At 43.9% G+C, this 72,089-nt stretch overlaps 1 protein-coding gene across 1 annotated transcript; it reads left to right on the top strand.

Annotated features, from left to right (window-relative positions):
• Positions 1–1,829: 1,829 nt before the first annotated feature.
• On the top strand, positions 1,830–35,099 carry LOC132892107 (claudin-10-like). Its single transcript, XM_060930507.1, has 5 exons — positions 1,830–2,049; positions 13,286–13,447; positions 13,543–13,624; positions 13,701–13,805; positions 34,898–35,099. The coding sequence occupies exons 1-5, from the start codon at positions 1,830–1,832 to the stop codon at positions 35,097–35,099; spliced, it is 771 nt and encodes a 256-aa protein (XP_060786490.1).
• Positions 35,100–72,089: the final 36,990 nt, after the last annotated feature.

Consider the following 72,089-nt stretch of genomic DNA (forward strand, 5'->3'; position numbering starts at 1 on the left):
TTATTACTGTTTGCACCGCGGATAAGAGGGAAACGCAATTTCAATTCTCTGTATGTCCTGCACATATGGCATTATTGATAATAAAGTTGACTTACTTACTTACCAAAAGATCCTCAAAAGCTAGACATCATGCTGCGATCCAAAGAAATTCAGGAACAAATGGGAAACAAAATAATTGAGGTCTATCAGTCTGGAAAAGGTTATAAAGCTATTTCTAAAGCTTTGGAACTCCAGTGAACCACAGTGAGAGCCATTATCCACAAATGGCGACAACATGGAACAGTGGTGAACCTTCCCAGGAGTGGCCACCCGACCAAAATTACCCCAAGAGCGCAGCGACGACTCATCCAAGAGGTCACAAAAGACCCCACAACAACATCCAAAAGAACTGCAGGCCTCACTTGCCTCAGTTAAGGTCAGTGTTCATAACTCCACCATAAGAAAGAGACTGGGCAAAAATGGCCTGCATGGCAGAGTTCCAAGACGAAAACCACTGCTGAGCAAAAAGAACATAAAGGCTCGTCTCAGTTTTGCCAGAAAACATCTTGATGATCCCCAAGACTTTTGGGAAAATACTCTGTGGACTGACGAGACAAAAGTTGAACTTTTTTGGAAGGTGTATGTCCCATTACATCTGGCATAAAAGTAACACAGCATTTCAGAAAAGGAACATCATACCAACAGTAAAATATGGTGGTGGTAGTGTGATGGTCTGGGGCTGTTTTGCTGCTTCAGGACCTGGAAGACTTGCTGTGGTAAATGGAACCATGAATTCTGCTGTCTAACAAAAAATCTGGAAGGAGAATATCCGGCCATCTGTTCTGTAGCAGGAAAATGATCCAAAACACACCAGAAAGTCCACCTCTGAATGGCTTAAGAAAAACAAAATGAAGATTTTGGAGTGGCCTAGTCAAAGTCTTGACCTGAATCCAATTGAGATGCTGTGGCATGACCTTAAAAAGGCGGTTCATGCTCGAAAACCCTCCAATGTCGCTGAATTACAACAATTCTGCAAAGATGAGTGGGCCAAAATTCCTCCACAGTGCTGTAAAAGACTCATTGCCAGTTATTGCAAACACTTGATCGCAGTTATTGCTGCTAAGGGTAGCCCAACCAGTTATTAGGTTGAGGGGGCAATCACTTTTTCACACAGGGTCATGTAGGTTTGGATTTTTTTCCCCTTAATAATAAAAACCTTCATTTAAGAACTGCATTTTGTATTTACTTTTGTTATCTTTGTCTAATATTTAAATTTGTTTGATGATCTGAAACATTTAAGTGTGACAAACATGCAAAAAAATAAGAAATCAGGAAGGGGGCAAACACTTTTTCACACCACTGTACATTAAGTCTATATTGTTTGACTTTTATTTCTTTAGTCCATAAAGAGCCATACAAGTGTCAAACAGTAAACAGCTCTGGGGTTTGTTCTGGTTCAGTCAGTTTTCTTTCACTAATTTCCAAATGTATGCACTTTATTTCCTATGATTCCCAAAATGGGGATTACTCATGAAATTAGTTTTTACAGGGTGAATTGGTTATTGTGAAACATTTGACAGTGTTTATGACAGACTATTAAAGGGTTTTTTGTGAGCCATAAGCAGCTGTTATTGGACCAATCTACATTCCATGGTCACACCATGTCCTAAGGGGACAGAAGGAGCCATTTGTTTGAAGACTGTGACGAGTGAAGCCAAAACCCTCCCTAAAGTGTAGCCAGTGTATGACTCATGTACTCTTTCATATTGAACGTGGGTTATTCTGGACTTGAGGACCCAGTGAACTTCTCTAAACACAGACTTTGGCTGAACAATAATCATAAAGAAACAATGGGCACAATGGTAACAGAAATAGTAGCATTTGTTATATCCTTAGCAGGCTGGGTGCTGGTGACTTCCACTATACCAACAGACTACTGGAAAGTGTCTACAAATGATGGCACAGTAATTACTACAGCCACCTACTGGTGCAACCTCTGGAGGATTTGTGTGACTGATTCTGCTGGAGTTTCTGACTGCAAAGACTATCCATCCCTGCTCGCCTTAGACGGTCAGCCTGCTCTTTTTCTCCTAAAATACTGTCTTGTATGAGTGAGAGAGAGAGTGTTAATGAAAGAGGAATGTAGAGAATATTTTTCTCCTAAAATGACTAAGAAAATTCACTGAAATGTAACCAAAGAAAATGGATGCAGTTAAGAACAGGATTCATTTATCAGTCATCATGTCATCTATTGCTGCATTTTTCAAGGTCAGCTGTGATAACTGTCCATTAATGAGCACTCACCCCAAATGTCCTGGAAAAAATGAATAATTTTCCACTCCTGAGAAATTACCCTACTTATTAACATGTTGAGATTGAAATAACTGTTCCTAAAGCAGGTCTTTGAATTTTACCAATTCATGAGAAGCCAAAAGAATATATTGTGGTTCAAAGAGTTAATTATTTCGATATGTGAATTAAAGGTGGAAAAGCAAAGGGTGTAAAATCTAGTGGTCCAAAAACAAATGTGGCTTTGTTTGAGATCAAAAAAGTCTCGTCAGCTTTCAAGCTAGAATTGTTCAAAAAGTTGTCAATTTGTAAGCAAAATCTTAGATGCATGTTTAAATAGGCATGCATTGCTCAACATTACATTACATCTCACTACTGTTGTATATGTCACATGTGTTTTGAATAAAAAAAACCCAATAACAATCTGTTGTATCTTTAATATACAGCATGTTAGATATCAGGTAAAAATATGAGTGTACTTGGTCTTAGACTTTAGATGCCACTCAGGTTTCACACTCATACTTGGTATATGGTGTAAATTAAGTTTTAATGAGACTATGCAAAATGTAAAAAGGCCTGCTAATAAACTCCACTTCCAAATACATTGCAAGTCATGTGTCAGTAAAGTGTCAATGAAATCCTGGTGCAGTTGGTGCAAATCCTGGTGCAAGCCTGGCATGCCCTAGACTTACTTGTTTACCTAAAATGACATTCATGGATTTAATAAGAGGCTAAAGATAAGAAGAGGAATTCTCAAATGGTCAGTAGCTGGACTTCCATTAACCTGCTTAATGCGCAATTTGAAACTGCAAAATAAAAAAGGAGTAATGGAAACACATGAATTTCTGGCTGCTGAGAAATTGTATGCTTGCTGATACATACCTCATTCAGTGTTGTACCTGATGCATAACAGAGTGAATACATGACTTTTAAGTTTCTCTATTATCATTCTTAAGGTCCAGAAAGACTGTTTTTGTTTCTTCTCCATTACTGTTGATTAATATTTTGTGACCAAGAAAGGAAAAACTGAAATCAAGCAAAACTTGAACCTTTATGGATTTGAGGAAAGCCATGTGGACACAGGCAGAACATAGGGCACAGGACCACTATTCAGACAGTAAATACAAATGTTGATTAATGATATTGATTAATTGCAGTCCAAAGGGGACGTTTTGTCAGTTGATGTAACATTTAGAGAGCAGAAATAACTGTTTTATTTTTTTTAAAACCTTCACTACTAGGTGGAGGAGGCATGGTGTCTGTGTTGTCTATTCACATGTGCATCCATGCTTCTGTTAGCATGATATCTTAAAGATGAGTGGTTGAATATAATATTTATGGAAATATCAGGGCTGCAGGGTGGTGTAGTGGTTAGCACTGTTGCCTCGCAGCAAGAAGGTCCTGGGTTTGAGCCCAGTGGCCGACGAGGGCCTTTCTGTGTGGAGTTTGCATGTTCTTCCCATGTCTGCGTGGGTTTTCTCTAGGTGCTCCGCTTTCCACCAAAGACATGCAGGTTAGGTTAATTGGTGACTCTAATGCCGCTTTTCCACTACCAACGCGGCTGAGTTGGGCTGAGCCGTGCGGTGCTGAGTTGGGCTGAGTCGAGCTGAGTGGGGCTGTTGGAGTTGCATTTCGACTACGCTGAACCGTGCTGGCTGGAAGTGGGTGGACACATTGGGTGGAGTTAGCGAAAGTGGGTGGATGTCACGTGATGTCGTTAGGCGGCGCAAACAGTGACATCAGTGACCTTTTAAGCGGTAGTCTCACGACCCAGATAGTAAACAATAAACATGGAGGACATGGAGTTGTTAGTGTTGCTGGTCTTGGTGCTGTGGCTTGTTGTCACCGACAACAGATACTGGCAAGAGCGTATAGATGAGGCAAGGTGAGTAAGACTTCAGAAATTCTCGTAATTCGTAATTCTTCTTCTTCCGGGTTTACGGTGTTTACAGATCCCAGCGTGCTCGCGGGGCGTGTGTGGGCATGTGAGGACACTCCTCCTCACCAATCAGTGCACAGGGGAGTGTCTCCTCACGCCCCTAGCCCCACTCGACTCAGTTGGGCTCACTTCAGCCCCACTCCAAAACCGTGCAAGTTTTGGGTGCTGGGTAAGGCTGAAGCAAGCCCAGTCGCGCCGCTCTGAGGTAGTCGAAACGCGAGCCGTGTTGGGCTGAAGTGAGCTGAAAAAGGGTAGTGGAAAAGGGCCATAAATTGGCCGTAGGTGTGACTGTGAATGGTTGTTTGTCTCTGTGTCAGCTCTGTGATAACCTGGCGATTTGTCCAGGCTGTACCCCGCCTCTCGCGCATAGTCAGCTGGGATAGGCTCCAGCTTGCCTGCAACCCTGTAGAACAGGATAAGCGGCTACAGATAATTGATGGATGGATGGAAATATCACTGTAGCCCACAGATGAACTTGGTAGATTTTGAAACTGATCCATACAGGGTCAAGGTCACAAGAAGGTCAAATGTTTGAAATAGTTTTTTCTTCAATAGCTTCCTTCCTGTTTGTCATATAAAGAGGTTACTTAGAGGTTCATATTCAGCAACTTTAGACTGATTTTTCATTATATATTTTGCCATCAGTCCAAATTGAGTGGCTGAATGTTTGTAGGATTCATATGTAATCATTGTAACCAGATAAACTGTTACAGTTTGGAATTGATCAAACAGGGTCAAACCTACTCAAAACAAGCTGCTATACTACACTGGATGACTATGTTCTTGACTCCCAGCTACTTGTTACTGAGTTAAAATTTCAGCCTATAGCTTAAGTCAAGTGTGATACCCTCTCAACTTAATGTCATCCTGCACCACCAAAATCTATGGCCATGAACTGCTAGTGTCTGGCAACCACTTAATTGTAGAATACAATAAGGTAAGGCAAGGTAGATACTGTAGCCACCCACTGCACCTCCTGTGGAGGAACTGTAACAAGTGCATCCTTGGCTGCCATTATGAATACAAGAAAAGTGCAAAGTGACATTAACTTGAACATTCAGATGCAAAAACAAATTGTTATGGGTTTCATATGTCAGAGCCTTATCACTATCCGTAACAATGTAATTTATTCATTTGGTACACAACACAAAATGGGAAATTTGTAGAAAATTTAACAAATAAGCATATTATTGTTCAGTTTAATTTTATTTAAAAAAGTAGTATGAATGCTAACACTCTATATAAACCTAACCTTCACCACATTGTCTCTTTTCATGCAATTTGTTATGAATTGTGATTTTAGAGACAGTATGTGAGACATTACAGGCACAGTTCATAAGAAACAGCGTACAGTACAAAACTATAAAACACTTATGTAACAAAATTACACAAAGAAAGCCACAGCATTGATTATACTCCTAAACCAAAGGGAGCTAACGTGTCAATGAGCGTGTCAATAACGTGTCAATAGTCCTGACAAAACTGGAGACCAAAAACGTGGCACAAAAAACATGAAGAAAAGACAAAACGTGAGTGCAAAAAAACTGTGGCAAAGACTAGGCAAAACAGAGCAAAAATACAGGAAGCAATAATGGCACAGAGACAATGTGAAAAACAGACAAGGACTGGAAAACCAGAGGTTTAAGCTGTGATACATGAAAGGTAGGGTGAACACATCGCATGGTGAGTGGTAATGCCAGTCTAACGGAGCATGAGTTGATTACCTTCTTGATGAGGAAGGGTCCAAGGAACCTGGGTGCCAGCTTGCAAGAGAGGGCCCCAAGTGGCAGGTGGCGCATGGAGAGCATAACTTGTTGACCCACTCGGTAGGTGGGTGCCTTGGAGCAACGTTTGTCGGCCTGCTTCTTGGATGCGAGTGCGGATCGAATGAGTCTTCTCCGGGCCAATGCCCACGTCCTCCGGCAGTGGTGTACAGTGGTGCTTGAAAGTTTGTGAACCCTTTAGAATGTTCTATATTTCTGCATAAATATGACCTAAAACATCATCAGATTTTCACACAAGTCCTAAAAGTAGATAAAGAGAACCCAGTTAAACAAGTGAGACAAAAATATTATACTTGCTCATTTATTTATTGAGGAAAATGATCCAATATTACATATCTGTGAGTGGCAAAAGTATGTGAACCTCTTGGATTAGCAGTTAATTTGAAGGTGAAATTAGAGTCAGGTGTTTTCAATCAATGGGATGACAATCAGGTGTGAGTGGGCACCCTGTTTTATTTAAAGAACAGGGATCTATCAAAGTCTGATCTTCACAACACATGTTTATGGAAATGTATCATGGCACGAACAAAGGAGATTTCTGAGGACCTCAGAAAAAGCGTTGTTGATGCTCATCAGGCTGGAAAAGGTTACAAAACCATCTCTAAAGAATTTGGACTCCACCAATCCACAGTCAGACAAATTGTGTACAAATGGAGGAAATTCAAGACCATTGTTACTCTCCCCAGGAGTGGTCGACCAACAAAGATCACTCCAAGAGCAAGGCGTGTAATAGTCAGCAAGGTCACAAAGGACCCCAGGGTAACTTCTAAGCAACTGAAGACCTCTCTCACATTGGCTAATGTTAATGTTCGTGAGTCCACCATCAGGAGAACACTGAACAACAATGGTGTGCATGGAAGGGTTGCAAGGAGAAAGCCACTGCTCTCCAAAAAGAACATTGCTGCTCATCTGCAGTTTGCTAAAGATCACGTGGACAAGCCAGAAGGCTATTGGAAAAATGTTTTGTGGACAGATGAAACCAAAATAGAATTTTTGGTTTAAATGAGAAGCGTTATGTTTGGAGAAAGAAAAACACTGCATTCCAGCATAAGAACCTTATCCCATCTGTGAAACATGGTGGTGGTAGTATCATGGTTTGGGCCTGTTTTGCTGCATCTGGGCCAGGACGGCTTGCCATCATTGATGGAACAATGAATTCTGAATTATACCAGCAAATTCTAAAGGAAAATGTCAGAACATCTGTCCATGAACTGAATCTCAAGAGAAGGTGGGTCATGCAGCAAGACAACAACCCTAAGCACTCAAGTTGTTCTACCAAAGAATGGTTAAAGAAGAATAAAGTTAATGTTTTGGAATGGCCAAGTCAAAGTCCTGACCTTAATCCAATGGAAATGTTGTGGAAGGACCTGAAGCGAGCAGTTCATATAAGGAAACCCACCAACATCCCAGAGTTGAAGCAGTTCTGTATGGAGGAATGGGCTAAAATTCCTCCAAGCCAGTGTGCAGGACTGATCAACAGTTACCACAAACGTTTAGTTGCAGTTATTGCTGCACAAGGGGGTCACACCAGATACTGAAAGCAAAGGTTCACATACTTTTGCCACTCACAGATATGTAATATTGGATCATTTTCCTCAATAAATACATAACCAAGTATAATATTTTTGTCTCATTTGTTTAACTGGGTTCTCTTTATCTACTTTTAGGACTTGTGTGAAAACCTGATGATGTTTTAGGTCATATTTATGCAGAAATGTAGAAAATTCTAAAGGGTTCACAAACTTTCAAGCACCACTGTATAAAGGCCTGGGCTGATGGTACAGTGACCACCTCCTCCTGGCTGGGGAACAGTGGTGGTTGGTACCCTAGTGAGCACTGGAAGGGTGAGAGACCTGTGGCAGAGGAAGGGAGAGTGTTATGTGCATATTCAATCCAAGGTAGGTACTTGCTCCAAGAATTGGCATCCCTGGACGCCATGCACCTGAGTGCAACCTCCAAAGCCTGGTTAGCCCGTTCTGCCTGGCTGTTGTTCTGTGGGTGGAAGCCTGAGGAGAGACTACAGGTGGCCCCGATGAGTTTGCAGAAGGCTCTCCAGAACTGTGCAGTGAATTGAGGACCCCGGTCAGAAACTATGTTGGTAGGCAAACCATGTAAGCGGAAAATGTGGTGGATGAGTAGTTCTGCAGTCTCTTTGGCTGAGGGGAGCTTGGGCAGAGGGATGAAATGGACAGTCTTAGAAAAACAGTCAATGACAGTGAGGATGCATGTGTTGCCACCTGAGTTGGGGAGTCCTGTGATGAAGTCCAGGGCAATGTGTAACCAAGGTCGATGCAGAGTAGAAAGGGGTCTTAGTAAGCTGGCAGGGGGTCGATTGGCTGTCTTGTTCCGGGAGCATGTGTCACAGGCTGCCACAAACTCCTGGACATCCTCCTTGATGGATGGGCACCAAAAGCGCTGCTGGATGAGAGCCAGGGTTCAGGCGGCTCCCGGATGACAGGCCAGCTTGGAACTGTGACCCCACTGCAGCACCTGAGTTCGCACATGACAGGAAACAAACAGATGGTTACGAGGAATATTGTTGGAGTTACCTTCATCAGGGTCCTGCTCCAGGGCCTTCTGCATGAGCGTCTCAACCTCTAGAATTGTGGCTCCCACCAGGCAGTGTGGAGGAAGGATAGTTTCAGGTGGCTTAGACTCCTCTTGGTGGGAAGAGAAGACATTCTGGACAGGGCATCGGGTTTGCTGTTCTTGGAGCCTGGGCGGTAGGAGAGAGTGAAGTTGAATCAGAAGAAGAGAGACCAACAGGCTTGACGGGAGTTGAGACGTTTGGCAGACTTGAGGTACTCCAGGTTATGGTTGGTCCAGACTAGGAACAGGAGGTCAAACCCCTCGAGCCAGTGCCTCCACTCCTCCAAGGCTAGTTTCACGGCCAGTAGTTCTCGGTCGCCAATGTTGTAGTTTCGTTCGGCTGGGGATAGCCGGCAGGAGAAGGAGCATGGGTGGACCTTGTTGTCATTGTCCCTCTGGGATAGGATGGCTTAGACCCCTGACTCGGAGGTGGAGACCTCGACGATAAACTGCTTGGTAGAATCGGGTATGGTGAGAATTGGTGCCGTGCTTGAGACTGGAAAAGGCTTTCTCTGCTTCCTCCCCCCACTTGAACTTGGTCTTGGTTGAGGTCTTGGTTGAGGTCAGAGCTGAGAGAAGTCTGGCCACAGTGCTGAAGTTACGGATGAAACGCCTGTAAAAGTTGGCAAACCCCGGGAAGCACTGGTGCTCTCATCTCAAAGATGGGGCGGGCCAGTCAGCGACTGCCTCCGGCTTGAGGGGGTCCATCTGGATCTTGGCTGGTGAAATGATGAACCCCAGGAATGAGACAGAGCCTTGGTGGAACTCGCTCTTCTCTGTCTTAATGAATAGCTAATTCTCCAGCAGGCGTTGAAGAACCTGCTGGACGTGACCCTGATGTTCCTCCAGGGAGCGAGAGAAAACTCAAGATATCGTCCAGGTAAACAAAGACAAAAAGATATTAAGAGAGTCCCTCAAGACATCATTAACCAATGCGTGGAATACTGCAGGCGTGTTAGTCAGGCTGAAAGGGACTACGAGGTACTCATGGTGGCCTGTGGTGGTGTTGAAGGCCATCTTCCACTTGTCCCCTTCCCTGATCCTAACTAGGTGATAGGCATTGTGTAAGTCCAGTTTGGTGAACACCTTAGCTCCCTGGAGTAGTTCGAAGGCTGTAGTCATGAGCAGTAGTGGGTAGCGGTTCTTGACCGTGATGGCATTGAGACCTCAGTAGTCAATGCAGGAGTGGAGTGACTTTTCTCCACGAAGAAGAATCATGCCCCTGCTGGGGAGGAGGAAGGGCGGATGATCCCAGCTGCCAGAGACTCAGTGATGCATTTCGCCATGTCTTGTCTCTCGGCAGGGGAAAGAGTAGAGACGTCCCTTGGGTGGCACCGTCCCTGGCAGGAGGTCGATACCACAGTCATAGGGCCTATGAGAGGGAAGGGACACTGCTCGGGTCTTATTGAAGGTCCAGATATTCCAGAGGCACATGAGAAAGGTCAGGAAACTCGCTGGCTGAGGTGGTTTGGTGGGAGGCAGAGCAGAGTTCAGGCAGGAGGCTAGGAAGGAAGAACTCCAGCCTAAGATGGTGTGGTCAGTCCAGTTTAAGTGGGGGTTGTGCATCACATGAAGTTGTATAGTTCATCATATACCTGCATCAACCAGGGTAATCCAAGAATAACAGTAACGTGAGGGTTGTTCATGACATGAAGTTGTATAGTTTCGGAGTGATTGCCTGAAATCCTTAGGGTGAGTGGGGTGGTGAGGTGAGTGATGGTGGTCAAGCCAGCCTCATTGAGTGTCAGGATGATGAGAGGGACCTTGAGGGCGAGTAACAGGATTCCGAGATCCTTGGCGGTGGCGGAGCAGATCAGGTTCCAGTCCACCTCCCAAGTTGACGAGTCCCTGAAGATGGTGATGCCGGTTGTTGAGAGTGATAACGGGGAGCAACGGTCGGTTGGCAGGGGACTGGTTCCGAGCATTGCCCACCAGGGCCCCTCGATTCACTGGTGGGCTCGTCCTTTTAGCAGGCAGGCTCAGCAGATGTGTCCCTGCTGACCGCAGTAGAAGCAAGCTCCCATGCTCCATCGGTGCAGTCGTTCCTCCACTGACACCCATACCCAATCTACCTGCATGGGTTCAACGGACGAGGCGGGTGGTGGAGAGGGGTTGAAGTTGAGGCGGCTCCTCTCTCTCCTCCGTTGTTGAACCCGCACATCAATGCGATTGGCAAGGTCCATCAGGCTGGAGAAGTCCGATGGCAGTTCCCACGAGACGAGTTCATTCTTGATGGCGTCGGATAAGCCATGTAGGAACGTGTCGACCAGGGCACTCTCGTTCCAACCGCATGATGCTGCCAATGTCTGGAACTCAATGGCATGATCTGAGGTAGATCAGGACCCCTGCTGCAGCTCCATTAGCTCTCTTGCCGCCTCCCGGCCTGACAGAGAGCAGTCGAATGTTCGCCTCATTTCCTCAGAGAATTCCTTGAAGCTGGAACAGGGCATGTCGGTGTCCCAGACCGCCATCCCCCATTCCCTGGCCTTGCCGGTGTGGAGCGTGATGGTATAGGCTACCCGGGAGTGTTCTGTGGGGAAAGCCAGAGGTTGAAGCTCCAAGATCAGCGAACACTGACAAAAAAAGATCTGCAAGTACCTGGTTCTCCACTGTAGGGTTGAAGCGAAGAGAGTCTTAGTTCATGGAGAGCGGCGGTGGTGGGAGGTGAAGAAAGAGACGGCTGGGCAGGGGTAGGCATGGCTTGGGAGTGCTGGGGTTCTGTGGCTAGGAGGTTGAGTGAGTCGGACAGGGTGGCCAGGTTCTGGGTGATCTGCCCGAGTTCCTGTTGGTGGGTCCCGAGGAGGGCTCCTTGCTGCTGCATAGCTGTTCTCAGATGGTCAAGTTCCACTGGATCCATGTTGGCCAGAACATACTGTTATGAATGGCAAGATGTGGTGAGTTAGGATGCAAAAGCAGAAACACAAACCAGAAAATCCAATGAATTAAAAAAAAAAAGATTTAATTGAAGTCCAAAGAAGTAAATGAACAAAATTAGCAAAATAGTCCAGACAAAGACAAAATGCTGGTCTGAAAAAACATGAAAAATAGTCCTGACAAAACTGGAGACAAAAAACATGGCACAAAAAACATGAAGAAAAGACAAAACATGAGTGCAAAAAAAAAAAACTGTGGCAAAGACTAGGCAAAACTCTAGGAAGCAATAATGGCACAGAGACAACCTGAAAAATAGACAAGACATTCTGGCAAAGTCCCCTTCTGAGAATGGCCTATTTATGGAGCACTTGCATGTGACGTCACAGCCAATCCAGATTGTGACAGACGCCATCTTGTCGGTCAAACGCCATATTTCCACCTTCTACTTCTACTTCTGCTTCTACCTTTTCTTCTGGAAAACCCTACTATATACAATTCTACTACAACGGCTGTGGCTACAAGCTCTCCCTACCTGTGCATGTTTTATATGTGTATTTTTGCGTGTTGTTCGTCTGTACCAGACTTCAATATCCACTACAACCGTATGGACTTACTGGACATTGGTTTCCAGCAGAAAATGACGGTTTGTAGCGATTTCCATCGCATGCACAACATTCCGGACGAGATAGCGAGACCAGCGGGGTCTCCGTGGATTGTTATCGGAAGCAAAGCGAAGGAGGCGGCGCCGGGAGTGGAAGCAAAAGCGAGGCTGCAGAGCCGGCCTGTTGACTAAGCTCAGAAAACAGCCACTCAAACCTCCACTGCTAAGCCTCTACCTCTCCAACGCCAGATCCATGGTAAACAACACGGACGATTTGGAATTACAGCTGGAATTACCTTATTCTATTCTATAATTGGCTGGTCAGTGCTATACTCAATACTTAAGTGACTTACCCGTCCAATGAGGATTATTTTCTTGTTTACAAGATGCCACATCTGAGGGGGGCTGAGTCGCTGACAAATCCTGAATTTCTGTAAAGATAACTGTCCAGAGATTTATAAGCACGCAGTGCTTCACCACTGAACAGCGAGGGAAAGTTGATGAGGTAATTATACATGTCTGGGTATTCCGCTGGCAGTTCAATATCCACTGACACGGTCGTGAAAACTCCGTCCGGTAAGCCATAAGGGTCACTAATCTGTAGATCATTTATTTTAGACATATATCTAGTTATCTGTTCATTAGAAAAATGAGCCGTGTAGTCCGTCGGTTGAAATTGATCCATTCTGTACACGAGTGCAGCAGTATTCAGCTGTGTTTTTTACCGACAAGATGGCGGCTGTGTACTTTCCGGTCACGTGACTGCAAGATCTCTATACACAGCAGAGCAGACCAGGACGTGAATGCCAGCAAGATGGAAGTCCCGTCCCGGATCCGGATTGCGCCGAGCTGGGAGATAATAAATCTCTGGAGTGGAAGTCCGGGGTGGATCATGACAAAGTGGGCATGAGGCTAGGACGCCACTACATCACAGGGCACCACACACACACACACACACACACATATATGCACCCTTAATGCATGTTATTGGACAGTGGAAGCAAACTGTCCAAACCAGGAGAACCAGGAGGAAACCCATGCAAACATAAGGAGAACATGTAAAACTAGATAGTAACCCAAGCTCAAGTTCAAACTCTGGACCCTGAATGCTAACCACTGTAACTGCCATTATCTTCCTTTGCTTTGATTAATTTTTAATTTGATTTTGCATATGTTATCTATATTAATGAAGGATTTTCAGAATAGTTTTATGAAAATATTTTGTGATAGGTCACCTCCATGCGTGCAGAGGCCTGATGATCGCAGCTGTGTGTCTTGGTTTCTTTGCAACTGCCTGTGCTCTGGTGGGAATGAAGTGTACCACAATCGGAGGAAGTGATGAACTCAAAGAACGGATTACATGCGCTTCTGGATTGCAGTATTTTATTAGTGGTGTGTTATCTTTTCTTTGAATCTCCTATCTCTGTGTTGTGCTGGCTTGATGAGTTGAATCTCTTCTCAGGTAAACCAAACTTCTGTAATTGCAGGTATCTGCTCTTTGACTGCCTTCTCAATGTATGCCAACAGGACCCTGAATGAATTTTTTGACCCTAGATTTTTGGATCAAAAGTATGTTCCTGATCATTTGACATGAGATTTGAGGTGACACAGAAGGCTTGAGAATAACTAGCTTGTTTCTTCTCAGGTATGAATTGGGGGCAGCCCTGTTCATTGGTTGGGTAGGATCTATCATGTGCATTCTGGGAGGGATTGCATTCTCCCTGTTACTGTTTGATGACTTCAGAAAAAGGTAATATGGAGGAAACAAACAAGTGTCACCTCTCTGTTACCCCTTTTCCACCAAATCAGTTCCAGGGCTGGTTCGGGGCCAGTGCTGGTGCTGGTTCACAACTCGTTCAACTTGCGAGGCAGCTGAGAACCAGTTTGCTTTTCCATAGCTCGCGGTGCTAAGGGAAGCCACGTCATTACGTCACTGTATACGTCAGTTACATTGTTGTATACGTCAGTTACGTCGCTACGTTTGCATAAACCTTGGCGCGAATATTGAAGCAAAAACAACACGGAAGAAGCAGCAGCAACAACAACAACAACAATAATGGATGACTTCTTATCTGTGAAGATACTCAGTCATCCAGGTACATAGTAATCTGTGGTTGGTAGAAGAGAGCAACTGGACTTGCTTGAAAAATCTTGAAGACGTTTCGCCTCTCATCTGAAAGACATCCTCAGTTCTGTCTGACTAATAGGGAGTATCAAGTATTTATCCTCTCATGGCTCATCATAGAATCCGAATCAGAATGCTGATGGCTGCATTGTAGGTGGCTGATAAAAGATGTCTTAGACACCCACCTTTGTTCAGTGATGGTCGTTCCAGGTTGACAAAAATGAACTTCGCGTTTGTACAGCTGCTGCTTCTCATCGCTTAAAAATGGCGATCTTTCGCGGTCTTGTTATTGTTGTTGGTCTTAACAACTCCGCCCCCCCGCTGACGTAAGCGGTTCTTTCCTCTGGCCCAGCAGAGAGTTGGTGCTAGCCTGGAACCGGTTTTTCTGGCCCCAGAAGCCAGTTCTTTGTCAGTGGAAACAGAAAACCCGGTTCCAAACTAAGCACTGGCCCCGAACCAGCCCTGGAACTGCTTTGGTGGAAAAGGGGCATGTGTGCATTGTCCATGAAAACTGGAAATTTAGCAGGTTAACTGTTCTTCTCAACATACCCTTGTTAAACAAATTTTTGTTGCGCACAAGGTAACATATAATATTATTTTGTTTCACAGTATTACCTTTGACAACATTATCTCACTCATCTGTTATCATTTTACAGAAAGTATCATGGCAGAAACAGGATACTCTAGTTTGGAATTTTAAAATATAAAGTTGAATTATCTTAATATTATACCACATTTGGAAAGGAGTGTTTACAAACAAACTCATCAAACAGATTATTATAATGCCTTGAGCCTTTATATTGCAAGTGATGATTTATCAGATTTTACATAGGACCTGTAAATAACAAATCACCATTACAGTTGAGGAAAAGATTACATGTGTGAAACTACTTTATGGTATGTTTAAGATGCAGTCCCCTCTGAAGGTATCGGAATGGCAAGGCCAATTCTTTAGTTTTTGCTGTACAGTGAAGACATTTGGGTTTGAGATGAAAAGATGAATAAGATAAATCATATCAGAATATCAATTAGATAGATCAGAATTTCAGTTTTTATTTTTTGATATTTACATTTAAATGTGTTAAACAACATAGAACATGGCACCTTTGGTGGCAGCCCACCCAAGTTTTAGGTGAACAAAGCTCTTCCAGGCTTGTACCACAGCTCCTTTCATTTGTTGTTTGTTTTGGGGGGTTTCTCCCTTCAGTCTCCTATTCAGGAGGTGAAATGCTGCAGGTTTACCTTTGACCGTGCATTGACAGTTACATAATTTTGTCACAAAATGAACAGCCGATCATACCAAGGTGCTCACTGACCACCAATATTTATTAGTTTGGTCCTGTGTTTCCTTTCCTTCGCAACATAACACCTTTTCTTCTCACTTTCCATTATTGTAGTCAATCTTTTGTGTTTCGTTTGCACACTCACATTGTCCATTTTTCTCTCCTGTTTCAAATTTGTATCCCACAATACCTTGTGCGAATGTGGAAAGCCCATCACGTGATGCATGAAGTAGTATCTTGAGTTGGTTCATACTGAAGCAGGCAAAAATAGCAGAGAATTTAGGGTCATATGGCCCAAAATTCATTAATTGTTCTCATCTCATCTCATTATCTCTAGCCGCTTTATCCTTCTACAGGGTCGCAGGCAACCTGGAGCCTATCCCAGCTGACTACGGGCGAAAGGCAGGGTACACCCTGGACAAGTCGCCAGGTCATCACAGGGCTGACACATAGACACAGACAACCATTCACACTCACACCTACGGCCAATTTAGAGTCACCAGTTAACCTAACCTGCATGTCTTTGGACTGTGGGGGAAACCGGAGCACCCGGAGGAAACCCACACGGACACGGGGAGAACATGCAAACTCCGCACAGAAAGGCCCTCGCCGGCCCTGGGGCTCGAACCCAGGACCTTCTTGCTGTGAGGCGACAGCGCTAACCACTACACCACCGTGCCGCCCCATTAATTGTTCTATTAAAAATATATATATATATATATATATATATATAAAAAATTTGAAGTCTGTGATTTGAATTCAGTAGCTTTTGGTTCACTAAATAAAAATATTTGGGTATCAGGGAAAATTATTTTTATGACCTACACTTGAAAAATCTGAAAGGCAGTATAGCTTTAATATTTCTTTGAACATTCAATCTATTAGGGTGCATCTGGGCAACAAGAAACCTGTCAGTCACATGTTCCAATACTATTGATCACTTGAAAAAAAAAGGCAGGGTTCAAACAAGAGGTCGTATGATCTAAATTCTATCTATCTATCTATCTATCTATCTATGCTCTACAGTAAATCAAAAGATGAATGAGACATTAGAAAATGTATTTTCTTATATATATATATATATATATATATATATATATATATATATATATATATAAACATACATACATATATATATATATATATATATATATATATATACACATACATATATATATATATATATATATATATATATATATATATATATATATATAAACATCTTTTGACACTGTGTATAGTAAAAAAAAAAAAACTTTCAGAGGGGACTGTATAATGACTACAAAAAGGCTCCACAAATAATAGCAGCTTTACTGAATTGATAGTATAATAATACTCATTAGTTTTGCTTATTCTTAGAGATTAGTTTTAATTTCAAAATAATCCTTAAGGTTTACTAAACTGTTGCTTTCTTCCACAGATCAAAAGAGAGGAGACAATATGGCTATAGTGGAACCACTTATGGTTCTAGTCTTGAGAAGGCACAAAACCATTCAAGCAGTGGCAGAAGGCCCCCAACACAAAACAGTATCACCTCAAAAAATTTTTATAAAAATGCCTATGTATGACACACACACACACACACACACACACACACACACACACACACACACACACACAAAAAAAAAAAAAAAAAAAATCAGCCACATTTCCATTGTCACAACCATTCTGTTGGAGTTTTGATATACTGTGGCAAGAAAAGAGGTGGTTATGGGACATTATCCTCAAAACTCAGTTTAGGTTTTTGCTATCTGATAGAAAACATTCTCCAATGCCACATTGTCCTAGTCAGCATCACAATTAAATCCAATAATGAATTTAAAAGATTATATTGTAAACATTAATAAATTACAATCACATACTTGGTAATGAATGAATGAATGAATGATACAATTATGAAATGTTCACATATTAAGTGCTCAACTATTCTCTTTTCCCTCCACTTCAACATTTACTAAATCTCTATTCACTGTATATACCACTGAGTCTCAACTATAAAGTAAAAGTTATGCAAAACAAAAGCAAAAAAACAAACAAAAAATCATGTATTATAGGCGCATCCGAAAAAATTAGAATATCATGAAAAGCTTCATTTTTTTGTAACTGATTTCAGAAAGGGAAACTTTCATATATTCTATATTAATTACATGTAAAGTTAATATTTCAAGCCTTTTTTTTATATTGATGATTATGGCTTATAACTCATGAAAATCAGAAATCTAGGATCTCAAATTATGATAATATTTCCAAAGGTCAAAAAGGATTTACAATGCAGAAATGTCCAACTTCTGAAAAGTATATTAATTTATACACTCAGTACTTGGTTGGGGCTCCTTTACCACAAATTGCTGCATCAATGTGGCATGGTATGGAGGCAATCAGCCTGTGGCACTGCTGAGGTGTTACTGAAGCCCAGGTTGCTTTGATACCGGCTTTTAGCTCAGCTGTATTTTTGGGTTGGGTGTTTTTCATCTTCCTCTTGACAATACCCCATAGATTCTCTATGGGGTTCAGGTCAGGCGAGTTGGCTGGCCAATCAAGCACAGTAATATCATGGTCAACAAACCATTTGGTAATAGTTTTGGCACTGTGGGCAGGTGTTGCTGGAATAGGAAATCTGCATCTCCATAAAGGTTGTCAGCAGATTGAAGCATGAAGTGCTCTAAAATATCCTGGTAGATGGCTGTGTTGATTTTGGACTTGATAAAACAGTGGACCAACATCAGCAGATGACATGGCACCCCAATTCATTACAGACTGCAGAAATTTCATGCTAGATTTCAGAACACCTTGAATTCTGTGCCTCTCAACTCTTCCTTCAGACTCTAGGACCTTGATTTCCAAATGAAATGTAAAATTTACTTTCATCTGAAAAGAGGACTTTGGACCACAGAGCAACAATCCAGTTGTTTCTCTCCTTAGCCCAGTGCTTCTCACATTGTCTCTAGTTCAGGAGTGGCTTTATATTAGGAATGCAACAGTTGTAGCCCCTTTCCTGAAGATGTCTATGCATGGTTGCTCTTGATGCACTGACACAAGCCTCAGTCCACTCCTTATGAAACTTTCCCAAGTTCTTGAATCGATTTTTCTTGATAATGCTCTCAAGGCTGTGGTCATCCCTGTTGCTTATGCACCTTTTCAGCAATGACTTTCTGTGGCTTACCCTCTTTGTTGAGGGTGTCGATGATCGTCTTCTGGACAACTGTCAAGTCACCAGTCTTCCCCATGATTGTGGTTGCATGCACTGAACTAGATGGAGAGATACACAGTATTCATACTGTTTGATTAGTAATTTACTCAAACTTGAAAAGAAATATTCTAATATTTTGAGATTTTTTAAAAATGTTTTGCACTGTAGGACATAATTATCAAAATTAAAATAGAAAAATGTTTGAAACATTTTAGTTCATGTGTAATGAGTGTACAATAGATTAAATTTTCACTTTCTTAAATAAGTGATGGAAAATATTGAACTCTTTCACAATATTCTAATTTTTTTTAGATGCACCTGTATATGTTTTATAAAAAGGAGTTAATTTAAAGGTAAATTTTTATTTGGAATATTGAAGACAGGTTCAAGATATTGAAAACAAAATGATTGGAAATAATGAACTGTTTAATAATTTACTGCTGGTAATAATTATCCATTTTTGCAAAGCATAGATTCAATTTGCAGAATATATTATATTTATTCATGGAGTTGCAGCACCAATTAAAGTCCAGACTTGATCCTTGTCCATGAACCTACACAGTTATTTGTCAAAACTAACTAAAACACTTTAGATTAAAGATTGAGAGAGTATCTCGATTGAGCTCCTAATTCAATCAAGGAATTTTATAGAAAACATGTATTCTCTGCATTGCTGTAATTTCAGATTCAGCAGTTTATCGTGTCTAATATCCTTCCAGAAGTGACTGTTGTGGTGGTTTTGGGAAGCCTTTAAATAGAAAGAGATGCTGGTCTGAGGTCTGACGAAGAGCGCAGTTGTGATTTTGTGTATCTTTTGGTATACATTAGCATACCCCACAGTTTTGTTGTTTCTGTTTACATTATTAAAGTCATTGTATGTTACATTTAAAATTATAGGAGCATTTTACATTAAGGTCTCCGTTTTAAGAAGTTATGTTGTTAATAGGTAACCAATTACCAGCAATTAATATATTTCATCAACCATTCATCAAACCTAATTATTACTTAGTAGTAGATTAAGTATTTCATCATGGGTTATTGAGTAATAAATTTCATCATATCAGTACACCATCATCACTATCAAAGTATGACAAAAATTTTAAATGTATACTGAAATTGCCTTTCTGAATTCATGGTTACTTTTTTGTGACAATACTTTACTACATATTTTGGCAAAATTTAATATTTCTTTTAAAAATGTAGTGAAGATATTTTATTCTCTAATAACATTCAACATTGAAATACTTTTCCCCCCCCACAAGCTCTACATATTCTACAGTATGTGTCATCTCAACAAACATATGATTAGCCATAACTGATATACGGTTCTGTGTACTTCTTAGGCTTAGGAAGATTATTACCCTCATAATATCCATTATGAATAATATTTCATCCATTATAGATAATGCACCATAATACAATAATACATCATGAGAATAAACTGAAAACAAAGAGGAAAATAATAAAAGAAAATGACTGAGAAGACAACCAGAGGCAAGGAACTTCTATGAAAAATTTCAAATTTGTGATCTTCTGTTCTTAAATGTACCAGTATATCAACACCACAACTGGAGATGGCTCTGTTATGACCTGGGTTGCAATTATGCAGGTAAAGCCTTACTCTCACCATAACTGAAACTATGTGAAATTATTTGCACATCTAGAAGTTGTACTTCATTGTGCTTGGAAGAATTTAGCAGAGTACTAATACAGTTTTGCCTTTTATTATTAGTTAATTATTTTATGAATGTACACGTTTTCTCCAATGATACTATATTTGGTGTGATTTGTAATAAAAACATAGCATCCCACAAAGCAGTCAACATATTATTTTGGCATGAGTAGAACATTATAAAACACCACCACACTGTGAGAGTGCTGACATCTGCATAACAAATCAAAAATTCTCTCAAGCATGTCTGGCCTGTGAATGATTTGTGACCTGTTACCCACATATCTAAAATCCATGACCAGTAGACCTTAAAGTTTGAGTTTATATAATCAGGTCATTTACTTTCCATCTGTTTTTTATTAACTTAAACTCTGCAAAGTAGTTTCGATACGCATTCTACAGTGTCAATTTGGGGTCATTGACATCTACTGTGGAAAAACAAACAAACAAACAAACAAGCAAACAAGCAAACAAACAAAAAACTTCCTTACAAAACTTACAACTATATAAACTATTGTGTATTTATTCCCCCAAAGAAGCATACATTTGTGTGTGTATATATATATATATATATATATATATATATATATATATATATATATATATATATATATTTAAAAATCCATGTAAAAAATTGTTGAGCTTTTTAAATTTTTAAACAATATATTATACAGTAATATAATATTTCAGGAACTGACAGTTATTTCGAGTTCAATATACAAACACATGAACAACTGAAATGCATTCACTGATACTGCATTATACATTATGCATGTATAATAAAATATATTAGGTTATGAATTATGTGAGTCACACAAATCTCCATATAATATTACTTGTAATATGCAATTTGATGGCACATTTTTACAAATAATTATCTACGATGAAACAAAAAAAAGAAGGTTATCAGTTTTCAAGCCAGCACTATATGTTTAAATTTGGTTCTCAAGGTCAAGTGGAGGAAATGAGCCTAGATCAAATAGCTTGCAAGATAAAACATTTGCTAACTTAGCAACAGTGACTCTGACAATATGCTTGCTCTAGTTAATGATCAGCAACTGAAGCTATCTGACCCAGTACTTAGAAAAACTACATATTAGGTCCATTCATAACAATTCATTTTGTAGGGCTAAAACGTAAAGTGACATTATCTTAGCCCGCTGCTCTCCTATATGCAACAACAGACAATAGGGACAGTCAACTGTAAATGTGTGTTTTAATTTTATGATTAAAATATCTGACTCCAATAAGTTTAATTAATTATCTGGCTCCAAAAATCTATCTTTTAGTTATGAATAGAAGTTTATTAACTCAGTGCCCCAGTAAAATTTAATTCACAACAAACTTTCATGCAGAAGAACTACTGAGTAGATAGAGGTAAAATAACTAATGGGTTTATTCTACAAAATACAAATGATATAGCAAAATAGAAATTAATACAGCTTACAGAGTTGCAGGCATAGGATGCATGATGGAAAAGCATCTTTCAATGGTATGATGGAAAAATACCTCAGTGCTTGATGGTAAAAAGCCTTCCATTTCTTATTGTAAAATGCATACGCGTTTATACTCCTGAGACTCTTTGAATTATATAGTGACCAAGTGATCAAATGGAAGAGACACAAAGCATTTTACTGCTGGGTGGACCCCCCTGGTATGTTAATGTTAATTACATTACTTTGTGGGAAACAAGAGCCAACATGTTTCCCATGGAGGCCAGATAGTCTTGGTCAAGTGTTGCAACATAAAACTCTATATTGTAAAAGTTATTTCCCATACTTATATGACAGTTATGATGTAACCTCATTACACCTTAAAGAAACTGCTGCCACAGTTTATAAATGTACTATAATTTAAAATTGAATGTTCTGACATTTAAACAGCTTCAGTCGCCTTACTGTTATTACTGTATTTTAAGTTTGTGTTACAATACTCAGACAGTATAGCAGGAAAAGCTGAAGTGATTGAAAACATATTTACTCTACAGATAGCTTAAGCAATTTCTGGGAGATGAACATACACTGTATCTGCTTTCTTTTATTTATTTAGAATGTGCATTTTCTCTGCAAATTTTTTAATTTTTACTGAATCCGGAAGTCTAATAACATCTCACTATTTGCATTCATATTTGTGAAGCCAGCACATACTTGTCATAACCAGCACATCTCCACCTCCATCATTTCCAACATGAGCACTGAAGTCTACAGGAGCACGATGGAGTCAGTATGAGCAGCCCTCCTGAGCACCTGCACCTGACCCCCAGTCCCTAATCTAAAATAAACAATTTCATAAAAGATTGCTCCACATAATTATTTTCAGTTGAAACCAAACAAGTTATGTGGGTGACATTCACCAGATGCATGCCTATGAACATCACCCCCAGGCCTGATAACCCTTTTCCTGCCTGGTAACCCTTATTCCAGGCAGGAAACACTTAGCCTATTTATTTATTTTATCAATCAATCAATCAATCAATCAATCAATCAATCAATCAATCAATCAATCAATCAAGGTCTTGAGGGACCCCAACTTTCAAAATGCTGAGATTAGCCCTGATGGGAACATTAAGCCCCCAGTGACAAAGCCCTGAGTTTCATAAGCCCCTTCTTCATGACAAGATCTCAGTCTACAGTACCGGTCAAAAGTGTGGACATACTTTCTAATTCAAGGGTTTTTCTTTATTTTTATTAATTAAAAGACACTTCTTAAAGTATTGATGGATGCCATTTCTCTTTACATAGTTGAGTGGTTCTTGACAAAATTGATTATTACATTTGTGTAATTGGGCTATTTACTGTATTTTTATTATTTACTATTTACTGTTTGATGATCTCAAACACGTTAGGAAGGCAAGAAATTCCATTAATTGACTTTTGACAAGGCACACCTGTTAATTGAAAAGCATTCCAGGTGACTACCTCATGAAGCTGGTTAAAATAATGCCAATAATGTACAAAGCATCATCAAGGTAAACAGTTACAACTTTGAAGCATCTAAATTATAAAACTTTTTAAAAAACTTTGCTTGTTTTTCCACATAATTCCATATACAACCACAATTCCAAAAAGTTGGGACACTGTATAAAACATAAATCAAAAACAGAATGTGAAGATTTGCAAATCATGGAAACCCTATATTTAATTGAAAAAAGTATAAAGATAGCATATCAAATGTTGAGTTATTACATTCTATTTTTATTTACAGTTGACACAACATCCCAGATTTTTTGGAACTGGGGTTGAATGTTCTGTATGTTATTTCATAGTCTTGATGTCCTCAGCATTGTTCTACAATGTAGAAAATGGTCAAAATACCCATTTGAATGAGATGGTGTGTCCAAACTTTTGACTGGCACTGGAAAAGGAATGTGAAATTTATCATTCGCTTCTATGTTTTTCATGCAGTGTCCTATTCTGCATCACATAATATGGGTCCAGCACTTTGTGGAACACTATTGCCCCTTTTCCACCAAAACAGTTCCAGGGCTGGTTCGGGGCCAGTGCTTAGTTTGGAACCAGGTTTTCTGTTTCCACTGACAAAGAACTGGCTCTGGGGCCAGAAAAACCGGTTTCAGGCTAGCACCAACTCTCTGCTGGGCCAGAGGAAAGAACCCAGGGTTCTCCATGAGGGGTTTTAGAGGTGCGGGCCACCCCCCTTTCTGTGATTCCCGCCCCCGTTTAATTTCTGCCGCCCCTTTACAAAAGGAAGAGACGTCCCTTTGTTTTCTTTGTGACAGATAGCCTTTCTCTGTTGGAGTACCGACAACGCGACAACACTTGAGTGTGAAACTCATTTACCAGCAATTAGTTTAGTCAGTCTGACGATTATAGTCTAAGAAAAGCGTTTCACACTTCGGCGTTTTTGACACATTGTTCTTGCGCTGGGAGATAACACACCTTTATAATAACGTGTGAATCGACACCAAGTTCGAGATAACTGATTGTTATTGTCGGCAGAGAAATAAAGGATAAAAACTAAAAGTTCAAAGTTGGTGCAGCAAGCGTGATATTGCCTATAAAACCGTGAGGATATAACCTGGCTGTCAGTGTTACTGTAGCTCTTGAAGTGCGTACACTCTGTACACAAAGCTGCAAAACTATGGGCAGGCATTAGGAACAGGAAGATCACCTTCAAAGTGGATGTTTAGGAAAAGAGGAAAGCAGGTAATTTTGAGTTAGTTTCTTTCAAATATCAAAGCATTTTGTGTAACCATATTTTAGAGATCATGTTAGGCTGTGTAACTATTACAATGCATTTTGCTTGAGTCTGTATGAATGAGTTTAAATTACAATGTCATTTTTCTTTTTTATCTTCTTAGACTGTTAACTGGTGAACATGGATGGAGCAGTGTAAATATAGCCATGGAGCAGTGTAAATATAGTTAAAACAACATCTTTTCAATGTACTTTACTCTCTAAAAAAATTTATTTTTTCCAGTGGTGCCTGCAATTACATTTCCATTTCAAACAATGTCAGCTTTTGTGGAGCAGTGTGAATATAGTTAATACAAAAACTTTTCTGTACTTTTCTGTTCTTTTTTTGTAGTTTGCTAAATAAAAAATATTTTTTCCAGTTCCATTTCAAACAATGTGTCTGAATATGATGTGTAAGTGTGTAATGTTTGATGTATGATGTGTTTTGTACCAGTCCAATTGATTCCTCTATTCTAAATGATTACTATTTGAGAGTATTTTATGCAAATGTTATGCAAATAACATATGTAGATTTACGCAAATTTGTTTCAAGGTCATCCAATTGACCCCCACCCCCCTATATTTTCAATCCGTGGAGAACCCTGGAACCGCTTAAGTCAGCGGGGGGGGGGCGGCGGAGTTGTTAAGACCGACAACAATAACAAGACCGCGAAAGATCGCCATTTTAAAGTGATGAGAAGCAGCAGCTGTACAAACGCGAAGTCATCCATTATTATTATTGTTGTTGCTGCTGCTTCTTCCGTGTTGTTTTTGCTTCAATATTCGCGCCAAGGTTTATGCAAACGTAGCAACGTAACTGACGTATACAACGACGTAACTGACGTATACAGCGACGTAATGACGTGGCTTCCCTTAGCACCGCGAGCTATGGAAAAGCAAACTGGTTCTCAGTTGGCTCGCAAGTTGAACGAGTTGTGAACCAGCACCAGCCCCGAACCAGCCCTGGAACTGATTTGGTGGAAAAGGGGTATATGTTAACCATTTAAACAGTTTTCAAAATTGTCTGTTGGATTGTGAAGTAGAGGTGGCATGGTGGTGTAGTGGTTAGCACTGTCGTCTTGCAGCAAGAAGAGCCCAGCGGCCAGTGAGGGCCTTTCTGTGTGGAGTTTGCATGTTCTCCCTGTATCTGCGTGGGTTTGCTCCGGTTTCCCCCACAGTCCAAAGACATGCAGATTAGGTTAATTGGAACTGATGCCTAATATTAGAATATTAGGAATCTTTTTACATTTGTTTTTAACTTTATCCAAGTGAACCTTCCAAGTTAATTTTTCATCAAACCAAACCCCAAAAAATCTAATTGCCTTGACTTGTTCAAGAGGTTGCTCATACAATTTTAAAGAAACACGTGAGATTGTATGCTTTCTTGAGAAACAGGTTACTTGTGTTTTTAAAACAATTTAAATCCCCATTTTTTCCCCATTTTCCCACTTCAATTATTGTGGCTTGCATTTTAAGAAACATTGTGACCATCCATAATGCCCCATTATTTGCATACAGAGATTTTCCTATACCTTGTTCAATTTGTGAGAAAATGTCATTATTCATAATATTAAATAACAATGGGCTACACACACACACAACCTTGTGGTGTTCCGTTCGCCACCGTATATAGTTTGGAGTATTCTGTGCCTACTGTTACTTGTATTTTCCTTTCAAATAAAAAATACAGAACCTAATTATATGCTCTAGCACCTATTCCCAATGATTCTAATTTAATAAGTAAACCTTCTTTCCAAAGCATATCATATGCTTTTTCTATATCAAAGAATACAGCAATTGCTACCTCCCTGTTGGTCTGTGCTTTTCTGATGTCTGATTCCAAACATAATACAGAGGCCATTGTATTCCAGCCCCATGAAACCCGCTTTGATATGGAGAAAAGAGACTATTGCTTTCTAAAACATACGTTAACCTTTCTGTAACTATTCATTCCATGATTTTACATGTGATGTTAACACAATAGGTTTGTAACTAGAAGGATCTGAAGGGTCTTTCCCTGATTTTAGGACAGGCACTATTATTGCATGTTTCCACACTGATGGAAGCTGACCAGTATCCCAGATCCTGTTAAACAGTCTTAACACTATATTCAGTGTATTATCTGTCATGTGTGCCACCATTTTATAGCATACCATATCTTTCCATGGAGTAGTCTGGCAGCAATAATTGCCCTTTTCAACTCAGACATACTAACAGGCAAATCTAGTGGGTTTTCTGACTTCTCCCTTTTTCCTAATATTGTTGGGTATTTTTCTAAAACTTTGCTTCTATTTAACCTAGCCTTCTTTGTGAGACTGTCTGAACTATGCACTTTCTTGAATGTCGGAGCTAACATTTCAGCCTTTTCTGAGTTGTTTATCACCATTATTTAACACTGATAATTCATAATTCCTTCTGATCCCTCCATTCTTCTTATCATGCCCCATACATCAGATAGCTGCACAGTCCTTCCAATACTATTGCAGTAGTCCCTCCAAAAAGTGTGTTTTTGTGTTCTTATTGTTTTCCTTACAACTGCCTGTAGTCTTTTATACTCGATCAAAGCATCCTGAGAATGAAAATTTTTAAGCCTTTTGGTGGGACTGTGGCTGCTACACCACTGGAATGACATCCTGACCTCTATTTGGTGGCCTTTTTTTCCCTTTTTTTCCCTGCCCATTATTGTAAAGGTTTTGAGAAAGGCACTATATAAATTGAACATATTATTATTATTATTATTATTATTATTATTATCTCATCTCATTATCTGTAGCCACTTTATCCTGTTCCACAGGGTCACAGGCAAGCTGGAGCCTATCCCAGCTGACTACGGGCGAAAGGCGGGGTACACCCTGGACAAGTCGCCAGGTCATCACAGGGTATTATTATTATTATAAAGTTGTTTAAATGCTTTATTTCTAACTTTTACTACTTTACGACAGTTGTCATTCCACCATGGTACATTCTTAGTACCTGTAATTCTTGTACTTTTAGGTATTGCTACCTCAGCAGACCTTATTATTTCATTTACTAGTACATTATTAAATGTGTCTATATCTACATCATTTACCTTTTCAAGTTTGATACATCTTACTGCACTAATCACTTGAAAACCTTTCCAGTTTACATTTTCCATTTTGGAGTTCTTTTTATCTTTTCAGAACATATCTCTGTGCCAACTTTAGTTAGTAATGGTCACTACCTATTGCAGTTCGTTTGACCACACTCCATGTACTCATTCCTGCTATTGCACTAGATACAAACATCAGGTCGAGTGCTGTTTCTGTGTTATGTATACTATATCATATACCTTCCCCATTATTAATACAGACTAAACAGTGACTATCAATAAACTCTTCAATAACTAAACCATTTGCATCTGAGTTATTGCTTTCCCATAGTGAATTGTGCGAATTAAAATCCCCACACTCAAATCACACAAATCACAAAATAAAATACTCTCATTTAGTTCCCATATGGGTTATGGTAATTAATTACATCTACAGTACCTCTACTAGTCCATATCTTAATTACAATTGATTCATGATCAGTATTCATCTCATCTCATTATCTCTAGCCGCTTTATCCTGTACTACAGGGTTGCAGGCAAGCTGGAGCCTATCCCAGCTGACTACAGGCAAAAGGCGGGGTACACCCTGGACAAGTCGCCAGGTCATCACAGGGCTGACACATAGACAACCATTCACACTCACACCTACGGTCAATTTATGCCGCTTTTCCACTACAAATGCGGCTGAGTCGGGCTGAGCCGTGCCGTGCTGAGTCGAGCTGAGCGGGGCTGTTGGAGTTGCATTTCGACTACAACCGCGCTGAACCATGCTGGCTGGAAGTGGGTGGACACATTGGGTGGAGTTAGCGAAAGTGGGTGGACGTCACGTGATGTCGTTAAGCGGCGCAAACAGTGACATCAGTGACCTTTTAAGCGGTAGTCTCACGACCCGGATAGTAAACAATAAACATGGAGGACATGGAGTCGTTAGTGTTGCTGGTCTTGGTGCTGTGGCTTGTTGTCACCGACAACGCCAACAGATACTGGCAAGAGCGTATAGATGAGGCGAGGCGCATAAGGCTTCAGAAATTCTCGTAATTCGTAATTATTCTTCTTCCGGGTTTACGGTGTTTACAGATCCCAGCGTGCTCGCGGGGCGTGTGTGGGCATGTGAGGACACTCCTCCTCACCAATCAGTGCACAGGGGAGTGTCTGCTCACGCCCCCAGCCTCACTCAGCTCGGTTTGGCTCGCTTCAGCCCCACTCCAAAACCGTGCGAGTTTTGGGTGCTAAGCAGGGCTGAAGCGAGCTGAGTCATGCTGTTTTGAGATAGTCGAAACGCGAGCCGTGTCGGGCTGAAGTGAGCTGAAAAAGGGTAGTGGAAAAGGGCCATTAGAGTCACCAGTTAACCTAACCTGCATGTCTTTGGACTGTGGGGGAAACCGGAGCACCTGGAGGAAACCCACGCAGACAACATGCAAACTCCGCACAGAAAGGCCCTCGTTGGCCATGGGACTCGAACCCGGACCTTCTTGCTGTGAGGTGACAGCGCTAACCACTACACCACTGTACCGCCCATGATCAGTATTAACAAGTATAATTTTATAATGAATCCCATTTTGTGTAAAAGTTGCAACTCCTCCTCCTTTACCAATTTCCCTGTCCCTTCTAAATGCAGTAAATCCCTTTATTATAAAATCTAACTCTGGTTTTAACCATGTCTCCTGTATACAAATTATGTTAGGTTTCTCTCTTATCAATATATTTCTTAAAATCTTGACCATTTGCAATCAAGCTTCTTGTGTTACATTGCAGTACAACTAACACCATTAACTGGATCCAGACTATGTCTGAGAAGAATATGCATCTTCATTTAGATTGTCTCTGACTGTCTCCCAAAGCAGCCCCTTTATCCCTAGATATTTTTCTCAGCTGACTTCAATATTATTTTTATTTTAATCCTTTCAGTTTGGCTCTGCATCTGGGCTGAACAATTGATAATCTATGCCATAAAGAGTACAAAATCACTTTTATTGACTACTGGAGTTTTTTTCATTTAACTTATCACACCTTTCACTTTTTTAACATCATTATTTCTGACCTCATTTTGTTTTAATACTGGCATAACTCTAGGAATCCTTTTCACTGCTTCTGAATAACTAATACCTTGGATAGCCTTAACGTTCTGCACCTCCACCACTCTTTTACTGACCTCACAGCCACGATAAGCTGTGCTGTGCTCCTCTCCAGAATTACAGCACTTAGGCTACGTTTACACTAGACCGTATCTGTCTCGTTTTCTTCGCGGATGCACTGTCCGTTTACATTAACCCCCCTGAAAAAGCGGGGAAACGGGAATCCGCCAGCGTCCACGTATTCAATCTAGATCGTATCAGCTCCGGTGCTGTGTAAACATTGAGAATACGCGAATACGCTGTGCTGAGCTCTAGCTGGCGTCTCATTGGACAACGTCACTGTGACATCCACCTTCCTGATTCGCTGGCGTTGGTCATGTGACGCGACTGCTGAAAAACGGCGCAGACTTCCGCCTTGTATCACCTTTCATTAAAGAGTATAAAAGTATGAAAATACTGCAAATACTGATGCAAATACTGCCCATTGTGTAGTTATGATTGTCTTTAGGCTTGCCATCCTTCCACTTGCAAGTAATAAGTGATATGCGCTGGGATCTCACACACAGCGGCTCAGTCCCGAATCGTGGCTTGTTCACTTCACTCGCGCGCTCTGTGAGCTGTGCAGGGCCGGAGTGCACACCCTCCAGAGGGCACTCGCTGTTCAGGGCGGAGTGATTTGGAGCGCAGGATGCCTGCGGAGCCGAGCGTATCCGCGTATTGGTGTTGCTGTGTGCACGGCTAACGGTTTTAGTGTAAACGCGAATCATTTTAAGAACATTAATCTGATGATCCGCTGATTCGACGTAATGTAAACGTAGCCTTAGGGTTAGCATCTTTTAAGCATTGGTCATACTCATGTTTTCCACTGCACTTGCTACATCTCAATTTACTTTTGCATACAGCCACTATATGCCCAAATCTTTGACATTTAAAGCATTAAAGTGGATGTGGAATGTACAACTTGACATCATGACACATATACCCAATATGGACCTTGTCTGGCAGTTTTCCTCATCAAATGTTAGCATAACAGATAGACTATCACAGATTTCTCTGGTTGTCCTTGTCTTTAGAGCCTCACTCACTTTAACACTTGTAATACTCCCTTTCAATACATCTGTTTTTACATTTACTGGAATTCCTACAATGACTCTTCTGACTTTTTTTTTCTTTAAATCATGAGCCATAGTGCATTGTATTATTTTCCCATTGGACTTATTCATTATAATTGCTCTTCCTTGTTGTTCTCCAGTCTTACAAAAAAACAACAATCCATTTCTCAGTATCTTTGCACTCCTTACCTCTCCGATTTTCTTATTCAAACATTTTGTAAGCTGAATTGGATTCCAATCCTCAAAAGAGGTACCTTTCTGCATAAGTTTAACAAACACCTTATATTCTTCCCCAATATTACCCTTTCTCACTGAATTAAATCCATAATCACCACAATCAGGTTTATCCTTTTCTTTCTTTTTCCCCGAACTAAATCCCATTCTTTGTAACTACCGCCATACTCCAACTCTCCCAATTCACTTCCTGAACTGTCACTTCCTTCCATCTGCTGTCCATTCCCTGCCCAGCTGTTGCTAACCACCCGAAACTCAGGGTCTGCCATTACCTCCAGTCTGCAGATACTGTCTTCTACCCGGAACTCAGGTCAGCGGTGCCTTACCCGCGCCAAAAAATAAATAAATAAATAACCTAAACCACTGTAAAGAACTATATGCCTTATACGTCTTCGTGATTTTTTTGTTACTTTATTCTAGGGTCAAAGATGAGAGGCAGCCATCTTAAGTTCACTGCTTTCTCACATCCTATCAAACTAAGTACCAACATGAAATACAACCCTGATTCCAAAAAAGTTGGGACAAAGTACAAATTGCAAATAAAAACAGAATGCAATGATGTGGAAGTTTCAAAATTCCATATTTTATTCAGAATAGAACATAGATGACATATCAAATGTTTAAACTGAGAAAATGCATCATTTAAAGAGAAAAATTAGGTGATTAAATTTCATTACAACAACGCATCTCAAAAAAGTTGGGACAAGGCCATGTTTACCACTGTGAGACATCCCCTTTTCTCTTTACAACAGTTGGTAAACGTCTGGGGACTGAGGAGACAAGTCGCTCAAGTTTAGGCATAGGAATGTTAACCCATTCTTGTCTAATGTAGGATTCTAGTTGCTCAACTGTCTTAAGTCTTTTTTGTCGTATCTTCTGTTTTATGATGCGCCAAATGTTTTCTATGGGTGAAAGATCTGGACTGCAGGCTGGCCAGTTCAGTACCCGGACCCTTCTTCTATGTAGCCATGATGCTGTAATTGATGCAGTATGTGTTTTGGCATTGTCATGTTGGAAAATGCAAGGTCTTCCCTGAAAGAGACGTCATCTGGATGGGAGCATATGTTGCTCTAGAATCTGGATATACCTTTCAGCATTGATGGTGTCTTTCCAGATGTGTAAGCTGCCCATGCCACACGCACTAATGCAACCCCATACCATCAGAGATGCAGGCTTCTGAACTGAGCGCTAATAACAACTTGGGCCGTCCTTCTCCTCTTTAGGCCGAATGACACCGCGTCCCTGATTTCCATAAAGAACTTCAAATTTTGATTCGTCTGACCACAGAACAGTTTTCCACTTTGCCACAGTCCATTTTAAATGAGCCTTGGCCCAGAGAAGACGTCTGTGCTTCTGGATCATGTTTAGATACGGCTTCTTCTTTGAACTTTCGAGTTTTAGCTGGCAACGGCGGATGGCACAGTGAATTGTGTTCACAGATAACATTCTCTGGAAAGATTCCTGAGCCCATTTTGTGATTTACAATACAGAAGCATGCCTGTATGTGATGCAGTGCCGTCTAAGGGCCCGAAGATCACGGGCACCCAGTATGGTTTTCCGCCCTTGACCCTTACGCACAGAGATTCTTCCAGATTCTCTGAATCTTTTGATGATATCATGCACTGTAGATGATGATATGTTCAAACTCTTTGCAATTTTACACTGTCAAACTCCTTTCTGATATTGCTCCACTATTTGTCGGCGCAGAATTAGGGGGATTGGTGATCCTCTTCCCATCTTTACTTCTGAGAGCCGCTGCCACTCCAAGATGCTCTTTTTATACCCAGTCATGTTAATGACCTATTGCCAGTTGACCTAATGAGTTGCAATTTGGTCCTCCAGCTGTTCCTTTTTTGTACCTTTAACTTTTCCAGCCTCTTATTGCCCCTGTCCCAAATTTTTTGAGATGTGTTTGTTGGAGCCATATTTGAGACTGATAGAAATTTGCTTTGAGTTGCTGGCAACCTGTAAAAGAAAAAGATTTTTAGTTAGTTATTATAAATACCTACCTCTTTGTTTATATACTTACCTCTTATGTTATGTATACTTACCTGGACCTAAACACCCTCTGTCTTGCCCAATGCACCTGTGATGGGAGTGGTACTGTGAAACCCCTCCCTCCGACGCATGGGCGCAGATAGAGGGTGGGACGGGTGGGATTCGTCCCACCCAGATTTAAATTCACCTCGTTCGGTCCCCCCACTTATAGGGAGGAAAAAACATCTATGCTGTCTTTCTTTGCATAAGGCAAACCTCACGGAAAAATCAAAAGACTAATTGCCATTCAGTTTATTGAGGTGCACAGCAGTACATACATAGTTGCAACAACTCACATAAAACAAAACAAAGACTGATATTCAGTTGGTTGAGCTGCGCAGACTGCACAGGTTGCGAGCTCAAGCTTGGTTGCTATGGTTACCCACAACAAGTTTGACAGGCATATCGGGGACAGCTCCTAGTTCAGGACCCCAACACGGCATGATGAAGGGTGCCAAACCGAAAAGGCAGAAAACGATTACATCGTTTTTTCAAAAAACAACGACTGTAAGTAAACTGTGCCTTACTTTATCATATCACCTTGCAATTTTTTGATAGTCTGTTCAAAGTAATGTCGTAGCGAAAGTAAAATCATAGGGAGTAGAGATGCCTTTCTGGTAGCCTCCTTCTTTCGGTGGTAGCCTGTAGATACAGTGCTCAGAAGGCAGTTTTAATGTTTAATCTGGCATTCCCTGCCATAATTTCAGCGAGCATATTGTTTCATAAGGAAACTTTGCGAAGAGTTGTTGACTGACTGCCGCTCACGCAACACACAGGCATAGTTAGAAAGTCAGGATGCACTGGTTTACACTTTACACACACGCACACATGTAGCCCAGCCTCTCGCTATGTTTAACAGTTGGAACTTAGCAGTTTTAAAACTAGTTTTGCAATTTCTGTGCGTGATGATAATGTGTAAACTTTGGATTTTCATAGGCTATGTTAAAATGTTATCATTGTCCTGGTAAATAGCACATGAGAGCACCAGACATCACAGGTGTGCTCTATTCCTACTCTTTATTTATTAGTAGGCCTAAGCTAACGGTTGCAGGGATGAAGGAGTGATGGTTTTTTTTGTCTTAGCTGAGTAATGTCGCCGCCCTGAGGGCATCAGAGTATATTCCTCGCACAACACATGTTGGGGGTGAGGTTGGGGTTGGTTTGCTGGCAGCTTTGTCCCCCCAGTTCAAAAAACGTATCTGCGCCCCTGCTCTGACGCGCATTGGTGGCACGAATCACAGATTTAATTGGTACACTCACAGGTGCCTCGCAGACAGAGTGTGAGTAGGACACAGTTTTCGACTGCATAGCGTACCTTCTTAGTTTATACCTTTTTTACCTTGTTTGTTGGATTCATTGAAAGTCAACCGGACTGTGGAAAATAAATGGAACAACATCTCATTTTATTTCACTCTCCGTGTGTACTCACTTTGGAATGCGCGTCTAAACAACCCCACACTCTGCCTCGCGTGGCCAAGGAAATGTTTGGTAAAAAATGGCCACAACATTAGTCGAAAACTGCTCCGAAGATTGACGCAGGAACAAAGGATTACAAACCTGGAAGATACCGTTGTGGATTATATGGAAGCAAGGACAGGAGAAAGTTTGCCGTGTGAGCCGATGTTTAAGGACACAGCGCAATGAAGAGACTTCACCTGGCATTGTGAGTAATTAATGAATGAACTTTTGGAAATTACTTTGACGGACACAAAAGCAGCAGAACTTTATTCTTTGATCCTCTATCATTTGTTAAAAACAGACAGTTAATTGTTTAAGTTAAATGACTGACACGGAAGCCCAGAGTGCCGCGGAAGCAGAGGAACTTTTAAAATCACTCTGTGCAACGCGAAGAGGAAAATTAGGAACATGTACAAGGAAAAGCAACGAAATTAAAGCCTTGCTTATCGAAAATGGAGATGTGGAAAAAGTAGAGCTGCTTATGAAAGACTTTGTAGCATACTTAAATGACTTTAAAGATGTACATGGAAAGGTGCAGGATCTTCTCGGCGAAGATGAAAGGGAGACTGATTACGTGGAGTGGTACGAGCCCTGAATGATGAACTTTGAATATTTTATGAAGGATGTGAACACTTGGAAAACGCAACAGCACAAGCTGCAAGAGCTCATTGACCACAATGACAGTGTTTCCATTGTTTCCCGGGTCTCGACTAAATCGTCTTCCTCCTCCTCTTCTTCTGTTAAAGTCGCTGCGGCTGAGAAGGCTGCGCTGGAGGCGCGCTCCAAAGCTCTGCCTGCATTGCATGCGCTGAAGATGGAAGAAACTGCTTTAAAATCAAAAATGGAACAATTAGAACTTAAGACAAAGCTGGATGCTGCTGACGCTAAGTTAAAAGTGTTGTGTGAGGATTCTGAACACCAGGGAAACGTAATGAATGAATATTACGATCAGAACGTGCCCCACACGGACGAACACACTCTCACTGATGCATCTGCCATTGAATACGCTCCCGTTACCGCAGTGCCCAGGACGCCATTGCAAAAGGCGGTGAAACACATCAGCAAAGGTGAGCAATTACCAACTACTTCATCTAGCCCCCATGGTAACTCTAGTCGTAACAATGTCACAGATCTCAGTGCTACAATGTTACAAACACAAAAGGAGCTCATGGAATTAATGTTACAGCAGCAAAATCTCTCATTATTGCCACAGAGAGAAGTGCCAGTGTTTAATGGAGACCCACTGTCTTATCAGTCATTTGTACACGCATTCAAGTATCTCATTGAAGACAAAACAAGCAATTGCCAGGATCGGCTTTATTTTTTAGAGCAGTTTACATCAGGGCAGGCCAAAGATCTAGTGCGTAGCTGCATGCACATGAACCCTCACCAAGGCTACACTGAGGCCAAACAGCTGCTCGAACAACACTTTGGCAATGAAATGAAAATAGCTAATGCCTACATTGAAAAGGCCTTGAATTGGACACCCATTAAGCCTGATGACAGAAAATCATTACAGTCATATGTTCTATACCTGAGAGAATGCCTTAACGCCATGAACAACCTGGAGCACATGGATGAATTAAATGTTGCATCCGACTTGAAATTGCTGTTGTCAAAAGTTCCATACAAACTGCATGAAAGATGGTGCACTATAGTGTATGAATCTGAACAGAAAAGGACTTGCATTAAATTCAGACAACTCGTGGAATTTCTGGAGACCCAGGCCAACATCTTGCTGCATCCCATATTTGGGGATATCAAAGATCCTATCCCAGTCAAAAGCGTAACATCAAAATCAAGACTGACCAGTTCAAAGACTCCCAAGAAGAGCTTTGCAACCACTATGGCATCAACTGTGGGCCAAAAACATAGACAGCTACCTACCTTGCCAACATGCAGTTTCTGTGATGATGCCCATTCAGTCATTTACTGCACCAAGTTTGCATTGGAGCCTCATGTTGCGAAAGTAGAACATCTGAAAAACAACGGTCACTGCTTTGGCTGTCTTAGAAGGGGTCACATAAGCAAAACCTGTCAGAAAAGACTAGAATGCCAAACATGTAAAGGAAGACACCCCACACTGCTGCACATTGACCATGCCAACCACAAGCAGCAGCAGCCTTCAGCAAAGCCTACCAACTCAAACACCCCCGTGGAAAGCACTCAGGTGTCAGCGAATCATGCAGCAACAGGGGCCAGTAACAACTGTGCTATGGCCATTTGTACCAGTTCAGATCAAAGCAGCAAATGGAAGTAAGACCATCCAAACCTACGCTTTCCTTGATCCTGGCAGCACAGCCTCATTCTGCACTGAACACCTGATGGAAAAGCTGAACACCAGAGGGTGCAGTACTCAAATTATCCTGAAGACCATGGGCCAAGAAAGACCTGTGAAATGCTATGAGCTCACAGGATTGGAGGTTGGTAGCATAGACAGTAGTGTGTATATTGACCTGCCAAAAGTGTACACACAAAAACACATCCCAGTCTCAAAAGGGGACCTGTTAACTCAACAAGACCTGAGTCAATGGCCATACCTGAGTGAAGTCACACTTCACAACATTGATGCTGAAATTGAGCTACTGATTGGGACTAACGTTCCAAAGGCTATGGAACCTTGGCAAATCATACACAGCCAAGGCAATGGGCCATATGCAGTTAAAACACTCTTTGGATGGGTGGTCAATGGCCCAATCAGCAACACTGCTATGGAAGAGGATGGAACAAGAATGGTGACAACAAACCATATCTCTCTGGGAAATATCAAACAACTACTGATATCTCCGTACAATCATGACTTCCCTGAAAAGGAGTATGAAGAGAAGTGAGAGATGTCTGTTGAGGATCAAATGTTCATGGACATGGCATCCAATTCTCTCATTCGTAAAGATGGACACTCCTACTTACCTTTACCCTTTCATGACAAGGATCCAACCTTGCCTGACAACTATGACATGGCAGCACAGCGTGCATGGAGCCTGGCTAAGAGATTGAAGAAGGATTCTGCCGATGCCTCTGAATACAAGACTTTCATGGAAGGCGTCCTGGAGAAGGGCTATGCAGAAAAGGTGCCACAAAGCCAATTGCAAAAGTGTGATGGCCACATATGGTATATACCACACCATGGCGTGTACCACAAACAAAAGGGAAAGCTTTGTGTAGTCTTTGGTTGCTCATCGTCATACAAAGGCAAATCACTCAACACCATGCTCCTTCAAGGCCCTGATCTTGCCAATCCACTCCTGGGCATCCTGCTGAGATTCAGACATGAGAGAATCGCATTAATGGCAGACATTGAAGCAATGTATTATCAGGTGAAAGTCCATGAACACGGGCGGCACGGTGGTGTAGTGGTTAGCGCTGTCGCCTCACAGCAAGAAGGTCTGGGTTCGAGCCCCGTGGCCGGCAAGGGCCTTTCTGTGCGGAGTTTGCATGTTCTCCCCGTGTCCGCGTGGGTTTCCTCCGGGTGCTCCGGTTTCCCCCACAGTCCAAAGACATGCAGGTTAGGTTAACTGGTGACTCTAAATTGACCGTAGGTGTGAATGTGAGTGTGAATGGTTGTCTGTGTCTATGTGTCAGCCCTGTGATGACCTGGCGACTTGTCCAGGGTGTACCCTGCCTTTCGCCCGTAGTCAGCTGGGATAGGCTCCAGCTTGCCTGTGACCCTGTAGAACAGGATAAAGTGGCTAGAGATAATGAGATGAGATGAGAAGTCCATGAACATTAGCGTGACTTCCTGAGATTCCTTTGGTGACCACAAGGAGACACCAGCCAACCAATAGCAGTCTATCAGATGACTGTTCACCTTTTTGGCGCAGTGTCATCACCAAGCATTGCGAGCTTTGCTTTGAAACAGACAGCAGTGGACAATTCGCATCAATTCAGCATTGAAGTGCAGGACACAATCAAACACAGCTTTTATGTGGATGACTGCTTAAAGAGTGTGCCCAAGAAGCAATCCAGCTCACCAGTGACTTGAGAAAGGCATGTGCCCAAGGTGGCTTCACTTTAAACAAATGGGTGAGCAACAGCTACAAAGTTCTGGAAACCATCCCTGAAAGCCATAGAGCTGCAATTGTGAAACATCTTACTTGGATTTAGATAAACCACCACTGGAAAGGGCATTGGGAATACAGTGGAACATCCAAAATGACAAATTCACCTTCCGTGTGGCTGTGAAAAACAAAGCCCCTACCAGACGCAATATTCTCTCTGTGGTGAGTTCCATTTATGATCCACTAGGGGTCCTTTCTCCCTTTACACTTCAGGCCAAACAAATCTTGCAGAAACTCTGTCAGGAAAAGTATGGATGGGACGACATGATTCCTGATGAGATGACCGGACCCTGGAAAAGATGGCTCACAGAATTAGATCAATTATGCAGATTTGAGATGGACAGGTGCATGAAGCCTGAGAATTTCACTACGAAGACTGCTGAGCTGCACCATTTCTGTAATGCAAGCGAGTCAGGATATGGAACTGTAAGTTACATCCGACTTATCAATGACGCCAATAATATTCATGTTGCATTCGTTCTTGGGAAAGCTAGAGTAGCTCCGCTGAAACAGCTAACAATCCCAAGACTGGAGCTTGCAGCTGCAACACTGGCTGTGAAGGTTGACAGGATGTTACAACAAGAACTCCACATGGAATGGTGTACTTCCACCTTCTGGACAGACAGTACAACAGTACTGAAGTACATTCACAATACAACAAAACGATTTCATACTTACGTGGCAAACAGAGTTTCAGTAATCCACAACCTCTCCAACGAACATCAATGGAGGTATGTACGCTCTGAACAAAATCCAGTGGATGATGCATCACGTGGCTTGCATATAACGTCACTCTTGAATTCCACCAGGTGGCTCAACGGCCCCCTCTTCCTGTCACAAGATGAAAGTGAATGGCCTGGCATGCCACAGGAACTCAGCCATATCCCTCCTGGTGACCCAGAGGTAAAGCCTGATGTCACGGTGAACACCGTCAACCTCAACAATGCTATGGCCACCACCACTCTGAGTATTGCTCTTCATGGAAGAAATTAGTAAGAGTTGTGGCATGGCTAATCAAGCTTAAGAGATGTCTGCTACAAAATCACAAAGGGAAAATACTTACCAGCAAACAGGATGAGCCAAAAGGCTTAACAGTGGAGGACCTGGACGAAGCTGAGAAATCAATCATTCGTTACGAACAGCAACGACACTTTGATTCAGAATTGAGACTCTTAAGAATGGACAAACCAGTGAAACCTGATAGCTCTGTATTCAGACTGGATCCAATCATCGAAGATGGCATCATGAAGGTTGGAGGACGGATAGGTAAAGCACCAATATCCGTGAGTACAAAGAACCCAATTATACTCCCCAAGTTATCTTGGATATCCAAGTTGATCCTGAGAGATATCCATCAGCAAATTGGACACTCAGGAAGGAACCACATGCTGTCAAGACTTAGACAAAAATTCTGGCTTCCTTCTGCTAACTCTTGTGCTAGACACATTGTAAGATCTTGTGTGTTTTGCAGACAGATGCAGGCCAGACCTGGAACCCAGAAGATGGCGGAGCTACCACAGGATCGGGTCACTCCCAACTTGCCACCATTTTCACATGTGGGCATCGACTTCTTTGGACCTATGGAGGTCAGGAGAGGCCGCTCACATGTGAAACGTTGGGGAGTGGTCTTCACCTGCCTGGTATGCTGAGCCATCCATCTTGAAGTAGCCTGGAGTCTGGACACCGACTCCTGCATCAATGCCATCCGGCGGTTCCTGTGTAGGAGAGGACAAGTACTTACCATAAGAACAGACTGTGGCACCAACTTCACATGCGCACAGAAGGAACTGGAAACTGCGTTGAATCAGTTAGATAATGAAAAGATCCAAGATTCTCTGCTAGCCAACCATGTCAAGTGGCTATTCAACCCACCATCTGCAGCGCACTTTGGAGGAGTATGGGAAAGACTTATCCGCCTGGTTAAGAAGATACTCCTCTCAATCATACGGCAACAAACACTGGATGACGAAATGCTACAGACAGCCTTGTGTGAGGTTGAATGCATTCTCAATGACCGACTCCTCACCACCACATCCAGTGACCCAAATGATCTGACACCCTTGACGCCTAACCACCTGCTGCAGTTGAAAAGTGAACCGCTGTCACCTCCTGGTCTCTTCAACAAAAAGGATGTGTACAGCAGGAAACGGTGGAGACAAGTCCAATATCTGACAGATCTGTTCTGGCGAAGGTGGACCACGGAATACCTACCACTAATGCAGCAACGACAGAAGTGGACCCACGCTAAGAGGAACTTCAGAGTTAATGACATTGTGGTGCTGGTAGATCCGGCAGCACCTAGGAATTCTTGGCCCCTTGGTAGGGTGGTAAAGACCCTGCCCGGGCCCAAAGGTCTTGTGCGAAGCGTGTTGGTGCAAACCAAAACCAATGTGCTGCAAAGACCCATCAGCAAGCTCTGGTTGCTTCTTGAAGGTGAAGAGTCACCCTAGTTTGGCTCTAAAGTTCCCATTACACGCTCTCATTACTGACAAACCCAAACATTCCTGTGCGTGCTCACACACCAGCCCATACACTTGCATTCATGGACTTCACAATTCTGCACCACATTTACATTCATTGTTTGCACATACATGGACTTTGCCATATTGCACTACATTTACATTGGACTTCAATTTTTTTCAACTTTTTTTTTTTGAACCTTTTTGACCTTTTTCACCTGAAGGACTTTACTGGTGCACAAAAAAAAAAAAAAAGAACAAAATGTGAAAAAAAATGTAAACATTGTGGTGATTGATATTTAGTATTACCTGATGTATAGTGATGTAAGAACATCAGAAGTTCTATTGCATTTCATTTAGTACTTTTGGCTCCCTTTAGTAGCTTATGGCTTCCTTCGTATATATGGACTGATGTATTATGGTTATGGAACATGAGAAGGTGTCTTGCATGGCATCTATTTAGTGTCGTATGGCTCCTTTTGGTAAATAATGTTAGTAATTGTCCTGCAGTAGCCATGACAATTAGGGGCCAGTGTGTTGGAGCCATATTTGAGACTGATAGGAATTTGCTTTGAGTTGTTGGCAACCTGTAAAAGAAAAAGATTTTTAGTTAGTTATTATAAATACCTACCTCTTTGTTTATATACTTACCTCTTATGTTATGTATACTTACCTGGAGCTAAACACCCTCTGTCTTGCCCAATGCACCTGTGATGGGAGTGGTACTGTGAAACCCCTCCCTCTGACGCGCATTGGTGGCGCGAATCACAGATTTAATTGGTACACTCACAGGTGCCTTGCAGACAGAGTGTGAGTAGGACACAGTTTTCGACCGCATAGCATACCCTCTTAGTTTATACCTTTTTTTCCTTGTTTGTTGGATTCATTGAAAGTCAACCGGACTGTGGAAAATAAATGGAACAACATCTCGTTTTATTTCACTCTCCGTGTGTGCTCACTTTGGAATGCGCATCTAAACAACCCCACACTCTGCCTCGTGTGGCCAAGGAAATGTTTGGTAAAAAAATGGCCACAACAGTGTTGCTGTCATGAAATTTCAAATGAGCCGATATTTGGCATGAGATTTCAACACGTCTCACTTTTGACATTTGATATGTTGTCTATGTTCTATTGTGAATACAATAAAAGTTTTTGAGATTTGTAAATTATTGCATTCCGTTTTTATTTACAATTTGTACTTTGTCCCAACTTTTTTGGAATCGGAGTTGTAAAAGAACTTAAAGGCAACATTTTATATATATATATATATATATATATATATATATATATATATATATATATATATATAAAATGTATACATACATTTACACACATACACATACATAGGTTAAGTAGCCATGCGCTCAACTCGGATCATACAGCTGATTCGCGGAAAACAAACAAACAAATGACTTAAATCTTCATGTGAATGGCCCATATGGTAATTTACCCACACCCCCCAGCAGGCTACAGTCCTGACAAAAACGAGACAATTTGCAACAAAAAATGTATGCTTTTCCAACAAAACAATCTATTATCTGAAATACTGATTGCATTCTTCAAGATCTCAACTTGCACATGATGGAAAAAAACAAAAATCACAAATTTCGAAAAAAAAATGCTTCTTTTGTGATTATCTCGGATTCGTTTCGGCCGACATGTGTCCCTGGATTCTGTGATCTGCCACACACACACACACATACATATGTATGTGTGTGTGTGTGGCAGATCACAGAATCCAGGGACACATGTCGGCCGAAACGAATCCGAGATAATCACAAAAGAAGCATTTTTTTTTCGAAATTTGTGATTTTTGTTTTTTTCCATCATGTGCAAGTTGAGATCTTGAAGAATGCAATCAGTATTTCAGATAATAGATTGTTCTGTTGGAAAAGCATACATTTTTTGTTGCAAATTGTCTCGTTTTTGTCAGGACTGTAGCCTGCTGGGGGGTGTGGGTAAATTACCATATGGGCCATTCACATGAAGATTTAAGTCATTTGTTTGTTTGTTTTCCGCGAATCAGCTGTATGATCCGAGTTGAGCGCATGGCTACTTAACCTGCATACAGGCGTGTAATTTCACTATGGAATGAGTTACTAAACAGAGCGCAGAGGAGCAAACACCGCGAAGCAAACAGACACTCGGTATTTACATCGGAGATCACCATTTCTAGCAAAAAAAAACGCAACCTCGTTTTCCAAATTGAATGAAATACTTTAATGATCGGATGATACACGGACCGTTCTAGGACTACATTCCATCGGAGGCATTGGTGTGTGCAAGGCGCCGTTTCTCTTTCTGATGGGGTAAGTTTATTAATCTAAGGCTGTGTGGTTATTTTTGCATGTAACGGAGAGTGTTGTGGTTTGGTTAAGCCTAGGTCACAACCGGACGTACGATTTTTTGGCCGTGTGATTTTTAGCGTTTCCCAAATCGCTGTGGGTTTTTTTTGTTCACGGAGAAAGACGCGCGTTGGCCGTAAGTTTGTCTTGCAACCTGAAAAAAACGTAAGCGCCCGTAGAGTTTGTTTGACATGACAACGAACCTCTGCGGCCGGTCTGCGGCTCGAAAATCAGCACATCACACGCGCGCTCTCGTGCTTTTCACACGCGCGCTCTCGTGCATTTCATGCGCGCTCTCCGTGTGTTTCTTGCGTTTTTTGCGTGTAGACCGGCCGTAGGAGCACGGTACGGCCGGTTGTGACCGAGGCTTTACATGAAACTAGTGTTGTGTTAGTTGTGTCATCATCGTGCTATCTTTCTTTCTTACGGTGTGAGTAATTTTTCAACCACAAAACGTTAAAGTATACTTTAGGACTTATTTTTGTATTTCATAATTGTGCTGGGCATACTTTGCATAGAAGGAAAATTGACGTGGTGATCTTTGTTTACATGAAAGTAGTATCGTGCTAGCTAGTAGGGGGTAGAGCTTTCCTTAATGTCATGCAAATGAGCACCATTATGTGCCCGCCCTACACCCAGAGTAGCTGAGATGGAAAACTTTGAGGGCGATTTTCTCCCTTTTCTGTTTTAAGAAGTATACACTTTCAAAAGGCCACACATTCTTCAAATATTGTCAGATCTCCACATGGAAGGCATCATTGGAAAGCTTAGAAACTGTACTTTCTGAATCTGTCAATAACTCAAAATGCCCCCGGGCAGACATGTGTCCCTAGATTCTGTGATCTGCCACATATATATATATATATATATATATATATATCCTTCTCACCCCCGGCGGGGGGGTGGTATCCATGTCATCCTCAAGCTCGGGTCCTCTACCAGAGGCCTGGGAGTTTGAGGGTTCTGCGCAGTATCTTCGATGTTCCTAGTACTGCGCTCTTCTGGACTGAGGCTTCAGATGTTGTTCCTGGGATTTGCTGGAGCCACTCTCCCAGTTTGGGGGTTACTGCCCCAAGTGCCCCCACTACCACGGGGACCACGCAACCCTTGACCTTCCACATCCATTCCAGCTGCTCTTTCAACCCTTGATACTTCTCAAGTTTCTCATGTTCCTTCTTCCTGATGTTGGCGTCAGCTGGGATCGCCACATCTATCACCACCACCCTCTTCTGCTCTTTGTCCACCACCACTATGTCCGGTTGGTTAGCCAGGATCTGTTTGTCAGTCTGGAAGCTGAAGTCCCACAGAACCTTGGCCCTGTTGTTCTCAGCCACCTTCTGTGGTATGGCCCATTGGGACTTGGGTACTTCTATTCCATACTGGTTGCAGATGTTCTTGTATACTATCCCAGCCACTTGGTTGTGCCTCTCCATGTACGCTGATCCAGCTAGCATCTTACACCCTGCTACTATGTGCTGGACTGTTTCAGGGGCTTCTTTGCACAGTCTGCATCTTGGGTCTGATCTACTCTGGTAGATCCTGGCCTCTATGGCTCTTGTGCTTATGGCCTGTTCTTGTGCTGCCATGATTAGTGCCTCTGTGCTGTCTGTCAGTCCTGCATTATCCAGCCACTGGTAGGATTTCTTGATATCAGCCACTTCCTCTATCTGACAGTGGTACATGCCATGTAGGGGTTTGTCTCTCCAGGTTGTCTGTTCCTCCTCCTCCTCTGCACTCTCATCAGGGTTCTGCTGCCTGAGATATTCACTTAGCAGTTCATCCTTTGGGGCCATCTTTCTGATGTATTCTCGGATTTTCGATGTTTCATCCTGGACCGTGGTCTTGATGCTCACTAGCCCTCGGCCTCCCTCTTTCCGCTTAGTGTATAGTCTCAGGGTGCTGGACTTGGGGTGGAACCCTCCATGCATGGTGAGGAGCTTTCTAGTCTTGATATCTGTGGCTTCTATCTCCTCCTTTGGCCAGTTTATGATACCAGCGGGGTATCTGATGACTGGTAGTGCGTACATGTTGATGGCTCGGACCTTGTTCTTACCATTCAGCTGACTTTTCAGGACCTGCCTTACTCTCTGGAGGTATTTGGCTGTGGTTGACTTCCTTGTGGCTTCTTCATGGTTTCCATTAGCCTGTGGGATGCCAAGGTACTTGTAGCTGTCTTGGATATCACCTATGTTGCCCTCTGGTAGGTCAATCCCCTCAGTCCGGATCATCTTGCCTCTCTTTGAGACCATCCGGCCACACTTGTCCAATCCGAATGACATCCCTATGTCATCGCTGTAGATCCAGGTGGTGTGGATCAGCGAGTCTATTTCTCGCTCGTTCCTGGCATACAGCTTGATGTCATCCATGTAGAGCAGGTGGCTGATTGTTGCCCCACTACGGAATCGGTACCCGTAGCTGCTCTTCATGATGATCCGACTGAGGGGGTTCAGGCCTATGCAGAACAGCAGTGGTGATAGCGCATCTCCTTGGTATATGCCGCACTTGATGTTGACTTGGGCAATGGGTTTTGAGTTGGCCTCTAGGGTTGTCTTCCACATTTCCATTGAGTTCTGGATGAAGGTCCTTATGTTCCTGTTGATCTTATACAGTTCCAAACATTCCAGTATCCATGTGTGTGGCATTGAGTCATAGGCTTTCTTGTAGTCAATCCAGGCAGTGCACAGTTTGGTCTGTCTCTTCTTACAGTCTCGGGCAATTGTTCTATCGACCAGTAGCTGGTGCTTGGTTCCTCTGGTGTTACTGCCAATTCCTTTCTGTGCCTCGCTCATGTATTGAGCCACATGCTTACTCATTTTTGCCGCAATGATGCCTGACAGGGCATTCCATGTTGTGCAGAGACAGGTAATTGGCCGGTAGTTGGATGGAATGGGTCCCTTCTGGGGGTCCTTCATGATTAGGACTGTCCTGCCTTGGGTTAGCCATTCTGGGTGGGTTCCATCCCTCAGCAGCTGGTTCATCTGTGCTGCTAGGCGTTCATGGAGTGCAGTTAGCTTCTTCAGCCAGTACGTATGGATCATATCGGGGCCTGGTGCTGTCCAGCTCTTCATCTTTGACACTCTTTCTTGGACGTCTGCCATTGAGATGGTTACTGGTTCTTGTTCTGGGAGGTTGCTGTGGTCAGCTCTTAGGTCCACTAACCATTGGGCATCGGTGTTGTGTGATGCCTTTCTTTCCCATATGTCTTTCCAGTATTTTTCCACCTCAGCTCTTGGTGGGTCTGACCGGTTGTTGTTCCCCTGCCACTGAGAGTACACCTTGGCTGGTTCAGTGGAGAACAGCTTGTTTATTCTCCTGGCCTCTCCCTCCTTGGTGTATCTCTTCAACCGGGTGGCCAGAGCTGTTAGTCGCTGTTGGGCAGTTTCGAGTGCCTCTGGTATGGAGAGTGAGTTGTACTTCCTGGGTGCCTCGCTCATGTATTGAGCCACATGCTTACTCGTTTTTGCCGCAATGATGCCTGACAGGGCCTTCCATGTTGTGCAGAGACAGGTGACTGATGCCTTTCTTTCCCATATGTCTTTCCAGTATTTTTCCACCTCAGCTCTTGGTGGGTCTGACCGGTTGTTGTTCCCCTGCCACTGAGAGTACACCTTGGCTGGTCACCTTGCAGAGACTGGGTGCCCCTTTATTCACCATGTTCCCTTTCTGTAGTTCAGCTAGCTGGCTAACTTCTCTCCATGCTGCCTTTATCTTGGCCTCTAATCGTCTCTTCCATGGTGGATACCATGGCGAGCCCACCTTGTGTCCAAGCATCTCCATAATTACTGTTGCTGTTCTATGTATCAGCTTGTTGGTCTCAGTTGTGAGATTGTCTTCAGAGCAGCATTCACATCTACTAGTAGATCTTCTGAAGGTACTTGGCAACTCAGCTTCGGTATTCGTCAGGGGCTCCAGGTTTCCAGTTGGGTCACAATCTTCCTTCTCAGGTCAGCAGCTCTTGTGTTGAGGCTGTTAGCTGTTGGGGCTTGGTACCCAATCTCTGGTTGTGGGGATGATGATGACATCTCCCCGCTGACCTGTCTTCGTTGTTGTATTTCATTAATCTCTAGTAGATATAGTAGATTTCGATTACGGATGTTGGAACACTGAGCTAATAGCTGTTTCTTTATTAGCCTCTTTATTGTGGGTTTCGAAGTATCCAATGGTCCCACATTCGCTGCATGTATCCCCTCTCTCTGGGATTGCTTTAGTAGTTGTAGTAGCATTCCAGCAAATCCGTACTTTCTGTCCTCGTCCATTGATGTCTTGTTCCAGTAGCCCATTTCTCATCAGTTTGCCCTGGTTCCCTAGCAACTGACGCAGACCTTGTTGACCCGGGCGACGTCAGTTATGTCTTCACTCATTCCTGAGGTAGGCTGATATATCATGAGGGGTTTTTGCCTAAGGACCCTTACTGGATGATGTTTTGCCCCAACCGGGATTCGAACCCCGATCTCCTGCGTCGTAGTCAGTGAGCGTTACCACTGTACTATCCAGCTGATATATATGTGTGTGTGTGTGTGAGAGACCTCTGTGTAGTGTCTTCTAAGGGAGCTCTCTGGACTAATCAGGCTTGTGGCAACAGCAATTTATTTCTCACATCTGCATATATGACAGGACAAGAGTAGGATAGTCATTTGTGGGTGTGCAGCGCATTGCTCTGTCTCGTGGCAAATCCTCCACTGCTTTTTGGATTACCCATATTTAAATTATTAGAACTTAATACAATACTACTAAGGACGACAAACCCGCCTGTACGACAAGGGTACGCGCCTTAGGGAGTTCGCACCGGGAGATAAAGTACTCGTACTGTTGCCCACATCAAGCTCCAAATTGGTCGCCAAGTGGCAAGGACCCTTTGAGGTCACATGGCGAGTCGGGGATGTTGACTATGAGGTGAGGTGAATGGATGGGGTGGGGCGCTACAGATTTACGACCTCAACCTGCTCAAACTCTGGAACGAGGAGGTCCCTGTGGCGTTGGTGTCGGTGGTTCCGGAGAAGGCCGAGCTGGGGCCGGAGGTTCAAAAGGCCGCACCAACCTCATAGAGCACCACATTGAGACACCCCCGGGGGTGGTAGTGCGTAGCCGCCCTTACAGGTTACCCGAGCACAAGAAAAAAGTGGTTCGGGAAGAACTTGAGGCCATGCTTGAAATGGGCATCGTTGAGGAGTCTCACAGTGACTGGAGCAGCCCGGTGGTCTTGGTACTCAAGGCCGACGGGTCGGTCGGGTTCTGTGTAGACTATAGAAAAGTCAATGCGGTGTCTAAATTCGATGCTTACCCAATGCCTCGTATTGATGAGTTGCTCGATCAGCTAGGCACGGCTCATTTTTACTTGACACTGGATTTAACAAAGAGTTACTGGCAGATCCCCTTGACTCCATTATCCCGAGAAAAAAACAGCCTTTTCCACACCGTTCGGCTTACACCAATTTGTCACGCTTTCTTTTGGGCTGTTTGGGGCACCCGCTACATTTCAGCAGCTGATGGATAGGGTCCTCCACCCCCACGCCACCTATGCGGCCTCCTACCTCGATGACATTATTATCTATAGTAATGACTGGCCGAGGCACCTCGAACATCTGAGGGCCATCCTTAGGTTACTGAGGCGAGCGGGTCTCACAGCCAACCCGAAGAAGTGTGTGATTGGGCGGGTGGAAGTATGGTATCTGGGCTTCCACTTGGGCAACAGGCAGGTGCGTCCCCATATTAACAAGACAGCAGCAATTGCGGCCTGCCCAAGGCCCAAGACCAAAAAGGGGGTGAGACAGTTCCTGGGGCTGGCTGGCTATTATCATAGGTTTATGCCTAATTATTCGGACGTCACCAGCCCGCTGACTGATCTGACTAAAAAGGGGGCACCAGATCCAGTCCAGTGGACGGAGCAATGCCAGCGGGCTTTTTCTAAGGTAAAGGCTGCACTGTGTGGGAGGCCACTTTTACACTCCCCTGACTTTTCTCTCCCCTTTATGTTACAGACGGATGCGTCGGACAGAGGGCTGGGGGCTGTTTTGTCCCAGGAGGTGGAGGGGGAGGATCGCCCAGTACTGTATATCAGTCGCAAGCTGTCGGTGCGTGAGGGGCGCTGCAGCACCATCGAGAAAGAGTGCCTGGCGATCAAGTGGGCGGTCCTCGCCCTCCGTTACTACCTGCTGGGACACCCTTTCACCCTCTGTTCGGACCACGCGCCCCTCCAGTGGCTCCACCGCATGAAGGATGCCAACGCGTGGATCACCCATTGGTATCTGGCACTCCAACCCTTTAACTTCAAGGTGATCCACAGGCCGGGGGCGCAGATGGTCGTGGCGGACTTCCTCTCCCGTCAAGGGGGGGGGGAGTCGGCTGCAGGCCGGACAGCCGCCCAGCCTGAGTCGGGCGGTGGGGGTATGTGGCAGCGGGGGCGTAGTCAAGCATCGGTCTGTGACAGGAGGGTGGAGTCAGGGAAGGTAAGTTGCAGAATCACTGCACCTGACGTTAATTAATGTTTGTGTGTCTTCCCCAGTGACCGCGCCCTATTTAAGGAGAGAGAGCGAGAGCAGAGGGGGCTCTCTCCCCAACCAGATGACTGATGTGTGTGCATGTGTCTGAGTGTCTGGGAGAGTGTATATAGAAGCTGAAAAGCTGAATAAAAGAGAGTTTTGTGAACTCAGTTCTGGCCTGCCATCCTTCTGTGCTCCACCCACCTACACAAACTGTCACAAATGCTAACTAATACACAATGATGTGGGACCTGCCTGTATGGAAGCCTGAAGGGTTTGTCATCTACTAGGTGGATTCTGTGGACAAAATCCCTAACCTCACCACAGTCCATCTTATGCCTCAAAAATATTGAGCTATGTTGCTCAATGATCTGCAGCAGTTTATCTTTCCATTCAAGGGAGACTTCACAAGATGAGAGGTCCACATCCTGCAGGCCCATGTCACCCAAGATGCAGGACATCTCCTCTTCTGGCCTTGGTGCAGGAGACGAGCCCTGCATGTACTGTGCACTGGATTGAATGCGGTCTGGTTCAGGGAAATCTTGCACAGAAAGACATGGGAACACATCTGCAACCTTTGCATTTCTTTTAAGGGAGAGTGGTTTGTCTGTGGGATTCACAATTTTTACTGGGACCCAGCCATCTCCCCAATTCTGATCGGCATTGTTTCACCTTCACCCAAATCTGAGTGGGACAGCAGAGATACTAAGTGGGGCAAATCACCTTTCTGGGCACCACTCACTGGCAATGTAATGTCTTGGCCACGAACCGTCTTTTTCATCTGTGAAATTAGCCATTTGATGGCGTTGCTGCTGAGGATCAGCTCATCAGTTTGACCTGGCATAACGAGGACAGGAATTATCACCTTGTAGCCATAAACTGATGCAGTGATGTCATACATGACAGAGGACATGACAAGGTGACCCCCAAAACCAGCAATAACAAAGTCCTCAGCTGATTTCTTTTTCATGTCAGGGAGAGTCTGTGAAAGTTTTGTGTCAACCGCCACACTTAAAGTGCACGCCATAGATCCACTGTCCACTAATGCTCTGAGAACAGGCCCATCATCAGCAGTCACATCTGTATAGAACAGACTATCAGTCTTTGAGAGTCTATGCAGGCTTTGTACAATCAATGTTTTTTGTGACGGCACCATGTCACTGTAGTTGTGATACAACATTTCATAATCACTAATGTCTGTTGAATCCAAGGTGGGAGGCTCACTCATTTGATCCATGCTATCCTCCCCTGCATGCAGATCATTCAGTTTCCCTGTTGGGAACGGGAAGGAGGTCGACGTCCCTCTGGGCAGTTGCGTCTTGAATGGCCAGGCAGGTAACACAGGAAACACAGCCTGTTCTCTTGGCAGTGTGTTAGGGCAGAGTGAAAGCTGCCGTTACATATGGAGCATGGTGTGTCATTCAAACCCTCAATTTCTGGAGGCCTGTTATTAGTATGTGACCCTTTTTTGGCTTGGGCATAACCAGGGCCCTGGAGCAACACTTTCTCTGGCATCCCAGTCAGCCTGTCCAAAGCAGAAGGGTCTTGGTTCACAGCTTGTTTCTGTTCTTGAAAGGCTGGTACTACATTAGCATTAGGGCTAGCTTCAATTTTATTCATGTTGATTTTGCTACTCCACTCAGTAGAATACCGGAGCCCTTTCTCTCGGTGGTATTCATCCAGCACTTCCTGAACCTCTCAAGTGGACCAGTCTTGGACCTGAAGGTGAGAGCTAAATCTCTACTGGGGCAGTGTCTAAGTATTCACATACTTTTGCCACTCACCGATATGTAATATTTGATCATTTTCCTCAATAAATAAATGACCAAGTATAATATCTTGTCTCTTAACTGGGTTCTCTTTATCTACTTTTAGGACTTGTGTGAAAATCTAATGTTTTAGGTCATATTTATGCAAAAATATAGAAAATTCTAAAGGGTTCACAAACTTTCAAGCACCACTGTACAGGCTGACTGTGAGGTGGCACTACATTCTCAGATCTGACAGGACGGTGTACAAAATGCTCATTAAAAGCAGTGTCATCCCCCACCTGATGGTCACCCAATGAAAATGGAACAGGATACTGAACCCTCTACCCCACCTATAGAGAGCGTGCACGTGACGTCACGAGGTCACGTGATATTCGTTATCCGTCATTTTGGACGGCAAGGTCGCGCATAGAACTTAGACGAACCCGTTCTAATTATCAAGTGTGTGGGAGTAGATCTTTCGAGAATGGTTCTATCTTGTTCAGCATTTGGTTGTACCAATAGACAGGGCCAAAAGGAGGGCCTGTCATTTTATAGATTCCCCACAGATGAGGAGAGACGCGCAAAATGGGTGTCTGCTGTGCGAAGAGAAAACTGGTACCCCAGCTCTACCAGCCGAATTTGTAGTGAACACTTCATATCAGGTAGGTGTAATCTTCTAATTCAATACTCCTAGTACATCTGTTAAGTTGATTTTCGGATTGAATGATAGCTGCATACTTAGAAACTAGACAGTCTCTAACATTTAAAATGGCTATGCCTAGCCCTACTACCCTGGCCTAGTCTATGACAATGTTTTATCTTTCTGGCTCATATATGCCCTTGAAAGGCCAATCCATAGTAGGGATGGCGAAAACTAAAAAAAATCTTGACCAACCACCGAGCCTCATTAGCCGGTTAAAGTCGGTTAACCTACGAGTTTAAACAGGGATGCAAACGGTGGATGCGCCTTTTTCACGGCTGAATCGCGCAGACCCGATTTTTTTTTTAGGGGGGGCGTTGGAGTGTCTGAATAATTTCATCAGAGTAAATTCTGTATTAAAATTACTAAATAAGCAAATGCCGTTACAGTCCATGAAAAATAGGAAGTATGAGAAGAAAACAGTAAATCAGAAAGCTGCCCACGTTTTCGCGGAAACTGTGCAAATGTGCGCAGCTTTTTGATTTACTGTTTTTCAGACAAAAACATACATATTTACAACCCTGTTATTATCTGGAACTGAGTTTAAATTTCGAACATTCTTAAGATAAAATGTCCTGCATAGTCTCTTTATGATAAACGTCTTAATGCCACTTACCCGTGAGGTTATCAAGTAGACATTCTTCTTCGGAACCTTCCAGAGGTATAGTTGGGATACCCATCCCACAACAAAATATTTATAAGCTTCCAGGCTCTTGTAATCTTTGAGGGCTTTGCCAGTGTAACATGATTAACGAGAAAATTGTAAATGTCGTGGTAGGCCAGATTGGGCAAATTGCCGGCACCGCAGCTCCGAATTTCCCTGAACAAGGATTGCGGCAAGTTGTACGGCTCTGCAATCCCCAACCTGGAACACTTTTCCACATAACACTGCCTCACGTCACCTTCAAGATGCTGAACAAACTTAGACAAGTAATCGCGCGATGTACATGGGGTATTTTCCGAATTTTCTTGGGGATTACTGCCTGGATCCATTATGCTCGCACAAGGTAAACTATCCTGATGCTGTCCAATGTGGCGGAGTGGGCAGAGTACACACGTGCGGGTCACGTGACTGCACATCCTCTATACTGAAGGGAGTCATATTAAAAGCACTAAATTTGCTCATGTGGCTCATACTTGCAAATACAATTCACAACCATAAAATAACAGCCTTATAAGAATGTCTGTTATATACTAAACACTCCTGACAGTCAATATATTCAAAAATTGCAGCTTCAACTGAGAAGACACCCACCCAGTCCGGTGTAGTCTTGGATGAGTCACAGCACCAATGTGACCTCTGTGTGGTGTCTTCTAAGGGAGCTCTCTGGACTAATCAGGCTTGTGGTAACAGCAGTTTATTTCTCACATCTGCATACAGTATATGACAGGACATAAGAGTAGGATAGTCATTTGTGGACATGCAGCGCATTGCTCTGTCTAGTGGCAAATCCTCCACTGCTTTTTGGATTACCCATATTGAAATTATTAGAACTTAATACAATACTAACTAATACACAATGATTGTATAGTGGTTTTTGATTAATATAAATAAAATAAAACAGAAGCTATCCCCAAGAAAGTACAAGGAAAATAAACAACAATATATAACGTACTTATACAGAGTTCAAACTAACTATTACCTTTTGTTGCATTTTACATTCTATAAAAAGCAATTTACAAAACTACAAATACCTATACAAAACAAGGCAAATACCTCACATAGGATATTACAACACTTTATAAATCAGCACACTGCTGCATACCTGCATATATAACGGGACATAAGAGTAGGATAGTAATTTGTGGGCATGCAGCGCATTGCTCTGTCTGAAAAGGCACCGTATAAGTGTTAGCTAGTGCTAATGTTAGCTAGCGCAATACGAGAGGAATTTTTGCTGGTGGCAAAACACATAAAAATCAAATCATGAATTTAACAAAATCATAATGAGTTTAACCTAAAACATGTGACAGACAACCAAATACAGCCAGCTAACATTTATGTGCTGTTTTGAGTAATTTCACATTCTTTTGTCCATAGCTAGTCACAGACACGTTACCTAGTGGCAAATCCTACACTGCTTTGAGGATTACCCATAATCTGTCGCTATTCCTACTCACAGTCAATCAATGCAGGTGCACATTTACTACAGCAGATGGCACATTTTACCCATTTAGCAGGATTTAACTGAACCCTTTTAACGATTTTATATATAAAAACATAGTGCTCCTCTAGCACACAATTAAAGGTTCTGACTGCAAAGTTGAGTTCTGGGCAAAATTGTTCTATTTCTATTGGAGTTTCAAGATGTTTCGCCTTGATTTGAGTTGAAATTGAGGAGTTGCGCTGCTGTACGCACTGTATCCTATGCGTAAATATTTTGCTGAGATAAAAATTCATCCCGCATTTTAGAATTCTGGAAACTGCCGAAGCAAATGAGCAACAATATCATATGACCACCATGGGGTGTGTTTGACCTACTTTTAACCAAAATAAGTCAGCATGGGCAAACATGGCGGACTCCGATCTCTTGCCAGCTAAAAGCCAGCAGAAAAGTGTTAGGTGTGGTGGAGGTGTGGTGAGATTAGGATCCAGAAGCAGAACACACAGACAGTAATCCAATAAATAATGTGATTTAATCCAGGGAAAAGGCATGGCAGAAAAGGTAAACAAACAGTATAGAAAAAACAAATAGCAAAAATAGTCCAGAAAAAAGAGATAAAAAACTTGACAAAAAACGAGGTGGGCAAGGACAAAAAATGCTAGTGCAAAAAACCATGAACAAGAAAATCATTTAATGCAAAAAAAAAAAAAAACATGAACCAGAAAAAACGCTGAAGATAAGAAACCATAAAATGCAATGGAGGCACAGAAACGTCTAGAGTACCAAAACAAGATGTTCTGGCAAAGACAGAGTCTGAGAACGGCCTTTAAATATGCAGCGGTGAAAACCAGGAAGTGAGTTCAGGTGAGTGCTTGCTGAACGGGGAAGCAGGCAGGATGGAATTCCATCCTGGATCTGGATCAGCGCTGATGTGGGAGAATCGTAATCTCCAGAGTGGATGTCCGGGGCAGAGCATGACAAAAAGAAAAGGAAAATATGAAAGTGAATCAGCTAGAAAGCATGCCAGAAAAGCAATGGAAACCAAAAGGTTGTCTGCAAGATTTTTTTTTGTGAAGGAACAGATCAACTGCTGGAATTGACTAAAGGATGAGACAGGCACGAAATCTGATGATGAATTTGTAGTGCTTGTCTTGGAGTCGTGATTCTGAGTATAGAGTTATATGCCTAATGTTTTGATCTTACAGAGAAAGAAACAATAACACAAAAGCAGTAACAAAGAAAAGATATATTCGTCTTTTGTTTCACAGATCTATTCACGAATGTTAATCACAGATTACATACCTGTGACTCAAAACTCTCCAAGGTCAATGCAGAGTCATGATGTTTTCCGTGCGTCGCCATCTTGGTGTGACCTAGTTCCATAATTATGTTAATTAGTTCAAGCTCCTTGCATTTGGCTATTTCCGTGGGGCCGTACCATTTGGCTCCAAGAGCTATGATATTCATTCCCAAAATGGAGGAAAGCAACCTTCAGTACATCAAAACAATCACACCTCATCAGCATGATATTGTTCTTGTGGGACATAGGAAAATGCCATGCATAATAAACAAATTAAAACATTTCAAATGACTTTGCAGTAAGCACCTTTAATTCAATTTACTTTTAAACTCAATAATGGCTCCTATACCAGATGACACATTTCTCAGGGAAGGCCTTGCTTATTACAGCAAGATGATACCAAACCAGATTCTGCACGTATTAAGTCTTCATGGCTCCATAATATAAGAGTCCAGGTGCTAAACTGGCTTGCCTGCAGTTCAGACCTTTCTCCCATTGAAAACATATGGCACATTATGAAGTGCAAAATATGACAAAGGAGGCCCCGAACTGCTGAGCAACTGAAATTGTATATCAGGCAAGAATGGGACAACATTTCACTTTCAAAACTACAGCAATTGGTCTCCTTAGTTCCGAAACATTTACAGAGTGTTATTAAACGAAGAGGTGATATGTCACATCTGCATCAGCTTGCACTCAAAACTTCACTTCCCACAATTCACATCCATCTATCCATCCATTATCTGTAGCCACTTATCCTGTTCTACAGGGTCGCAGGCAAGCTGGAGCCTATCCCAGCTGACTATGGGCGAGAGGTGGGGTACACCCTGGACAAGTTGCCAGGTCACCCACAATTCACAGTGGCCTCCAAATATGGCCTCCATGGACTACAACACGCATCCTGCACTTAACCACCCACAGTCTCCAGATTATTGATTGCACATACCTGTTCACAATCACCACAGCACACTATAAAAGGATTCTTTGTTTTTCACAATCAGTGTGGAGAGGCTCAAAGTTTGTTTTATTCAAGTTGGTGGCTAGCAGCTGAATATTGCTTTATAATTTAGCATGATAGTGCTTCAGAGGATTTTTTCCCTTTTTTCCCCTCTCTCTCTCATCTGGATGTGTTAGTTATAGGATTGGGTATTGTGGGGGGCATTGAGTGGAAATACTGACTGATGGCCTATATAGGTCTGGAACTGTGTTCTTCCAGTGCTCCTCATAGACTCCGATAGGATGGCAGGGAAGGAGAAGAATGATGACACTAATGCAGTGGAATTTAATGAAGAAGATGGGAAGGGGAGAGTGAATGGGAAGAGATGGTGAGAGGGAAGAAGGCAATTAGTTGTAAAAGGAAGAAAAATGACCGATATAGCAGAGGAGATTCAGAAAACGAGGACAGAGAAGTTCAAAAGGACCTGAAGAAAGGGTTGTATAATATAGTAGTAAGATTTGAGGGAGAAGGGGGAGTAAAAAAACCACAAACAAACTAACTAAATCTGCTTAACTTAACTAAAATAATTAGAGAGCAAGTTGGAGAAGTGAAGTATGCAAGAGTTTTAGGAGATGGATCTTGCTAATAGGATGTATAACTGAAGGGTAAGTGGAAAGGGCAATGAAAATAAATAATTTTGGTAAGGTGACCAGGGTAGCAAGAGTGGGAGAGCAGAGGGCCAGTGGTAGTAAAGGGGTGATTTCTGGGGTTCCCCTTAGTGTTAACATGAAGAAACTATTGGAGAACCTGAGAGAGGGGAATAGTGTGGTGTAGCGTGTGAAAAGAATGACAAGGGGAGCAGAAAGAAAGGAGACTGAAACTATTCTGATGGGTGTTTGGTGTAAATGTGGTGCACCCAAGTAGGTGACCACAGGTTTTATGTATTTTGTTTATTTACTGCATTTGTATTTTTATTCATTTGGAATAGCACTATGCCCTGTAGGACTGTTATTTTTAATTATTATTCTAGAACAGTTTAGTGCCTAGTAGGAACATAAGTGTGTGACACAGGAGGAGCAGTTGCATCTGGGGTGTTAAAAGGGGTGGATCACCGCTCTCCCCTCAGATGCACTTTGGATGAAGAACTGGAGAGTAGCAGCCTGTGTCATTTCTTTATTTTATTCACCTGTTTACAGGTACTATCTTTATTATTGTGGTACCACTCTTGGGACCCGTAATAAATTTTGGGGGCTCGTCCGGGAGGGTCTGCTTCCATTACCATCCATGGGGAAGTTGATCCAGTGATTCCAGAACCACGAGGTCATGGTGAGGCGGTGTGACGTGACTACAACCAGGACGACAGCTGGTGGGTGTTCAGAGAGGGCGAGTGGATCTTGTAGGTAGTTTTCATTCTGCCAGAGGGAACTGCACTGCTGTCATTAGAGAAGCATGTCATGGCCACCGCATGCAAAAAACTCATCTGGAGCATTAAAAAGAACTTGTTCCAGCTCTCAGGTACTGAAGTATACCATCTCGCAAGGGACATTGCAACAGACGGTCAAGGTACCAACACACTGGAGCCTTCTGATGAAGAGGGGTGTGTAGAGTATATGCTGAGTTACATTGAGTCTGATAGATTGCAGAATTGAGGATGCGGGTATGAGTCAGTTGTTAATGTTAAATGATTGTGTATGTCATGTCATTGAAAACCGTGATTGTGTAGCACAGGTCAAAGACACGTTCACTGCCACTGCACCAGCAGTAGGTTACATAGATACTGTGCCTGATTTGCCACCTTCTAGCAGCACACATTACACTGCTCTCCCATCAACCATCACCATGTTGGATGCCGCACAACAGCACACTGTACCTGGCCTGTTATCCACCAGTAATATGCAGTACACTGCCCTTCCATTCGGCACCACCACATTGCATGGTACACAGCAACCTACTGGCCTCGGTACACATACCAACATTCCGAGTCGGTTCATGGGCCAGTCTCCAACCACCCACTCAGCAAGTATGACCAGAACTGGTGTACACATGCCTTATGTAGGTGAGCCAGCACCACTTCCACCACCACACCACGCACAGTCACCGGCAGCCTTAGGTGGGATGGTTTCTTTAAGAGATCTGTCTTATCTCCAGTGTAGGGAGTTTAAGGTACACGGGGGACAGATAGGGGACCATAGCTCTGACATCACATGTAATAGTATTTGTAAGCAGATTGATGAGGGAGTCCAAGAGGGTTTCTCTGAGACAGAGGTGATCAGAGGGGTGTTGAAGATAGTAAAGCCTGGCGTCATCAAGGATATGCTCATCAATAAGGATGAAATCACCTTCAGTGAGATCAAGGGTTTCCTCAGGTCTCATCTCTGTGAGAAGGCTAGCACAGAGCTGTTCCAGGAGCTTGTGTGCTAAGCAGAATGACCAAGAATCTCTTCAGCAGTTTCTGTACCGCATGATTGGGCTCAAGCAGAAGATCCTTTTCCAGTCGAAGCAGGCGAGTGCAGACATCCGCTATGACCCCGGTACCATCCAGGAAATTTTCCTCCATACCATCTATCAGGGCCTGGGATTAAAACACACAGATATTCGGCAGCAGCTCAGACCATTCCTTTCAAACCACCACGTCACTGATGAGGAAATCCTCTGCCACATTATGAGTATAATCAGTGATGAGAATGAGCACCAGCACAGACTTGGTCAGGGCCCTCGCCAGAAGACAGCCCATGCACACAGTGTCCAGAGGGATGGAGGAGACCGGTTGGCTGACAACAGAGACAGTGAGTTAATACAACAGCTGAATGCAAAGGTGGAGGCTCTAACCAATATGGTGGTGGCCTTGATGGGCCAACAGACAATGGTGATGCAAGCACCTCACTCAAGAAGTCCAACGGCTCAAACCTCAGCCTACCATCAGCCTGTCCAAACTCCTATTTCCCTGCTGCAGGCTTCTCTTCAAACAGCCAATTGCCCGATGCCCTGGGTCTCCACATACAAAGCAGTGGCTACAGCTCTGTAGGCCTTGTTGTGTGCAACTGGTGCAGATGGGTGTCCTACCTCTCCTCATAACAGAGGACTGGCTTGTAGGCACCCCCTCATACTGTACATGGTATTAATATATTTCTCAGTCATACTGTGCTTATTAGGGTTCAACAGATCAATATTAGTATCCCCACAAATAAACTTTTTTTATCATCTACTTTTTTTATTATCTAATTCTTATCTAACTATCTTTTCTACCCAGTCCTTAAACCCATCTATACTAGTTTCTGGCACTCTATATATACAGCTAATTAATACATTTCTACTTTTTTCAATATTAATTTCGATTGTTAAACATTCTAATATGTTATCAATCACCATTGTCATGCCATCTATTAACTTATAATTCAAATTACAGTCCACATACACCGCCATTCCTCCTCCACCTTTATTTTTCCTGTTTATATAATTAAATTCATATCCAGTCAGTTCGAAATCCACTCCTTTATCCATGTCAATCCAGGTCTCTGAGATGGCAATTATGTTGAATGGATGAGTAAGCTGACTTAAGTATTTATTGATGTGTTTGAAGTTAGCATACATGATTCTGCTGTTGGGGTGTATTATTGATCAGCCTTAGTGGACTGATTGTACTGTTCCTCTGTGTAATAGTGGCACTTGTCATTAATGATTGAGAAAGTTATTGTCCGGGTCTGTCATTATCTATGTCCAATAGTTTATGGTCAGTGAATTCATGTGGTTTCAGTTCCAGGTTTTCATAATCAGCAAGCATTTGTGTTAGCCGAGTAGTGTTCCGAGTAATGGATGAAAGAGTTATTTCGGTGTGTATCATGGTTGAGTTTGGTGTAGTGTCACATCGGTATTGATTGCCATACAGTCCCGATAGCCATCACTGGTATTTGTCCAAGTCCTCAATGTTCCGTATGACCAGAACTCTCGCCTCCTCCGGTGTACCATTCAGCTTAATGAATACTTTGCAGTTGGTGATCCATGTAGATTGAATTTTATTTTTTCTTCAGTTGTCATGCTTTTCTGGCGATGTCAGCATTGCGTTTTGTCAGGTGCTCATTGATGTAGACATTTGTACCTTTCAGTTTCCTTCCTTGTTTCAGCAATGCAGCTTTGTTTCCAATTGATGATGATAAAGAATTGGTGATTGTGAATTATTATAACACATGCAAAAAACTAGATTTAAGTAAACTTGAGGAAATAGGACATAATGAAAATAATATTGTTTCGTGCGGTGATTTTAATGGACACAACACATTAGGGGGGGAGTGATAGGACAGACACTAATGGTCAAGTAATAGAAGAGTTGTTAGATGAGAAGAATTTAGTGTGCTTAAATGATAGAAGTAATACTAGAATAGATGCTAATACAGGGAGAGTCGATTCTTGACCTTACATTAGTATCAAGCTCCATTGCTGCAATATGTGATTGGAAAGTGTATCACAATGGGACTATAGAGAGTGACCATTACCCAGTGTGGTGCAAGATAAATATTAATACCTCAATGACCTACAGAGAGAGCAGGTGGAAAATGGATCCTTGAAAAAGCTAATTAGAAGAAATTTCTGGAAAAAAGTGATAGATATCTGGAACAAGTTAACGAAGGAATGGACATAGATACACTTGACTGCAAAATAAAACAAGGAATAATATTGGCTGCAGTAGAATCCATTCCTAAAAGTAAGGGAGGAATAAAGAAGAAAATAGTGGCATGGTGGAATGACAAATGTAAAGAAGTAGTAAGGAATAGAAATAAGGCATTTAAGCAACTTAAAAGAACTCATAATTATCAACATATGATTCAATACAAACAGGCTCAGGCGATAGTAAGGAAGACGATCAGACAAGCAAAAAGGACGCACTGGAGGAAATACTGCGATACACTTGGAAACAAAATTCAGATAGAAGTATGGGGGATAATAAAGATGGGAGGAGACAGGAAGGAATGGAACTATCTGGCTCTAGCAGATGGAAACGAGACTGCAGTAACAAAGGAGGAAAAGGCAGAGCTGTTGGCTAACACATTTGTCAAGGTTAATAGCTCTAACAACTTATCTGAAAAAGGAAGGAGAGGCAGAGAGAGAACAAAATCAGAAAACATAGAGGCTTTATATAATAAAAGTAATAATTATGGTGGGGAAAATGCCCCTTTTAGCATAGGAGAGTTAAAGAGGGCACTAAATAAAACAGGAAAGTCTGCACCAGGTAAAGCTGAAATATGCTACAGCATGTTAAAACATCTAAGCGTAGAAAGTCTGTAGAAGCTACTGATGCTGTATAACAGTGTGGGAAGAAGAAAAAATGCCAAGGAGCTGGAAAGAGGCTATAATTATTCTAATAAAAAAAAGTCTGGGAAAGATGCCAGCAAGCCTGGAAATTATAGACCAATAGCTCTGATTTCACACATTTGTAAATATCAAGGAGTGCATGATAAATGAGAGGTTAATGTACATCTTCGAGTATAGAGGTATGGTGGTAGCATACCAAAGCAGATTTAGGAAAGGTAGGAATACTATGGATCCAGTACTGTGCCTAGAGGATGAAATAAAGAAAGCTCAAGTAAATAAAGAGATAGTGGTTGCAGTATTTTTTGATGTTGAGAAAGCATATGATATGGAAAGAGGGGCCTCTAATTAATTGTGCATGATGGAGCACTGTGGAAAAGAGAGAGAAATATTGAACATATTGCTAAGAAAATGCAAGATGGACTCACTCTACTTGAGAAATGGGGGACAGCATGGGGATTTAAATTCTCAGTGGAAAAAAGCAAAAACTATATTCTTTGTAAGAAAGAAAGTCATGGAAATTAATTGGAAAAAGTTGAAAGTTTTTGTTTTTTGGGAGTTTATTTTGATCAGAGACTGACATGGAGTGAACATATCAGATACGTTGTTAATAAATGCAAAAAAGTTATAAATGTTATGAGGTGTCTTGCAGGATTGTAATGGGGAGCTGATTTTACATCTCTGAAATATATTTATGTAGCCTTAATTAGATCAAGGTTAGATTAGGGAGGTATTGCATATGGATCACCCAGCAAAATCAGTGATCACAGAGTTAGATATTATACAAGCTCAGGCCCTAAGGGTGTGCCTAGGAGCAGTTAGCACTTCCCCAGTATGTGCACTCCAAGTTGAAGCAGGTGAAATGCTTTTATTACATCAGAAACAGCTATTGACCAACTACTGGATCAATCTAAGGGGACATGGATAGCCATCTTACAAAAAAGGTTCTGCAATCATGCTGGGAGAGGACACAAAAAGAGAGCTTGGGCTGGACAAAAGATCAAACAGCTAAAGATTTGGGAGTATATAACAGAGTTTTGCTCAACTGTGGTGTGGCCAGTTAGACCTACAGTGGGGCAAAAAAGTATTTAGTCAGCCACCAATTGTGCAAGTTCTCCCACTTAAAAAGATGAGAGAGGCCTGTAATTTTCATCATAGGTACACTTCAGCTATGAGAGACAGGATGGGGGGAAAGAATCCAGGAAATCACATTGTCAAGTCAAGTCAACTTTATTGTCAAATATGCTATACATGCTCGACATACAGCACAGATGAAATTTCAGTCCTCTCTGACCCACAGTGCAAACAGGCAATGCAATTAATAAAAATAGAATAATTGAAAAAAACAAAACAATATAAACAGTATAAACACTCTAGATAGGAACTAGACATAGACTAAACACTCAGACAAACAATATAAACAGTATAAATAAACAACATAAACACTAGATAAGAACAAGACATAGACTAAACACTCAGTCAATATAAACAGTGTAAACACTAGATAAGAACTACACACAGACTAAACACTCAGACAATATAAACAGTATAAACACTCTAGATATGAACTAGACGTAGACTAAACACTCATAAATATATACACACACACACACACACACACACACATAAATTGGTTCAAATAACCAAACAGTCAAGGGCACTTGAGGTATAGCAGGTAAACATGAAACATGAACAAACTAGCAGCTGTTAAGATGAGGTAGTGCAGAATAGTGCAAATGAGCGAGGTAAAGTGAGATGTGCAGTCCCCGAGTTCAGTGTGTTAATGAATGATGAGATGTATGTGTGTGTGTGTGTGTGTGTGTGTGTGTTGTGGGGGGGGGGGGGGGGGAACTGTGAGGATGACATGTCAGATGCTGAAGGGGGGTGTGCGAGCAGAATCTGTGGCAGGGGGCAGAGGGGGGAGGAGGGGCAGAACAGGGAGGGAGTTGAGCCTCCTGACTGCCTGGTGAAAGAAACTGTTCTTGAGCCTGCTGGTTTTGGCCCGGAGACTACGCAGTCTCCTCCCCAACGGCAGCAGGCTGAAGAGGCTGTGAGATGGGTGGGTGGGGTCACCTGCAATCCTGATGGTTTTGTGGGTGAGGCAGGAGTTATAAATATCCATTAGAGAAGGGAAAGGGACACCAATGATCCTCTCAGCTGCTCTCACGATGCGCTGCAGAGACTTGCAGCAGGACACGGTGCAGGTGCCATACCACACGGTGATGCAGCTGGTCAGAATGTTCTCGATGGTGCCTCTGTAGAAAGTGTGCATGATGGGGGCCGGGGCTCTTGCTCTCCTCAGTTTGCGGAGGAAGTACAGACGCTGTTGGGCTTTTTTGGCCAGTGATGCGGTGTTGTTGCTCCAGGACAGGTCTTCAGAGATGTGCACACCCAGAAACTTGATGCTGCTCACCCTCTCCACTGCAGCACCGTCAATAGATAGTGGAGCATGCTGGGTGTGCTCTCTCCTGAAGTCCACAACAATCTCCTTTGTCTTCTCCCCATTCAGACAGAGATTGTTGTCCTTGCACCACATGGCCAAGCGGCTCACCTCACTCCTGTAGATTGTCTCATCACCATTGTTGATGAGACCCACCACAGTCGTGTCATCTGCAAACTTAATGAAGAGATTTGAGCTGGATGTTGGTGTGCAGTCATGGGTCAGCAGAGTGAAGAGGAGGGGGCTTAGCACACATCCTTGGGGGGCCCCTGTGTTCAGTGTGATGGTGCTGGAGGAGTTGCTGCCGACCCGTACAGTCTGTGGTCTCCCCATCAGGAAGTCCAGCAGCCAGTTGCACAGGGAGGTGTTGAGTCCCAGCTGGTCCAGTTTATGAATGAGCTGCTGAGGAATGATTGTGTTGAATGCTGAGCTAAAGTCTATGAACAGCATTCTGACATATGAGTCTTTTGTCTCCAGGTGGGTGAGGGCTGAGTGGAGGCCAGTGGAGATGGCGTCATCGGTCGAACGGTTGGACTGATATGCAAACTGGAAAGGATCCAGGGCGGGGGGAGGGCAGACTTGATATGCCTCATGACTAGCCACTCGAAGCACTTCATGAGGATGGGAGTGAGTGCAACAAGGCGGTAGTCATTGAAGCAGGAGGGAGACGGCTTCTTCGGGACCGGGATGATGGTGGTGGTTTTGAGGCATGTGGGGACAACAGCCTGGCTCAATGAGATGTTGAAGATGTCTGTAAAGACATCTGTGAGCTCCTCGGCACAGTCTCTCAGGACACAACCAGGAATGGTATCAGGACCCGGGGCTTTTCGTACATTTGTCGTCCTGAGAGCTCTCCTCACGCTGTCTGGGGACAGCGTCAACACCTGGTCGCCGGGAGGTGGTGGGGTCTTCTGTGCCGTGGTGCTGTTGTCTGCCTCAAAGCGAGTGAAGAAGTCGTTCAACTGATTCAGCAGAGACGTGGAGTTGTCACAGGTCTGTGGCGAGGGCTTGTAGTCTGTGATGGTCTGAATCCCCCGCCACAGGTTCCTGGTGTCTCTGCTGTCATTGAAATGGTCAGCAATGTTCCTGGAATACTGTCTCTTGGCCACCTTGATGCCTCGTGACAGATTGGCCCTAGCTGTCCTCAGGCCCACCTCATCCCCAGCTCTGAAGGTGGCGTTCTGAGCCCACAGGAGCCTATGGACTTCCCCTGTCAGCCATGGCTTCTGATTGGCCTGAATGGAGATGGTTCTGGTGACCGTAACATCGTCCATGCACTTCCTCATGTAGGCAGTGATGGTCTCTGTGTACTCCTGGAGATCTGTGGTGTTGTTGTAGGTGGCCGCCTGTCTGAACATGCTCCAGTCAGTGGTGGAAAAACAGTCCTGGAGTGCCTCTGAGGACCCCTCTGGCCACACACGTATCTGTTTTGTAGCTGGTTTGGTGACTTTAACCAGCAGTCTGTATGCTGGCATTAGCATAACAGTGGAGTGATCTGAGGCCCCAAGGTGGGGGAGGAGTAGGGCTTTGTAGGCATCTTTATGCATGGTGCAAACATTGTCCAGAGTATTTTTTTCCACATGTAGGAAAGTTGATATGTCCATAGAGTTTTGGAAACACGCTTTTGGGGTTTGCATGATTGAAATCCCCAGCCAGGATGAGGAAAGCATCTGGGTGGGCTGTCTGTTGCTCACTGATATGCTGATAGAGTTCATTCAGTGCTTCACTCCTCTTGCTATTGGAGCCGGGAGGGATGTATAATGCTACCAGCAATATGGCTGTAAATTCCTTCGGCAGATAGAATGGCCGGCACTTAATAATCATAAACTCCACCAGAGGTGAGCAGTGTTTGCAGACCACAACAGCATCATGGCACCAGGCATCACTGATGTAAACACAGAGTCCTCCGCCGCGAGTCTTTCCCCCCCCCCGACTAGCACTCCGTCTGACCGGTAGCATGTTAGCTGGGTTAGCTGAATGGCACAGTCCAGGATGCTGTCATTAAGCCATGTTTCCACAAACACGAGGACACAGCACTCACTCACAGACTTAAAAGATGAGTGGAGCAGGCGGACATAATCCAGCTTGTTGTCCAGTGAGCGTACGTTGGCCAGAATGATGGTAGGGATAGCCGGCCGGTGAGGGCTAGCCGCTAGCCTAGCTCAAATACCTCCACGCTTGCCTCTCTTCTGCTTCTGCATGTTTCACCTGTGGTGCTTCCACTGCGGGCTGGATGCAGGAGTGGGGGTCAGTGATTGAGCAGGCCTCCGGAGCAAACCGTAGCCACATAGCACTTCCACATCCGCTAGATTTATATCCGTGAATATAGTTCTGCGGATGTCGAGCAGAAACTCACGGGAGTATGTGCGCCTTGAGACTAATGGACGCGACAAAGACGAACAGATACACACTGTTTTAAAACACAAAAAACATGAAAACACCATTCTGTCAGGACAGAGAGGAGCCGCTGTGTGTGTGCGCGCCGCCATCTTGGAAAGCCAGATCCAGGATTGTAGGATTTTTAATGAATTAATTGGTAAATTCCTCGGTAAAATAAGTATTTGGTCACCTACAAACAAGCAAGATTTCTGGCTCTCACAGACCTGTAACTTCTTCTTTAAGAGGCTCCTCTGTCCTCCACTCGTTACCTGTATTAATGGCACCTGTTTGAACTCATTATCAGTATAAAAGACACCTGTCCACAACCTCAAACAGTCACACTCCAAACTCCACTATGGCCAAGACCAAAGAGCTGTCAAAGGACACCAGAAACAAAATTGTAGACCTGCACCAGGCTGGGAAGACTGAATCTGCAATAGGTAAGCAGCTTGGTGTGAAGAAATCAACTGTGGGAGCAATTATTAGAAAATGGAAGACATACAAGACCACTGATAATCTCCCTCGATCTGGAGCTCCACGCAAGATCTCACCCCGTGGGGTCAAAATGATCACAAGAATGGTGAGCAAAAATCCCAGAACCACACGGGAGGACCTAGTGAATGACCTGCAGAGAGCTGGGACCAAAGTAACAAAGGCTACCATCAGTAACACACTACGCCGCCAGGGACTCAAATCCTGCAGTGCCAGACATGTCCATGATCCAGAAGAGGATTGGGAGAATGTCATTGTGGCAGCGGGGGCGTGGTCAAGCACCGGTCTGTGACAGGAGGGCGGAGTTGGGGAAGGTAAGTGGCAGAATCGCTTCACCTGAGTGTCATTAACCTGTGTTTTGTGTGTGTTCTCCCCAGTAAACTGCCCTACTTAAGGAGGGAAAGGGAGAGCGGAAAGGAGCTTCTTCCCCGGCAGAGCCGACAGTGTGTGTGTGTCTCTCTGCCTGCTTGGTTTAAAACATTGTTAGACTGAAAAGTTCGGCAATAAAGCCGTCTGAAAAACCTTGATCTCTGTCCTGCCATCCTCTGGGCTCCACCCACACGCTATTCGCGCTACAGTGGCGCTGAAACCCGGGAGCAAGGTGGAGCATCAGTCCTGCAGCCCCATGGAATCCTCCCCGTTCGCGGACTTGGTCCACGCCCTCGCCACGGCTCAGCAGATCCAGCACCAGGCACTCGTCACGCTCCGGAAGGAGCAGGAGCTCCGCTTCGAAGCCCTGGTGCTGGCTCAACAGGAAGATCGACAGGCGTTCCGGTGTCTCCTCGCGTCGGCGGGGTCCACCAGCGCCCCGGCCGCGGGCCCGTCTCCCCTCACCTTAACTAAGATGGGCCCGCAGGACGACCCCGAGGCTTTCATCACGTTGTTCGAGCAGGTCGCAGAAGCCTCGGGGTGGCCGATGGAGCAGCGCGCGGCGCGCCTCCTCCCCCTCCTGACGGGAGAGGCGCAGCTGGCCGCACTACAGCTCCCCGCCGATCGCCGGCTGGCCTACGCCGACCTTCGCCGGGCTGTCCTCCAGCGCGTGGGGCGCACGCCGGAGCAGCAGCGCCAGCGCTTCCGCGCGCTGCGGATGGAGGAAGTCGGCAGCCCGTTCGCGTTCGGCCAGCAGCTCCGGAACGCCTGCTGGTGGTGGCTGAGGGCCGAAGATCGTGACGCCGAGGGAATCATCGACCAGGTGGCGCTGGAACAGTTCACCGCCCGCTTACCAGCCGGAACCGCGGAGTGGGTCCAGTGACACCGCCCGGCGTCGCTGGATCAGGCCGTGGGACTGGCGGAGGATCATCTGGCGGCTGTTCCGGCGGCAGGACAATCACCAACATCGTCTTCTCTGTCCCCTCCTCTCTCTCTTTCTCTCCCCCCTCCTCCCGTGTCTCGTCCTCGCCCCATTCCCCCACCACGGAGGCGGGGGCCGGCTCCACCCCAGCCGGCCCGCCGCACCCATGGTGCCCTCCCGTTTCTCCCTTCTGTGTCTGTCTCTCCCCCCACTCAGGTGAGTGAGCCTCAGAACACAGCTGCAGAGGGGAGGCCTGGGCCGGTTTGCTGGCGCTGCGGGGAACCGGGCCACCTGCAGCAACAGTGTGCAGCGATGGAGGTGGGGGCGGTGGTGCGGATCCCCGACGCGCCAGAGGCTGCCCTCGATCAGGCCGGAGCGTATCGCATACCGGTAAGTGTACAAGGGGCTACATATCAGGCGTTGGTGGATTCAGGTTGCAATCAGACCTCAATCCGCCAAAGTCTGGTGCAAGACGAGGCATTGGGGGGAGCACAAGGGGTGAAGGTGTTGTGTGTGCACGGGGATATTCACAGCTACCCGTTGGTGTCGGTCCACATATATTTCAGAGGGGCAAAATCAATAGTGAAGGCGGCGGTTAATCCTCGCCTTACCCACTCTTTGATCTTGGGGACTGATTGGCCAGGATTTCGGGGTTTGATGGCACGCCTAGTAAGAGTGGGTCCTGCCGGTTGATGGGGGAGGGTCCCGGTGTCGCTTTGGCTGGAGCGGCGGTTGCAGAGCCGTCTACGTCATCTCCGCGACAGAGTGAGGAGCCCCCGGCCCCTCCTCTTTCTATTGGGGAATCCCTCGCGGATTTCCCACTGGAACAATCACGAGATGAGACTCTGCGACACACGTTTGACCAAGTGAGAGTAATCGATGGTCAAACGCTCCCGCCGAACGCCACCCCACCCTTCCCCTATTTTTCCATTTTGAAGGATAGGTTATACCGAGTGACGCAGGACACTCAGACGAAAGAGCGGGTCACCCAGTTGTTAATTCCAAAGAGCCGCCGGGAATTGGTATTCCAGGCGGCTCACTTTAATCCCATGGCTGGACACCTCGGGCAGGATAAGACACTCGCCCGGATAATGGCCCGATTCTATTGGCCGGGGATTCGCGGCGACGTCCGTAAGTGGTGTACGGCGTGCCGCGAATGCCAGTTAGTAAATCCAGTGGCCATTCCAAGAGCGCCCTTGTGCCCCCTACCATTAATCGAGACCCCGTTCGAAAGAATTGGGATGGATCTTGTCGGGCCATTAGACCGGTCAACACGTGGGTACCGCTTTATATTAGTTCTGGTGGATTATGCAACGCGATACCCGGAAGCGGTGCCTCTTCGCAATATCTCAGCACGCAGTATTGCAGAGGCCCTCTTCTATTTCATCTCCCGGGTTGGAATCCCGAAAGAGATTCTGACTGACCAGGGCACCTCGTTTATGTCACGAACACTGAGCGAACTGTATGGGCTACTGGGTATTAAGCCGATCCGCACCAGCGTTTATCACCCACAGACGGACGGTTTAGTTGAACGGTTCAATCGCACCCTCAAGAATATTATCAAAAAATTCGTAAGTGAGGACGCACGTAACTGGGATAAGTGGCTCGAACCCTTGTTGTTTGCAGTGCAAGAGGTCCCCCAAGCCTCCACGGGGTTCTCCCCATTTGAATTATTATATGGGCGTAAGCCGCGCGGCATCTTAGATGTACTGCGGGAAAATTGGGAGGAGGGACCTTCGCAGAGCAAAAACGAAATTCAGTACGTTATGGATCTGCGCGCAAAACTCCACACGCTCACCCACCTAACTCAGGAGAATTTGCGCCAGGCCCAGGAACGGCAAACCCGCCTGTACAACAAGGGCACGCGCCTTAGAGAGTTCACTCCGGGAGATAAAGTACTCGTCCTGTTGCCCACGTCGAGCTCCAAATTAATCGCCAAGTGGCAAGGACCCTTTGAGGTCACACGGCGAGTCGGGGACGTCGACTATGAGGTTAGGCGAACGGACAGGGAGGGGGCGCTACAGATCTACCACCTCAATCTGTTAAAACTCTGGAAAGAGGAAGTCCCCGTGGCGTTGGTGTCGGTAGTTCCGGAGAAGGCGGAGCTGGGGCCGGAGGTCCAAAAAGGGACATTGGCATCTCATACCTCTCCGGTCCCCTGTGGAGACCACCTCTCCCCGACCCAACTCACGGAGGTCGCCCAGTTGCAGGCCGAGTTTTCGGATGTATTCTCGCCCCTGCCCGGTCGCACTAACCTCATAGAACACCACATAGAGACGCCCCCCGGGGTGGTAGTGCGCAGCCGTCCTTATAGATTACCCGAACACAAAAAAAAGGTAGTTCGGGAAGAACTTCAGGCCATGCTCGAAATGGGCATCGTCGAGGAGTCCCACAGTGACTGGAGCAGCCCGGTGGTCTTAGTTCCTAAGGCCGACGGCTCGGTCCGGTTCTGTGTGGACTATAGAAAAGTCAACGCGGTGTCTAAATTCGACGCGTACCCAATGCCTCGTATTGATGAGCTGCTCGATCGACTAGGCACGGCTCGCTTTTACTCGACACTGGATTTGACGAAGGGATATTGGCAGATCCCCTTGACTCCATTATCCCGGGAGAAAACGGCCTTTTCCACACCGTTCGGCTTACACCAGTTCATCACACTTCCGTTTGGGCTGTTTGGGGCGCCCGCTACGTTTCAGCGGCTGATGGACTGGGTCCTCCGGCCCCACGCCACCTACGCGGCTGCTTACCTAGACGACATCATTATTTATAGTAATGACTGGCAGCGGCACCTGCAACACCTGAGGGCCGTCCTTAGGTCGCTGAGGCGGGCGGGGCTCACTGCCAACCCAAAGAAGTGTGCGATTGGGCGGGTGGAAGTACGGTATCTGGGCTTCCACTTGGGTAACGGGCAGGTGCGTCCCCAAATTAATAAGACAGCAGCGATTGCGGCCTGCCCGAGACCCAAGACCAAAAAGGGGTGAGGCAGTTCCTGGGGCTGGCTGGCTATTATCGTAGGTTTATATCTAATTATTCGGACGTCACCAGCCCGCTGACTGACCTCACTAAAAAGGGGGCGCCAGATCCGGTCCAGTGGACGGAGCAGTGCCAGCGGGCTTTCTCTGAGGTAAAGGCTGCACTGTGTGGGGGGCCACTTTTGCACTCCCCTGACTTCTCTCTCCCTTTTTTGTTACAGACGGATGTGTCGGACAGAGGGCTGGGGGCCGTTTTGTCCCAGCAGGTGGGGGGAGAGGACCGCCCAGTGTTATACATCAGCCGGAAGCTGTCAGTGCGTGAGGGGCGCTACAGCACGATCGAGAAAGAGTGCCTGGCCATCAAGTGGGCGGTCCTCGCCCTCCGTTACTACCTGCTGGGGCGCTCTTTCACCCTCTGTTCGGACCACGCGCCCCTCCAGTGGCTCCACCGCATGAAGGATGCCAACGCGCGGATCACCCGTTGGTATCTGGTGCTCCAACCTTTCAACTTCAAGGTGGTCCACAGGCCGGGGGCGCAGATGGTCGTGGCGGACTTCCTCTCCCGTCAAGGGG

This window comes from Neoarius graeffei, chromosome 9, assembly GCF_027579695.1.
Source record: "Neoarius graeffei isolate fNeoGra1 chromosome 9, fNeoGra1.pri, whole genome shotgun sequence".
Classification (NCBI taxonomy): domain Eukaryota; kingdom Metazoa; phylum Chordata; class Actinopteri; order Siluriformes; family Ariidae; genus Neoarius; species Neoarius graeffei.

Bases quoted from the DNA above. Each gene is read 5' to 3' on its own strand.
- LOC132892107 (XM_060930507.1), top strand. From the start codon at position 1,830: ATGGGCACAATGGTAACAGAAATAGTAGCATTTGTTATATCCTTAGCA. The intron at 2,050-13,285 runs GTCAGCCTGCTC...ATTTTGTGATAG, and splicing joins ATCCCTGCTCGCCTTAGACG to GTCACCTCCATGCGTGCAGA. The intron at 13,448-13,542 runs GTGTGTTATCTT...CTGTAATTGCAG, and splicing joins ATTGCAGTATTTTATTAGTG to GTATCTGCTCTTTGACTGCC.